The sequence below is a fragment of the Galeopterus variegatus genome, unplaced genomic scaffold (assembly GCF_000696425.1).
Source record: "Galeopterus variegatus unplaced genomic scaffold, G_variegatus-3.0.2 Scaffold835, whole genome shotgun sequence".
Lineage (NCBI taxonomy): Eukaryota > Metazoa > Chordata > Mammalia > Dermoptera > Cynocephalidae > Galeopterus > Galeopterus variegatus.
In genome coordinates this window covers 424,512-475,893 of record NW_007726946.1, presented here as the reverse complement: position 1 = coordinate 475,893, position 51,382 = coordinate 424,512, and the positions used below count along the sequence as shown (strand labels likewise).

At 41.9% G+C, this 51,382-nt stretch overlaps 1 protein-coding gene across 1 annotated transcript; it reads left to right on the top strand.

The window, feature by feature from the left end:
• The first annotated feature begins 8,268 nt into the window (after positions 1-8,268).
• RFWD3 (ring finger and WD repeat domain 3) lies at positions 8,269-37,631 on the top strand. Its single transcript, XM_008572775.1, has 13 exons — positions 8,269-8,300; positions 16,444-16,474; positions 16,576-16,643; positions 18,546-18,616; positions 20,199-20,390; positions 20,475-20,566; positions 25,721-25,835; positions 26,586-26,814; positions 29,231-29,381; positions 31,073-31,249; positions 33,328-33,542; positions 36,024-36,235; positions 37,488-37,631. Exons 2-13 carry the CDS (start codon positions 16,461-16,463, stop codon positions 37,629-37,631), a joined length of 1,680 nt encoding a protein of 559 aa, XP_008570997.1. The 5' UTR covers positions 8,269-8,300; positions 16,444-16,460.
• The last annotated feature ends 13,751 nt before the right edge of the window (positions 37,632-51,382 follow it).

Here is a 51,382-nt window from a genome sequence, read left to right as displayed (position 1 = left end):
CGCCTCGCTCAGCCAGTGAGCGGGAACCGGTCTGTATGTGGGATCCGAACCCTCGGCGTGAGCGCCGCCGCGCTAACCAAGCGGCGCACTATCCAGTGCGCCACCGGGCCAGCCCATGAGCTCCGTTTATAACAGAAAATTCCTTTCTCCTCCTCTTTGCCACTCTATAGCTCAGATGGCAGGAAAAGGAAAAAGTATGTTAATACTGGGTCTGGCGACAGGTTTGGAGGAGAAAAATATTGAAAGGCCTTTATTGGGTTAGCTGTGACTTTCAATTATTTATGCTGTCCTCTACTACCAATTCCACTGAAAATTGACAGCTGAATTAACAAACTTTGGCAATGTGCCTGAGATCTTTATAGTCTGCCTGAGATGATTTTTAAGTCTTCTTCCGAAAAGGGAGATTTCTTCTTTCTGCGAGATGCTTGAAAAGTGTTTGCTGTCTAGCGATGTTTATTAGCAGGCAATTTATTGCAGTGGTTTGAGATTGAAGAAATCGTGTAGGCAAATTCTTCCTCATGAGCTCTTTAACCCCTGAGAGGACACATATGAACGCGATTGTCCCACACCTCTTTACAGGCTCCGGAATTCTGAGGGCGATATTTTGAAATTATTCGACTAGCTACTATCCTTTGGATAAAGATAGCTCCTACACTAAAGCGTTAGCGAGAAACAGCAGAAGCCACAGTTTTAATATCTTCGTCTTCATTCCAAAATGGACAGAAAAATCTTTTTCCTACAACTTTCTCCCGCCAGAAAGTTCAAATAAAGAGCGGACAAAAGTCTCAACCGGCTCTATTCTTCCGGGGCTAGGCTCGAAGTGACGGACGTAGACTTCTACCAATTGTACGAGGCTTTCTTGCACATGGTCCCGCCTAGTTGTGCGAAAGACTAGCCAATGAGAGCACCGTTCTTCCTGCTAGCGCGACCAAGGGAAGAAGAAGGGAGAGTATTGGCCACCGGCTGCGGCAGTCGTCCAATAGGAGCAGGCCGGCGCCGCGGCACGGCGGAGAGCGTGAGCTGCCGGGGAAGCGGCGGTTGGCTTCTTTGCGTTCGGAATTCTACTAAGGTAACTACGGCGTCTGCGGTGGGCTCGCGAGCTCCACCGCGTCCTTCGACCTTCAGGTGAGCAGGGCGCTTTTCTCTCCTCAGGCCTTGGGCCTCTGGCTCCGGGCTAACTTCTCAGGGCTTGGTCCCTGGGTACGGGGCCTAGGGGCGCCCGAGGAGGTGGGCTGCGGGAGGGTTTGGAACCCCGCCGCCTGAGGAGGTTCGGGACTTCCGGGCGGCCCCAACGGTCGGGCTGAGGCGCCCGCAGCCGCGCTCTTTCGGAGTTGCTGGGGGTGGTGGGGCGGGGAAGGCGGGAACTCCAGGCGATCACTGAGGAGCCGAGGTGACCGCCGCCGAACCTGCTCGGGCCGCGGGCGGGAGTCGGGGACCTCTTGGCCCCTCCTCCGAGCGCCGCGCCTCCGGCTCTTCTTCAATTGGGCTCCCTTTACTTGGCATCTCTTTCAAGTTAACAGAAGAACTTAATTTTTTTTTTCCTTTTTGTCTTTTTTCGTGTCCAGCAACGGATCGCAACCCTCAGTGTCGCGCCCGTACCGGACCGGGACCGGCAACGGGATCGCAACCCTCGGTGTTGCTCCCACACCTCGCTCAGCCAGTGAGCGGGAACCGGTCTGTATGTGGGATCCGAACCCTCGGTGGGAGCGCCACCGCGCTCCCAAGCGGCGCACTGTAGCAGTGCGCCACCGGGCCGGCCCGAGGAAAATGTTCTGTATCTCTGCTTCCAGGATGGTGACCACCTGCCATGTATGGCTTTTGAGCACTTTATGTGTGACCAGTGTGACTGAGGAGGTTAAATTTAAATAGCCGCATGTGAGTGAGTCGTGGCTATCAGAGTGCACAGTGAGACCCTCTAGATTCTGCTTATTTTGGTCCATTCCTGCCGTTTGTTTTCAGGAAGGCTAATTTGCTTAATGTCTCTGGGGTACGTCTGAAAGCAGCTTGTACCTTATGTTCTGAGGTATAATTATTGGGAGACTATTCGTTGTACCCTTGGAACACAGTAAAAGCTTTAGTTTAGCATTGCTTTAGAGGAGTGGTGAAGAATTTAGTAGGTTTTTTTTGTTTGTTTGTTTGTTTGTTTCCCTTTTTGTCTTTTTTCGTGACCGGCAACGGATCGCAACCCTCAGTGTCGCGCCCGTACCGGGCCCGGGACCGGCAACCGGATCGCAACCCTTGGTGTTGTGCCCGCACCTCGCTCAGCCAGTGAGCGGGAACAGGTCTGTATGTGGGATCTGAACCCTCGGCGGGAGGGCCGCTGCGCTCTCAAGCTGCGCACTGTAGCAGTGCGCCACCCAGCCGGCCCCAAGAATTTAGTAGGTTTTATTAGCGTAACTCCTTTCTTGGATAGTACAATAAAATTGGTAGATTCTTTAGAGCTGTGATCCTACAGAAGTTTTAGTGATATATGTAGTATATCACTAATGTACATTGCACCTAGTATCTTCTTAGTTGTTGTTTGGTTTGAGGCTTTTGGTTTTTTGGTGGGTTTGGGTTTTTTTGTTTGTTTTTTGAGATGTGTAGAGAATACATTCAATAGGTATTTAGCATCTGCTGTGAACTTGATGCTATGGGGAATACAGTGATGAATCAGACTTGGATTCTGCTCTTACCTTCCTGTCCTAATCAGAACTGGTTGCTCTCTAGGCATATGGTGGAAGGAAATTTCATTTTTTACTATTTAAGCATGCTGAAAACTACAAAGAATAAAAGAAGACCTGTGCACTCACCCCTCAGATCGAATGTATCTTGACATTTGATATAATTGCTTTCAATCTTTTTTTAAGAAATAAAAATATTACATATATAGTTAAAGCCCCTTATGTACCCCTGCAGTCCTCTTCTGAATTTGGTGTTTATCATGCCCAGGTCTGTTTTATACTTACTAGCATATGTTAATAAGTCCAGATAGTGGCATGGTTTTGCATAGTTTTTAATGTCCTAAAAATGTAATCATAGTAAATTCATCTGCAACCTCCTTTTTTCTATTCCATATGATATTTTTTCTATTCAATATATATATACATTTTTTTTTTTAAAGATGACTGGTAAGGGGATCTTAACCCTTGACTTGGTGCTGTCAGCACCACGCTCAGCCAGTGAGCGAACCGGCCATCCCTATATGGGATCCAAACCCGGGGCCTTGGTGTTATCAGCACCACACTCTCCCGAGTGAGCCACGGGCCGGCCCTATTCAATATGATTTTTGAAGATAATTTTCTGTTAGTGTTGTTAATTGGAAGAGAACTTATGGTTCCGTCTCAACCAGGGATTTTGCTTTACTTTCTTCCACTCCGTTTTCTGAGTTTTCTCTTTCAGTATTTCAGTTAATCAGATACACTGGCATGGGCTTCTAATTTTATTATTCAATTATTTGGCTCTCTTTTAAATTCTGCTTTCTGGAAGAGTTCCTTGGCTTTGTCTTCCATCCTTCTGTTAAATCTTTTATTTTGGCTGTCATATTTTTTTATTTCCAAGAGCTTGTGTTTTCTGACTTGTCCTTTTTTCCTGTAGCATTCTGTTTGTGTTTTATAGGTGTAGTATTTGTACTCATAAAATCTGAGGATTTTAACTAGTTTGGTTTGTAAGTTTGGAAATTTTTTTACTGTTTCTTTCATTGTCTTCCTTTCTTCCAACTTTTTTCTGTTTTTCTGCTTTGGTCCCTTTCTGTCATGTTGGGGGCTTTCCTCAAATATGAGGATACTTCAGAAAGTTCATGGAAAAATAGAATTAAAAGATAATACAAATCCTTCCATGAACTTTTTGAAGTACCCTCATATCCTTTTGTTCTTTGGCCATTTGTTCATTTTTAAGGAGTGAACCCTGGAAAGCTGATTGGAAGCTCTCTTTTTGGGCTTTTACTGCTAGGTATATGTACAGAGACCCATCCATTTCTTGGGGGATTCACAGCTGTCTGTCCATAAAGATCTTTTTTTCTTGGGCTAGTCTTTAGAGAGCAGTTCTCAAGTCTCCTGCATTAGGGCATAGGGCATGTATATAAACCAAAATGTTGTGTCCTGTATTTGTGCAGGCGAAAAGCTGGGAAGAAGGGTTGTGAGTATCTCACATTGTTCAGTTTGTAGACTTTCACTTAAACTCTTATTTTCACTACTGTGCCACCCTCCATCCTGTGTCCTAATCTTGTTTGGTTCTAGCCTTCAGTTTTCTACAGCATAGGGGGAAGAGGGTTATGTTTGTTTTTTGTTTTGTCTGGAGTAGGAGACAGGCTAACTACTCTATAGGCTTTTAAGCAGCCCTTTTCTTCTTTTTTTTTCTTTTTTGCCTTTTTTTTTCCGTGTCCGGCAACGGATCGCAACCCTCAGTGTTGCCCCCGTACCGGACCGGGGACCGGCAACGGGATCGCAAGCCTCGGTGTTGCTCCCGCGCCTCGCTCAGCCAGTGAGCGGGAACCGGTCTGTATATGGGATCCGAACCCTCGGACGGGAGCGCTGCCGCGCTTCCCAAGCGGCGCACTATCCAGTGCGCTACCGGGCCGGCCCAAGCAGCCCTTTTCTTCTCAGCTTCATCTTTCAATGCTGCCTTGTGTGATTTATAATCTCCTTATTGGGAATCAGCTTCCTTCTCAATAGCATACTTCCCCACCTTTTGGCAGGCACTTGAGTTTCATCTTTTCAGCTCTACTAATTAGTTACCAGTCATCGGTTCCTTTTTTGGCCTCAAAAAACTGGTTTGTGTATCTCATATCCTATTTGCATTTGCTTTGTCCTTGTGTGTTTATCCTTTTTTTCTGGGAGGCTGGCCTGTATGGGGATGCAAATCTGCTCTCCCAAGTGAGCTAACTCACTGGCCTTATAAATATGGAGAAATTTTTGTTTTGTTTTTATTTTTGTTTGTTTGTTTTTTGGCATCTGGCCTGTAGGGGGATTTAAATCCATGACCTTGGTGTTACAAGGCTGTGCTCTCACCAACCGAGCTAACTCACCAGCCGTTTCTCCTTTTCTTAAATGTCCTTTTGTGGGGGGGTGTTCATGAGTTTTTTCAGGCATGATTGGAGAGAGAAAGATACGTGTGCTTCATCCATCATATTTATTGGACTTACCTCCCTTTACTCACCTTACTGTCTGGCCCCTGAACCACCACTTCAAGGAAACTACTCTCTTTTAGGTCATCTATCATCCCCACATTGCTTAATCTAGCGGCCATTCTTCCCCTCAGTAGCACTTGATGCTCTTGACTATTCCTTCCTTGAAACATTTTTCTTTAAAGACACCATGCTCTCCCATGTTTCCTCCTATCTGTAGTCCTTGTTACTGGCTCTTCCTGTAATTGTTTTCTTTTTAATGTTAATGTCTCTCTGGTTTTAGTCTTTGGCCGGCTTCTGTCATTCTTTTTTCTTTTCCTCCTTAGGTGGTTTAATCTACTCCCGTTGTTTTAAAAAGCATGACTTCTGAGGATTTTTTTTTTTTTTCCTTTTTGTCTTTTTTCGTGACCAGCAACGGATCGCAACCCTCAGTGTCGCGCCCGTACCGGACCGGGACCGGCAACGGGATCGCAACCCTCGGTGTTGCGCCTGCACCTCGCTCAGCCAGTGAGCAACCGGTCTGTACGTGGGATCCGAACCCTCTGAGGATTATTAAAGCTGTCTACTCCTTTCCATCTCCACTGCTAGCTCTCTTATCCAAGCCTCTGTGACCACTAGTCTGGACTCCCATAGTAGCCTGTAAACTGGTCACCTAGCTTACATTCTTATTCCCCTACAGTCCATTCCTAACATAGAAGAAATTACTTACCAAGGGCCATGAGGCCTTTAATGATAGTGTCCTGCCCATCAACCTCATTCCATACTGTCTGCTCTTCCTTGCTGTGCTCCTTACACTGGTCTGCTAGTTTCTCAGATACACCAAACCCATGCTTACCAGGGACCTAGGCACTGATTTCCTCCTGAAAGTCTTCCTTGGCTCTTCATATGGTCAGCTTCTTTTAATCTTTCACGCTTCAGCTCAATTTTCACTGTTTAAGAGAGGCTTTCCCTCACAATTGTGTCTTAAATGGTGCTCCTCCCCCCAAAAAAACCAAATGTCACAATCTGTAATTCTCTCATTTATTTGTTTATTGTGACTTACCCCACTCACTGTGATGTAAATTCTGTTACACAGGGTCTTATCTGTCTTCACCTCTGAAGTGTCTGACTGCATAACAGATGCTTTATAAATATTGGTTGAGGGCTGGCCCATGGCTCATTTGGGAAGAGTGTGGTGCTGATAGCACCAAGGCTGCGAGTTCGGATCCCTATATAGGGATGTCCGGTTAGCTCACTTGGGAGAGCGTGGTGCTGACAACACCAAGTCAAGGGTTAAGATCCCCTTACCAGTCATCTTTTTAAAAAATGAATAAATTATGGGGCCGGCCCGGTGGCGCACTGCTACAGTGCTCCGCTTGGGAGCGCGGTGGCGCTCCCGCCAAGGGTTCGGATCCCACATACAGACCTGTTCCCGCTCACTGGCTGAGCGAGGTGCGGGCGTGATGCCGAGGGTTGCGATCCCGTTGCGGGTCCCGGTCTGGTACGGGCACAACACTGAGGGTTGCGATCCATTGCCGGACATGAAAAAAGACAAAAAGGAAAAAAAAAAAGAATAAATTAGGGGCCAGCCCGGTGGCGCACTGCTACAGTGCTCCGCTTGGGAGCGCAGTGGCGCTCCCGCCAAGGGTTCGGATCCCACATACAGACCGGTTCCCGCTCACTGGCTGAGCGAGGTGCGGGCGCAGCACTGAGGGTTGCGATCCATTGCCGGACACGAAAAAAGACCAAAAAAGGGGGGGGGGGATGAATAAATTAAATACATAAATAAATAAATAAATAAATAAATATTGGTTGAATGTACTAACATAATGGATTTAGAGATGGGAAACAAAAATAGTGAAAGGTATGGGGTAAATAAAGGTTTCTCAACCTTTTGGAGAAATTAAGTAAGTTTATGTTTTGACTAAGTAACTGAGTTAATTTTGCAAGTGTAAAAATGTCCTTTCTCTTTTTGTTTATCTTTTGTTAAGTTTTGATGCTGTGAAAGATGAATATTGCCTACCAAAATTAGATACAGCATTATATCTATTTGTTTTGGGTAAATGTCCATATCCAAGTCAAGACAAAGAACTGCAAGGTGTCTGGGAGATTACTTTCAGATCCAGTAGTTCAATCTCCTTATTTTATAGATCTTTCTATTTTGTAAGATATTAACTGATAACAAGACTTCATTTTTTGAAAGGATAAACTGGAAAACTGATGATTATAAAAACGATTACCGAACACTTTCTTATTTTATTTTGTCAATATACAATGTGGTTGATTATTGTGGCCAATTACCGAAACCTCCCTCCCTCCTCCCTCTCCCATCTCCCTCCCAACAATGTCCTTTCTCTTTGCTTGTCCTATCAATTTCAAGGAATTGTAATTGTTGTGTCTTCTTCCCCCCCCCCCTTGTTTACCAAACACTTCTGACTTAAAACAAGTAACTAAAATCTCTTTAAGCTTCTCAGTTTTGCTAAGAATGATCTTAAACAAAAATTCAGAAAGACTAGATAGGATTATATCAACTATATAACATTTTATCTACTTTACCAATACTTTTTACAAATATTGTTTCCTCAGTGATGGCTCATGAAGCAATGGAATGTGATCTTCAGGTACAGCTAGATCATCATACTGCTGAACAGCCTGCTCCTGTTGAAGTGGTCAGCAGCCAAGGGGTAGCACCTCTGTTTCAGCCTGTTCCTGCTGAAGTGGTTAACAGCCAAGGGGGACCACCCCTGCTCCAGCCTGTTTCTGCTGAAGTAGTCAACAGCCAAGGGGGACTGCCCCTGCTCCTGCCTCCTCCTGCTGAAGTAGTCAACAGCCAGGGGCTACCGCTGCTACTCCAGCCTCCTCCTGCTGAAATAGTCAACAGCCAGGGGATACCACCCCTACTCCAGCCTGCTCCACAGGTGTCCATTGACCTGACAGAGGAAGGGGAGCTCACGGGAGTAGAGAGTGTGGAAAACAACAATTCCGGAGTTTCAGAGGAGCATAGGCAGGGAACTGGTGCTAACCGCACTGTCCAAGCATCTTCATTGGATTCGATGAGCAGCTTCGTCAGCGGGCTGCAGAGACTTCACGGCATGCTGGAATTCCTGAGACCTCCACCTTCAGACCGCAATGTGGGGCCAGTGAGAGTGAGGAGAAGGAGGGGATCCTCTTCACGCAGGACAAGAGATGGAGGGTCTCAGAGGACAGACAGTGCCAGGTAAAAATATATGTATGTCAGGTAATTAGTGCCATGTTAGAAATTATGAAACTCAGGCTCTGCTCATACACCCAGTGCAGCAAAGGACGGCAGTGTGACTTTTGGCAAGTCTAATTACTTTTCTGAACCCCTTTTCTTCCCTTGGTTTATTGGAGGTTTTTTTTGTTTTTTTTTTCTGTCATCGTTGCTATTGTTTTTTGGCAGCTGGCTGAACCTTGCTATTATCAGCACCGCACTCTAACCTACTGAACTTACCGGCCAACCCCTGAGCCCTATTTCCTCACAGGTTAGATGGAAATAAAAGTGCTTGCCTTACTTCACAAAGTAATTAAAGGGATAAGTTACATTGATGTGCTTTGAAAACTAGGTGGTAGTTTGTTGGCAATGGTTTCTATAGAGGTTGGCTCTCCATTAGATCATTTGTGTCTTGTTCACCAAAAAGTATTTCCTAATTTGCAAGTCCAGTCCACTGACCCAAGATTCATTGTTCACTTACTCCATTTAGAGGTGCAATTGGTTGGACAGACGGGATTTATAGAGGCCTTGTGAAAAGTGGAATGTAGGGCCGGCCCGGTGGCGCACTGGAGAGTGCGCCGCTTAGGAGCGCGGCGGCGCTCCCGCCGAAGGTTCAGATCCCATGTGGAGACCGGTTCCCGCTCACTGGCTGAGCGCGGTGCGGGCGCAACACCGAGGGTTGCGATCCCGTTGCCAGTCCCCGGTATGGGCGTGACACCGAGGGTTGCAATCCCATTACCGGTCAGTAAAAAAAGACAAAAAGGAAAAAAAAAGTGGAATGTAAATTAATTTACAGCTTATCTAACTGAGAAACATTCCAGCCCTCCTCACCTGAGAATGTGTTGCAGAGTTGAAAATAATTTTCTTTCATAGCCTTTGGTTTTTAACTTGTTTGTCAAGTCTTGACGGGGTTGTTATAACAATTAAAACAATTGTCTATGCCCTGTCTGTTTTTTAACTTCCTCCTGCTTTATTTAAAATACTTATTTCACGTTTGGCCTTCTAAATGTTTTCATGTTTAGAGATTGAATTCACCCTCTTCATTTTATATGTGAAGGAAACATGGACCCTGTGAGAATACTTTGAGGTCTCATAGCTACAACATGGAGTACTTAGAGCTGGTCTTGGACTTGTTTTCTACAAAGGCAGATAGAGGAATCTTCACCAGATCCAGTTGTTTTCTAACACTATGAGAACACTGAGATGATACCAAAAAGCAATGGCTAGGTCTTCTATTACTTATATTTTTCTAAAGAGGAAGCCAGTGGGATAATTTGTGATTTGACTGGGGTAACTCTGGAATTGGAATCGTGCCCTCTGGTTCTGGATTTAGCATCCTTTTCTATGGATCCTGCTGATTATTGTGTCAGGGCCTGCTATTACTGTGTCTCCAGTCTATGGGGCCTGGTCATTTCTGGATGTGACCCATCAAGGGTGACAGGTGCCTAGTTCTGTGTTGACAAAAGTTGCATACGTACCTTACTGTGTTATTTTAAGGTGCCATTCCTCAGATTATAAAGGCAAAGTAAGACTTTTATACATCTGTGTCATAGGTGAAGGCACCTTGTAGTACAATTTCAGGACACTGTCGAAGTGATTAGTGGGCTACCTTTCCATGGCTGAGAGTTGCAAGTGGTGTCCCCAGGAGCTGGCTGACTGCCAAGAGGCCTCTTACAGTGGTCCTTAGCCTTGTTTGTTCTTACACTCATTCTTATTGGGGAGACTCCAGAGTTGATTGCTCTTGGTCAGGCACACTGATGTGTGTTAACCAACTCACAGGAGGGTGACTTTTATAAACCAGATGCCCATTTACAGAGAAAAATAGAACTACTACAGAGAACAAATTCTCTTGTTGGCATGGTTAGGGTAATATACACAGAAGCCAAACTCTAATCAGGAAATCTCTTGATGTACGTAGAATCTGCTCAGGGAGTGCATTATAGAATTTAGATGTTGAAAGATATCAGTCAAGTTATTTGACTGATAGCATATGTCTATCTCCACAAAGGGAATAAACCTAAAAGACCAGGGATTATTCACTTCAGTGGAAAGAACTTGGATTCTGAAGCCAGATAAATGTGATATTAAAACTTTTTTTTCCTAATATTGTGTTGTAAGCAAATTCTACAGTAAATTCACACAAAACTGTGAGCTTTCCCAGGACTGATTGCTTATAACTTCTGAATTTCTTGAGATGAATTTCTCAGTATGGTGTTTGGCATTTACTCACCTGACAAACTATCCCCAGGCCAGGTGTTGAGATCCTGAACCGAGGCGGGCAGCTTTTGCCTTGGACTCGGCCAAGAAGCCAAAGCTGGAGAAGGCTAAGTAGTGAGCTTTTTGCCCCAATAGGCTTCTCAGCCAAAGTCACAAACTCCTTTCCTGTTTCTTTGTTTGAGACTGCTTAATTCTGGCTGCCAGAGTCATCACTCATTCATCAAGTATTTATAGTACTTCATTATATGAGAAACTGAACTTTGCCCTAGAGGTAGATTGTTGAACGGGACAGATCAGGGTACCTGTTTTTGTGGAGCTTATGGAGTCTAGGACTACAGAGGGGAAGGAAGGGGCAAGCGTATTATTTAAATCAGAGATGATAAGTGCAGGGAAGGAGGAGAATTTCTTGGGTTCTAAAGCTACACTCCCAAAGAGAAGCCCTAGTACTGCCTCCTGTGTTTCCAGCTGACCTTGGAAATACTTACTTTGCTGTGTAAAAGCAATATTAAAGAGTGATTTTTAAAAAATAATCAAGCATTTTTTTTTACTGATTTCTATGCAGAATGCTATTGATACACATGTCAACAGCCTAACTTTAGCCTATTAGCCTAACTTTAGTGTGTATTTCATGATTAAAATGTTCTTATGTACTTATTCTCATGGTAGCTAAAGCTGGTATTTACTCACAGTCCCCCAAAATAAGTTGGTGACTTTCCTAGCATCTTTTTAAAAAGAACACCTAATAGCCTGGCCAGTTAGCTCAGTTGGTTAGAATGCAGCCTTATAACACCAAGGTCATGGGTTCAGATCCTTGTATAGGCCACCTCGCAAAAAAAAAAAAAAAAAAAAAAAAAAAAAAAAAAAAAAAAACACCTGGGTTAATGTCAGTGGTGAAAATAGCAGAGTAAGAACCACAGAAAATTCTCTCCATAAAAGTAGTGAAAGGACTAGCAGAATTTTTCAGAATCAACTTTTTCAGAACTCTGGAAATTAACCAAATGCTTATAGCAATCCAGGGAGTGATTATTAAAGAAAAACAGCTGAATCTCAGTGAGCTTTGCGCCATTCCCTATTCCCATTCCCTTCTCCAGCTCCATGATAGCCTTGAAAACCAGATGCCACAATCACAATGAAAACCAGCAGCCTGGCAGCCACCAGACAGAACATAATGGGATTGAATCTCCTTCAAAGTCTCATTCCCAGAGAATTCTCTTGTGACCTGTTTATTGGTTTTCTGGAAGACCCTCACTTACAAGGCTATCCCTGACTCAGAGCTTGCCTGGTGTGAAAAGCCTAAATTCTTTTCCCCAGGGCCTGCCAGAGAGCAGTGGATAATCAATGGGGCAAACCATAGACTAACCAAAAATTGTTAAAAGGAAAAGCTGGGGAATGAGAGATTTATACTGGTTTTGAAAAGCCTCTGACATGTTTCTGGGAATTTAGAAGGCCACACACATGCCCAGGGCTGTAACCAGCTGTGCCCATGGTCAGCAAAAACCTAAGAAGACACTAAGCTTTTAGCTCTGGGTGACCTTCAGGCTCTGCATAAGTAGGAAGTGAAGGCTAAGGCAGAGTTGTGACTTCTCTGGCTGATTATTGAAGGCAGATCCACACACACAGAGTCACTCAGCACAGACTAGGGAACTTACTGGTTCTAGGTGTTCAAGGAAATCTCTGTCTAGTCATAAACTGACCACTAAGCTAACTGAACAAAGACTTCAGTGAACATGCACAACAAAGAATACAAACTTTACAGAGTTACTTCATAAAATCACTAAACAGTAACAGTGATGAGAAATAGCAACAAATCTTGGGGAGGGGTAGAATCTGATTTCCAGAGTTACCATATTTTATTATTTGAAATGTCCAGTTTCAAGAAAACATTTCAAGACATGCAAAGAAACAAGAAAGTATGATACATATACAAGATAAAAAATAGAAACTGTCCCAGAAGATGCCAAGACATTGAAATTACTAGATAGACTTTAAATCTGCTATTTAAATATATTCAAAGAACTAAAGCAAAGTATGAAAATGTGATCAAATACACAATTTCAATAAAGAGGTATAAATTATTAAAAAGTATAAAAATGGAAATGCTGGAGTTGACAGATATAACAACTGAAATGAAAAAAATTGATAGAGGGCTAAACAGCAGGTTTAAGCAGGCAAAAGAGAATTGACTTAAAGAATTAAGAAGCAAATTTGAAGATCAGTTCAAGGTCAGTTGAAGATGATTGGACCTAGGTACAGAAAGAAGAAAGAATGAAGAATAATGAACAGAACCACAGGGACTCATGAATATCACTAAGCATACTGTATCAGTCTGTTTCTGTTGCTTATAACAAAATATCTGGAACTGGGTAGTTTATAAGAAAATGAAATTTATTGCTTACAGTTCAAAGGCTGGGAAGCCCAACTCTTACGGTGAGGGCCTTCTTTGGTGGTTACTTCAGTGACACAGCGTATTACATTGCAAGAAAGGTAGAAGCAAGAGAGAGCTGACTCCTCACTCCTTCTTTTAAAGTGCTCAGAACCCACCTATGACCACCATTAAACCATCAGTAGATTAATCCATTTACTTGGGCATGGTCCTCACAATCTAATCACCTCTTCTAGGCCCCACCTCTCAATTACCATAATAGGATTTCCTACCCTCTTAATACTGTCACAGTGAGGACCAAGCTTCAGTGAGTTTGGGGAGACATCCAGTCTATAGCACATACCAACATATGCATAAACATAAGTCCCAAAAGGAGAGGAAAAAGAGGAAGGGGCAGAAAAAAATGAAATAATGACCGAAAATTTCCCACATTTCATGAAAAACATTAATCTACATACCCAAGAAGTTCAATGAACTCTAGGTTAAACTCAAAGAGATCTACACCTGGACACATCATAATCAAACTGTCAAAGCCACAGAAAACAAGAGGATCTTGAAACTGGCAAGAGAAATGACATCATATGCAATGGATCCTCAATAAAATTAACACCCGATTTTTTCATTAGTCACCATGGAAGTCAGAAGGAGTTGGATGACAGCTGTATTAAAAGTAAAATTGACCCTTAAACAACATGGGTTTGAACTATAAATATATTTTCTTTTTTTTTTTTTTTTTTTTTTTTTTTTTTGGTGGCTGGCCAGTATGGCTATCCAAACTCCTGACCTTGGTGTTACACCATGCCCTAACCAACTGAGCTAATTGGCCAGCCGTATTTTCTCTTTCTTATGATTTTCTTAACATTTTCTTTTCTCTGCCTTACTTTGTTACAAGAATACAGCATATAATACATATAACATACAAATTAGTGCTAATCAACTGTTTTTGTTATCGGTAAGGCTTCTGGTTTACAGGGTATTAATAGTTAAGCTTTGGAGAGTCAAAATATATGTGGATTTTTCAACTGCATGAAGAGCCACACTCCAACCCCTACATTATTCAAGGATCAACTGTACTGAAAGAAAATTGTCAACCAAGAATCTGTATTAAGCAAAACTATCCTTAAAAAATGAGGGAGAAATTAAGGTATTCCAGGATTTTAAAAAGGAAAAAACAGGATTTCTTCAGAGGAGACCTGCCTTATGTAAGATAATAGAGTTGATCATGCTGAAATTAAAGAACACCAGACATAAATTAGATCCACATGAAGAAATAAAGATAACTACTTAGGTAAATATAAAATACAATATAAACTTATTTTTTGCTTATAACTTTTTCTTTGATTTAGGAGGCAATGGCATAAAAAAAACTATAAATATGTGTTGATTAGCACATAATTGTCAGGTGTAATTTGTATGGCAACAGAGAGAGTGGGGAGGGAATGACGCTATTTAGGAGCAAAGTTTTGGTATAATATTGAAATAAATCGGTATTAATCTGAAGTAGTTTGTAAATTAAGGTGTTCGCTGTAATCCCAAGGGCAACCACTACTAACTTAAAAATATGTAGTAAAAAGAAAATGACAAGAGAATTAAAATAGTACAGTAGAAGGCAGTAATGGAAGAATAGAGGAACAAAAAAAAAGACAGGACATGTAGGAAACAAAAATGGCAGACATAAGATCTACCTCATCAGGACTTCATAAAAAAAAAAAACTTGATTGCTATTTCTCAGTTTATTCACATTTCTTTTGCGGGGGTGGGCAAATCTATTGAATTGCATACCAAGTAATGTTTATTTGTTCCATTTTTTAAAAATAAAAAGCACTACTTTGTCATAAATTGCAGCCAAGCTATTAGGAGTCAAAATTTTTCTGTGTGAGTGGTCTACAACAGTGTTTCTGGGTAATAATCAATATATCTTAATGTCAGAAAGACAGTTAAAACTTTTGTGAGTTGTTTGTTTGGAGTTTTTTTTGGCAGCTCACCATTAGAGGAGTTGAACCCTGGACCTCGACATTAGCACCACGCTCTAACCAACTGAGCTAACTGGCCAGCCCAAGTTATTAAAACTTAAAGTAGGACACCTTTCAACAATACTTAGTAATTATTAGCTAGGTAGTGTGTTATAAAGTTCAGAATATCCTTTTGTTTTTCAATATAGAATTTCATTAATTCTGTGACATAAGTGGGGCATGGTTTGTTATCCCAGAAGTGAGGGAAACTGGGCTGGCCCGGTGGCGCACTGCTACAGTGCGCCGCTTGGGAGCGCGGAGGCGCTCCCGCCGAGGGTTCGGATCCCACATACAGACCGGTTCCCGCTCACTGGCTGAGCGAGGTGTGGACGCAGCGCCGAGGGTTGCAATCCCGTTGCCGGTCCCGGTCCGGTACGGGCACGACACTGAGGGTTGCGATGCGTTGCCGGACACGAAAAAAAAAAAAAAAGAAGTGAGGGAAACTGAGGTGTATTACTGGTTATGGTTAAAACTCAGCCAGCCAGAATGGATTTGGAGTGTTAAGCCTGGTCCCAAGCTCTTCTCATCCTAAGGTGTTTTGGTTTCTTTTTATATATATATATATATATATATATATATTATACTGTGTATTTTATCTTAAATCAACATTATTTAAATTTTAAAAGAATACTGTCCTATAACAAGAGGTGAAACAGTGATGACTGGAGCCAGACTTCATACTGGACTACAAAAGGCCTTGGTCTGGGTAGCTGCAGTTGCAGAATCCCATGAGGCCATATTTGGGCAACAATGCCCATTTTCTTCTTGCCCACCCTCCCTTTTCGACTCCCTAATACCAGCAGACAAATTGCCAAGTATTGTCTTTTAAAAATGTCAAAACATGACCAAAGGCCAGTAGAGTAGAATTAGCTTTTAGCAGAAGAATCAAGCTCCAGTGTGGGCTAATATAGCATTTATTTATTTATTTATTTGTATTTATTGAATCATTGATTATTCATATTTTGGGGTTTCAATGTTGACATATGTTGATCAAATCAATATTATTAGCATATATATTATTACAAATCATTTATTCTTGGGGCCGGCCCGGTGGCGCACTGGATAGTGCGCCGCTTGGGAAGCGCAGCGGCGCTCCCGTCCGAGGGTTCGGATCCCACATACAGACCGGCTCCTGCTCACTGGCTGAGCGAGGCACGGGAGCAACACTGAGGGTTGCGATCCCGTTGCCGGTCCCCGGTCCGGTACGGGGGCAACACTGAGGGTTGCGATCCATTGCCGGACACAGAAAAAAGACAAAAAAAAAAAAACAAATCATTTATTCTTTATGCTCCTTATCCAATCTCTCCCCTACTGTAGCAGTGATTGAGTGAAAAAGACAATATGCAGGCTGACCAGCCTCTGCTTAAATCTGCTATTCCTGCTTCAACTTTCAGAGGCAGCATTTAATGGCCTGAAAATGGGTTAAAATGACTAGGATTTACGTTCATATCACTTGGATTATTCTTGTGATGATGGTCCATTATACTGTAATTCTGTTGTCCTTCTGCCTACATAGGTTGAGAACACCACTGGATGCTTACTTTCAGGTGAGCAGGACCCAGCCTCACTTGCCAGCCACCAATGATTCAGAGACTGGGAATCCTATCTCTGAAGACTTGCAGGTATTAAGTAGTTATGATTCTGACAGTGACAGCTCTGCAGAGTATGAAGAGGTTGTTGCCCAAGCAGAGGAACCTGGACCTGTTATTTTAGGGGGTGAGTATTTTTATCCAGTTTGGATTCACAAGACTAACATCTGCAAAGCTTAGACTTCAGAAAGCTAGAAACTAGATTTGTGTTTTGATACTTTCCCTTTTCCCCTGAAATGTCATGGATTCCTGTTTTATAGTACAGAACTTTCTCTTGCCAACTGGAATATAATAAAATTGGACTTATTCTTCATAGCATAAACTAGGATGTATTACAAGTAGATCAGAGATCTAGTGTAAAAAGTAAAACCATTCTAGTATTAGAAGAATACATGAGTGATTAAAACTCAGAAGTTAGGGATTCTTAGAAACCTAGAAGCAATAAAAGAACATTACATAAAAAAAATTTTTTTAGGGCCAGCCCGGTGGCGCACTGGATAAGTGCGCCACTTGGGAAGCATGGCGGCGCTCCCGCCCGAGGGTTCGGATCCCACATATAGACCGGTTCCCGCTCACTGGCTGAGCGAGGTGCAGGAGCAACACCGAGGGTTGCAATCCCGTTGCCGGTCCCCGGTCCAGTACGGGGGCAACACTGAGGGTTGCGATCCGTTGCCGGACACGGAAAAAAGATAAAAGACAAAAAAAAAAAAATTTTTTTTTAATGTTTTGTATAATAGTAAACCAGCATAAATAGGTTTTTTTTGTTTTTGTTTTTGTTTTCAAACATGACCGGTAAGGGGATCTTAACCCTTGACTTGGTGTTGTCAGCACCACGCTCTCTGAAGTGAGCTAACCGGCCATCCCTGTATAGGAATCCAAACCCGTGGCCTTGGTGTTATCAGCACCACACTCTCCCAAGTGAGCTATGAGCCGGCCTTCAACATAAATAGTTTTTGATTCCACTTATGTAAAATGTCCAGAAAAAATGAGTCTGCGGAAACAAGACTAGTGGTTGCATAGGGCTGCAGGTGACTCTGGTCATGAGAGATCTTTTTGGGGTGACAAAAATGTTTTTTTTTTTTTTAAAGATGACCGGTAAGGGGATCTTAACCCTTGACTTGGTGTTGTCAGCACCACGCTCAGCCAGTGAGCGAACCGGCCATCCCTATGTGGGATCTGAACCCGGGGCCTTGGTGTTATCAGCACCACACTCTACCGAGTGAGCCACGGGCCGGCCCGACAAAAATGTTTTAAATTGGATTGTGCTGATGGTTACAAAGCTGTAGATTACTGTATATAAAAGTTAAATAATCTCATGAGGAAGCAATTAGCCAAATACAGGGTGGTAGGACATTTCATAAGGCAAAGGACCAGATTTCTCCAACAAATCAGTGACAAGGCAGGGCGGGGGAAACGGGTAAGGGAAAATTGTAATAGAATGAAAAAGATTTAGGAGGTGTAATAGTCAAGCTCATTGGGGAGACCTTTTTAGCATTCTGGTTGGAATAAATGCACTGTAAAGAGCAGCTTTAAAACTAAGGAAATTTTTAATATGAACTGGATGTCTAGGTGTTAGATGGTATTAAAGGATTATTGTTAATTTTGTTAGGCATAATAATGATACCATGTTTATATAAAAAGAATTCTTATCAGTTAGTGTTGCAAAAATTTTTACAAGTGTAAGGACATTTTAGGGTTTGTTAAGTATTCCAATCAAAATGGTGGAATGGGGGCTTAGATGGAACAAGATTGGCAAAATGTTGATTATTTTCTAAATTGGGTGATGGGTCCTTGTGGGTTAACTGTACTGTTCTGCCTAGTTTTATGTGTGTTTGAGAATATCCAAAATAAATCAAAGAAAAAAATTCACTGTGTCTTGGGCATATTGTCATCCCTTTTGCAGGAACACTACCAATTAGAAATGGAAAGCTGTAATAAGTCAGACTTTCTTTGCTAGCTTCTCATACCTGACTTATGTCTTCTTTTGTGTATTACCTGTCCTGTATCATTCCTGGAAATGACTTGGCAGAGCAACAAGAAGGTATCTCAGCAGAGCAAGAAGTTACATGTACTGGTGGAGGTGAAACCCTCCCCAAAGAGGTAATATGAACATCCTTTTAAATAAAAGGTTTGGGTTTTCATTTGAAAGGGGGACTTGCAGGCTTTGTAGGCAAGAGGTCCAGGTATAGAGCCTATCCCAGTTACATATTATTTCTGTGACTGCTTCCTCTTAGGTTGGAGGGTCAGGTTTGAGGATAACCTGCCCTGCCTCCCTAACAAGGTCAAGTATCAATTGAAAAAGTAAATATGAATGTGTTTTATAAGCTATCAAGCAGAATATTATTACTGTGTGATAAGCAATTTTTATTTTTAAAATAACACCTATACATCATTGTCCTTGATATGAGACATTTATATCTGCTGTGAATTCTGCCAATCTGAAAACATCATTTATCTACTTTTTGCATGTTTCTATAGGTCTCCATGTTTTTATTTCTTTCATCTGGAAGAATTTTATGTACATGTAAATCTATTTATATGTATAAATGTTCTTTTTAAAATTTACATAAAAGGGGTTATACTCTACCTTGTTCTGAGTCTGGCTCTTTTTTTACACAGCCAATTACATCTTGGAGAACTTTCTATTATGAGTACATAAAGTTTCTTATTAGCTGCATAGTGTTCCATCAGACGAATAAATTTTTAGTCAACTCTTCCCTTGTTATGTACACCATGGTTGTTTCCTCTTTTTTTAACCCTGATGTAAATCATGCTGCACTGAACGTCCTTGTATAATTGTCTTTGTAAATATTTGTGACTATATCCATGGAGTATATTTCTAGCAGAGAAATTGCTATCTCAAAGAAAAATATATGTGTTTTAATTTTGACAGGTATTACCAAATTGCCCTCCAGAAATTTGTGCCACTTTATACCTACAGCAATAGTCTGTAAGCAAGTCTGTTTCTCCCTCAACAGTGCTTGGTGTCATCAACAACAATTTATACCAATCTAATTAGATGGAAAAAATGGTCTCTTAATTTGCATTTCTTTACTTCTAAGCAAACACTTATTGACCAGTGTTTTTCGGTTTTTGTTTTGTTTTGTTTTGTGTTTTGGCAGCTGGCTGGTACAGGGAACTGAATGAACCTTGACCTGGGTTTTATAAGTTCGTGCTCTAACCAGCCAAGCTAACTGGCCAGCCGCCATTGAGTATTTTTTGCAAGCTAACTGGTTATATCCTTTCTTTGTTTTCCTGTTTGTTTTTTTCTCTGATTCATGTGAGCTAAATATTTTTTAACTACTTGAGTTGATAATGAACCTAATTTTGAATGTGTAACAAACCTACTATTCCCTGTTGGGGTTGTCTTGGTATTTGCTAGGATTTTGTTTTGTATCTTTGTATAAATAGCTGCTTTTCTTTATTTGAATAAAGAAAAATATATCCACTAATTTCATAAGATCAAAGAGTAGTATTATTTTCATGGCTTGTATTACAATTTGCCACATTGCATTCTAGAAAGAATGACAAGTGATTCGTAGGTGTTGCAGTTTTTCTTGCAGCCTTTTAATTAGGTTTGTATCATTTTTGTGCACTTTTGTTCATTTGTTTCCACTGCACATCCTCTTAACTGATTTTGTGTGTTCTCTAATTTGATTGTATTTTGGTTTCCACCTTGCAGTCTCCACAGAAGTCCAGCCCTCTTCTAACTTCTGCTTCTGTGGATGAAGAAGAAGGGAACACTTGCAGTATATGTTTAGAGCAGTGGACCAATGCTGGGGACCACCGACTCTCAGCATTACGCTGTGGGCACCTCTTTGGGTATAGGTGCATTTCTAAGTGGCTTAAAGGACAAGCACGAAAATGTCCCCAGGTAAGGACCATAAGTAGGGACCCAACATATTAAGTCAGAAGAATTTCTAGAACCACATTAATTGTGTCCCTTTGGGCTTTTTAGTGCAACAAGAAAGCCAAGCATAGTGACATTGTTGTCCTTTATGCCCGAGCCCTGAGAGCTTTGGACACTAGTGAACAGGAGCGCATGAAAAGGTAGGTGGTGAGAGTGTGCCTAGCTGGAATGTTCCTCTTGGTTGCTTGTTGGCACATCTGAAAAAGGAGGTATGAGTCACTCTTATGGTTCTAAGGCTTTATTTGACTTGTGACTTAGGATATCTGGGAATCAGTGGCAATGTCTCATATTGTGATTTATAATACATATCTAGTCATCTTCTGAAGGAAGTCTGCATGGCTTGCTCTCCATACAGCACTAAAAATGAAGATCTGGCATATTACTTAACATTTTACTTCTTGTGTCCCTAAGCTCCCCTTCAGCAGTTCTCTATACAGAAGACTCATAAGTGAAGCTTTGCACATGCAGTGCAGTGCAAAAAAATTATCAAGATTTTGGAAGCCCATGAATGATTGCTAATAACACTATTTAAAATTGACTTAAGAACATTAAAGAATACAAATACCCGCCTTTGAGAGACTTGCAGAAACATGAATTCTCTCATGCTTTACTGGTTGGCAATATATTTCAAAAGCTTTTAAAAGCCTTTGATGTAATAATTCTACTTCCGGCATTTATTCTAAAACGATTAAGGATGTGTGCAAAGATTTACTTAAACTTCATTTAGCATTATTAATAATCCAAGCCAAGAGGATTAATTGGTTGAGTGAACAGTGGCATATCCATGTGATGGTATACTCTGCATTCATTAAAACTGATGTTGAGGGCCAGCCCATGGCTCACTCGGGAGAGGGTGGTGCTGATAACACCAAGGCCACAGGTTCAGATCCCGTATAGGGATGGCCGGTTGCTCACTGGGTGACCGTGGTGCTGACAACACCCAAGTCAAGGGTTAAGATCCCCTTACCGGTCATCTTTTTTAAAAAAAAAAAACTGATGTTGAAGTGCACATAATATATTGCCATGGGAAAGCACATTATTAGTATGATTGCATTTTTGGCTACAGGTAGTCACTGTACAGATGATTTTAATTTTTCTCATTTATATTTACTCATTTGCTCCAACAAATAATTATTTGTAGCATTTCTAAATGACAGATTTGTAGAAGGGGAATTTTGCTGAAAAAGCAAAATCTAAAGGTATGGCTATTAATGGGTGATTAACAATTCACTGATTACAATATTATAATCAATCGGTATGTTCTTTATCCTCCTTAGAAAAAGTGAAAGTTTTCAAAATACCAGTAAATAAAGGCTAATAAAATGAACACCTTTGTACCTAACTTTATCAGATTATAACATTTTTCCGTATTTATTTTAGGCCTTTTTATAAAGAAATAAATCATTATAGGTACAGCAGAAGCTTCATTGTGAACTAAGTTCTTCTTAGTTCTTTCTCTTTCTCCAGGGTTAACCACTTTCATAAACTAGGTGTTCATTATTACCAAGAATGATTATATATTTGGCTACAAATGTATCCATAAGTCACATGTTATGTATAGGAAGTTTTTATCCTTTATGCAAATGTTATATTGGATTATAATTTTCCTTCTTGTAGCTTGCTTTTTTTTGTTTTATACTATGTTTTGGGAACATCCTCGTTGATACATATAGCTCCAGTTTATTCATTTCAATTTCTGTATAGTATTCTAGCTCTCTAATCAGAATTTATCTGTATGTTTTTTGTGTTGATGGATAGTTTGGTGGTTTCCAGTTTTTGTTTTGTAAAGTAACAGGTGAGAGTTTCTTTAGGTCTAGCAACAGTGTTGCTTTATTGTAGGGTACATGTAATTGCAACTTCACTAGATTTATATCAGATTGCTGTTTCACTTTATACTTCTGCCAGCAGCAGTATAAGAGGTTTCTCATTTTTTTCATACCCTTACCCACTTTATATTGTCAGACTTAATTTTTGCCAGTCTCATGGGGTAAAGTAGTATTTGACTTTAGTTTGCATTACCTTAATTACTATTGAGGTTGAACATACTCTTCTATGAATTGTATTCATATCTTTTGCTCATTTATATTGGTTTGTTTGTTTCTGACTGATTTATAAGAATTCTTTGTTTATACTAATTTTTTGTTGGTTGTATACTTTGCAGATTTCATCTCCCAGTTTGTAGCTTGTCTCTTTTACTTGTTTAAGCTATCTTTTGTTAAGTACGAGTTTTTTGTTTTTTTTTTTTTTTTATTTTAATGCAGTCGAATTTATCAATCTCTTGTTTTGTACTTTTTTGTCTCTACTACTTCGAGGTCATAAAGGCATAATGTCTTCTAAAGGTCTGTAAAAGTTTTGATTTTCACACGTGTTCTTAATTCTTGAAATCTGGTTTTATAGTAACCAATCGTTATAGCATAATTTACTAAATGACATGTTCTTTCTGTACAAATTTTCATTGCTGTCTCTATCCTAAATTAAGTTTTCATATATGAGCAAATTACTCTTGTTCCATGGTCTGTTAATTCTCAGTCCAGTATTCCAACTTATAATTTTTTTGTAGCTTTAAAATATGTCCTTTCACTTGTTCTTCAAAACTGTCTTTTGCTTTTCTTGGCAATTACTCTTCCATATTAATATGTTTCATGAAAAATCCTCTGGGATCTTGATTGAAATTGCATTAAATTTATAGAGTATTTGAAAAGTGTCATCTTTGTGATAGTGAGTCTTTCCAGCCATGAACATTATATAATAAATATCCTTCTATCTATTCACTATTTTCTTGTGTCTTTCACCAATGTACTTTGCTTCGTAAAGGTCTCTCATATCCTTTAACTTTATTCCTAGGTGGCTATTGTTAAAATTACTGTTGTGAGTGAATTTTTTTCTATTATATTTACTAATCAATTTTCTGGTATATGGGGAATGCTAGTGATCTAATTTACTTGGTCTTGATTCTGTCAACTTTCCTATACTGTGAGTTTTCTTGAATTTTTCATAAAAATAAAAATAGGCCAGCTTTATCTCTTTTCAATTTTCGTACCTTTTTCTTCCCTGTCTCATTGGAGTGGAATTCTGCCTTTGCATTTCATATTTTGAAACTGTTTTTAGGTGCATACTAATTTATGATTGTTATTCTTGGTGAGCGTGTGCTTTTTTATACATTGTTCTTTATGCCTACTTATGCTTTTTGCCTTAGTTCTAATTGGTTTTTCTTTTGTTAGCATTTGCTTGGTATATACTTTTTGCCTTTTTAACTTCAGCCTTCTTCTTTTGTGGTATTACTTGAATATCTGATGAACAATTGACAGTTTATTATTTTAATCCAGTAGATAACATTCGTCTTTTTTTTTTTTTTTTCCTTTTTTTGTCTTTTTCCGTGTCCGGCAACGGATCGCAACCCTCAGTGTTGCCCCCGTACCGGACCGGGACCGGCAACGGGATCGCAACCCTCGGTGTTGCTCCCACGCCTTGTTCAGCCAGTCAGTGGGAACCGGTCTGTATGTGGGATCTGAACCCTCGGCGGGAGCGCCACCACGCTCCCAAGCGGTGCACTATAACAGTGCGCCACTGGGCCAGCCCTAACATTCGTCTTTTAACATGTCAGTTTAATCTTTTATAATTTACCTTAGCTCAAGCAGTGAGTTGGGGGCTGTCTGGGTAGCTCAGTTGGTTAGACCATGGTGCTGATAAAACCAAGGTCCAGGGTTCAATTTCTGTTCCAGCCAGCTGCCACAAAAAAAGAAAGCAGCGAGTTGGCTCTGTTCCCTCCTTTTGCCTATGGCATTTTTAGTCCCCATTTCCTAGTAGGAGTCAGACTGCCTGCTTTAACACCAAAGCCCAGTAGGTTCATGAGTTCAACCCTGTGTGCTACTCTTCTGTAATGTTTCTGGACTTGAGAGCATTTTCTCTTTGTATAGTTTATTCACTGTCATGACATATTTATAGCAAAGTGTGTGTATAATGGTGTGAACTTACAATTGTTGTGAGGCTGTCGCACGGAAAAGGAACCAGAACACCCAATTGAGAATTTAAGAAGGGGATATTAATTAGCCGGCCGGTGACTGTCTCTCCAGATATTCTGGTAAGAGAGCAGCCCCAAGTCTAAGTTTGAGGGGCCTTTTGAAGGCAAAAAGTCACATAGTCACACAGGCAAAAAAAATCATATAGTCACATAATCAAAGTTATCATTTAGTCACACACTTAAAATTTTTTTTTTTTTTTTGTCTTTTTCCGTGTCCGGCAACGGATCGCAACCCTCAGTGTCGCCCCCGTACCAGACCGGGATCGGCAACGGGATCGCAACCCTCGGTGTTGCTCCCGCACCTCACTCAGCCAGTGAGCGGGAACTGGTCTGTATGTGGGATCCGAACCCTCGGGCGGGAGCGCCGCCGCACTTCCCAAGCGGCGCACTATCCAGTGCGTCACCGGGCCGGCCCCACACACTTAAAATTATCATATAGTCTGGGCCAGCCTGTGGCTCACTCGGGAGAGTGCGGTGCTGATGGCACCAGGGCCACGGGTTCGGATCCCATATAGGGATGGCCAGTTCGCTCACTGGGTGAGCGTGGTGCTGACAACACCAAGTCAAGGGTTAAGATCCCCTTACCGGTCATCTTTTAAAAAAAAAAAAAATTATCCTATAGTCACACATATTTCTTCCTGGTGTGAGGAGGGAGGGGGTTTGGCGAGGCCTAGCACAAGCTGGTTACAGAAGCCAAGATAAGTCAGTTAATCACTCAGGGACCGCAAGAACTTCCCCAGGGCAGTTTCCTCCATAGGTTGTCTGGATACATCTGCATACAGCTCTTGGTTTTATCAGCCAGGAACAGCATAGGCAGGAAACAGCAAAGGCAGGCGGGATTTAAAATTTTTCCAAGTAGGGCCGGCCAGGTGGCGCACTGGAGAGTGCGCCGCTTGGGAGCGTGGTGGCGCTCCCACCGAGGAGGGTTTGGATCCCATGTGGAGACCGGTTCCCGCTCACTGGCTGAGCGTGGTGCGGTTGCGATCCCGTTGCCGGTCCCCGGTACGGGCGCAACACCGAGGGTTGCGATCCTGTTACCGGTCAAGTAAAAAAGACAAAAAAGGAAAAAAAAAAATTTTCCAAGTACAGGATAATTTTTAACTTCTAATTTCTACTAGGGATGCTCGTTGGGGGGGCGGTTCAAACAAAAAACACTTTTCAAACAGTAAAAATGGCATAAGCTAAATCAACCTGTCTTGTCACACAATGCCATCTTGATGGGAAGTCTTCTGTGCCTTCCTAATCCCCCCCTATCGCTGGCTTTCCCCTCTAGTTCCTTACTGAAGGAGCAGATGCTAAGGAAACAAGCGGAGTTGGAATCGGCACAGTGCCGGCTCCGACTTCAGGTCCTCACTCATGAATGCACTAAACTCCATAATCGTGTCCTGGTAAGTTTGCCCTTTCTAACCTGAAGAACTTTTGGAATAGGAATTGAAGAGAAATCTAAATGTTACTTAGGTTCATCTCAGATACAAGTAGGATTTGCCAAGTTGTTTAAGAAGTAAACGTGATTATTTTATTTCTGATTAGGGCATATGTCCAAAATTTACACAGTATGGTGATTTCTACTGCAATCTGAATTTTAGAAAAAATTAAGCAGCTAGCTGAGAATTCTAAACTTGCTTAAGTCATTTTACCTCCCTGAATCTACCAATAAAATGAGGACTTTAGAATAAATGACCATTGGGCCGGCCCGGTGGCGCACTGCTACAGTGCGCCGCTTGGGAGCGTGGCGGCGCTCCCGCCGAGGGTTCGGATCCCACATACAGACCGGCCGCTCACTGGCTGAGCGAGGTGTGGGCGCAACACTGAGGGTTGCGATCCCGTTGCCGGTCCCGGTCCAGTACGGGCGCGACACTGAGGGTTGCGATCCGTTGCCGGTCACGAAAAAAGACAAAAAGGAAAAAAAAAAGAATAAATGACCATTAAGGACTTTCAACCCTAATATTTTATGATTCTGTGCTCTTTTTTTCAGTTGCTTTGTTGAAATACTGTAATAATTCAGCAGTTCTCTAGGATTTATGTTAACATTTTCATATAATGGATAAGAAATCTTCTTGTATCAGATCAATGAATTGTGCTTGAGGGGGGATATCAAATGAAAAAGCTTTGCATTTACAAAATCTTTTTCATTTTAGGACTTGAAAAAACTTATTCTGCAGCATCAGGATCAGATTTTACAGCAACCTATGGGCTCTCAAGCACGTTTCCTGAGCTGTCTGCTACCCAGCCAAAGCCAGCACAAATACCAGTTTCAGAAGACCATCACAGTATCTCAGACAGGAAACTGCCGAATCATGGCATACTGTGATGCTCTCACCTGCCTGGTGGTATCACAGCCTTCTCCTCAGGCCTCCTTCCTTCCAGGTAAATAATCCAGAATCTCAACTTTCATGTTCATTATTGGACTCTGTTATTATTTATTATTACTGGACTCCTCCCCCTTTTTGAAGAATTGAGGACTCAGTAGTGGGTGAACACTGATCATAGCCCACCAAGTCACCTTTTCCTGTCATTTCCGTATTATGCAGGAAATTTGGGGTGCTGCAAAATGTCTTTAGTGTCTGTTGACTTCATTCTGTAAATTTGTCCTATCTAAAGGGTAGAAATACTTATAACCAAGGTAAAGTGGGAGAACGTGAGGTACTTGGAAGTGTAGGTTACTGGTGTAGTTCAACGACATCACTCCCTGTTTGTCCCATTCAACTTACAGATTCATTTTAGATTGGAAACGTTTGCCAAAACGTTACCCCAAGAGCTAATTTAAGTTGAAGCAAAATTTAATACTTGTTTTCAATAGTGTTCAAATTGACAAATTCCAAATAAGTGAATTTGGGACCACATTGATTATTTTGTTAATACTGTACTAATTTTCTCTCAACTATTTTGTGCTTTTTAAGCTTAATTTTATTTTATTTTAGCGTTGAAAACCAAATCTCTTCACAAGCCCAATTATATCATTCCTAAATGGTACAGATGTTTGTTTCTACTGTTTTCAGCATATGATTTCTATCAGCTGTGAGGTGCCTTTGCTTCAGCCTGATTTTCTCTGTTTCTCCACTTAGAAGTTCCATTCAAATGCTTCAAACCTATGTCCCCTATCTTAGGTATGTATAAGATTGGGAGTGGAATCCCTAGGTTATCATGTTTCTGTTAACTGATATTAGCTATGAGTTGACAGGCTAGGAGCCTTCAATTGAAGGAAGTAAAAGCATTGTTTATAATGTTCCTTTATCCCATCTAAGTTTTTTTTTAATCTGTGTTTTTTGTTATTGTTGTTGGGGGTTTTTTTGGCTGGTACAGGGATCAAACACTGGATACCACACATTAACCAACTGAACTGACTGGCCAGCCCTCATCTAAGTTTTTGTGGTTTTTTTGTTTTTGGGGGTTTTTTGTTTTATTTTTGGGTGGCTGCCAGTACAGGGATCTAAATCCTTGACTTTGGTGATATAACATTCTAACCGACTGAGCTAACCAGCCAGCTCCTTCTAAGTTTTTAATAAAAAGTTTATCATCAAATAAAACCTTCCCCACAAATTAGAAAAAGACTCTATTTCTTCTAATATTGCCCAAATTGGGTATGTGTTCTGTTCCTTTTTAATTAATGTATCTATTTCAGTTTGTACAACCAGCTCTATTTGATAGCCTGTTGGTGCTAACTTGTCTTTATTCTCCTTAAGGATTAACTAGGCATGTATTCACATTCCCTTGTTGATTTAAAGCCTGTAGTCTCCGTGTTTGTCTCTCTGGCTTTTCTAATTTTGTTTCAGGAGAAAACACAATAAACTTACTCCCATTTGGTTCCCCAGAGAAGCTAAAGTGTGATTTAAGGCTATCTTGAATCTAGGACTTAACAAATTCCGTTTTTTGTATAACTCAGATGATAATAGATACTTAGTAAAAATAAATCTTTTATCATATCCTAGTAAAAGGACAGAGATGCAAATAAATTAAAAAGGACAAGTTTTTGGTTTTTTTCCTCTCCGGGAATGTTAGGCATTGGTTGGATACTTGAGATGTCATCTCTTTATTCTTTTTTAGACAGCTGTAGCATATCTTGACCACTGACGTAGAAATTACTTTCCTTTATTGCTCTCTGTCCCTTCTGTATCTTGAGTTTCTGTGGTTTAGGTAGAAGGTTCTGAATATCTCTCATCTCTCTCTCTCTCTCTCTCTCTCTCTCTCAACAGCTTTATTGAAGTGTAATTGACATACAATAAACTATACATATTTAAAGTTAGAATTTGATGAGTTTTGACATCCTCTGAAACCATCACTACAATCAAGATAATGAACATATTTATCGTCCCATAAATTTTCTTATGGCCTTTTATAATCTCTTCCACCTGTCATTTCCTCCTCTTCCTATCCCCAGGCAACCACTCATCTTTGTCACTGTAGATTAATTTGCAATTTCTGGAATTTTATATAAATGGAATTATACAGTATTACTTTTTTGTGTGACTTCTTTCTCTCATCGTAATTTGAGATTCATCTATACTATTGTATATATCAATAGTTCATTCCTTTTTATTGCCGGGTAACATTCCATTGTATGTATATACAGTGTGTTTATCTATTCATCGGTTGATGGACATTTGGAATGGATTATACTTTTTTAAAATAAATTATAACACGGGAATTTTTCTTTGTTTGACCAGCTGTTTCCCAGGGACTAACATGCCAAGAAAGGTGAAGAAAGGAGCTATTTGAAAAGAAAGTTTGCTTTGCCCTAAATTGACTTTCAGTGATCTGTTTCATGCTCTCTTACCTTTGGCAGGCTTTGGTGTTAAGATGTTGAGTACTGCCAACATGAAAAGCAGTCAGTACATTCCAATGCATGGCAAACAGATCCGTGGACTGGCTTTCAGCAGTCGGTCCAAAAGCTTGCTGCTCTCTGCTTCCCTGGACAACACTGTTAAACTGACCAGGTTAGTACTTTGGAGGGCAATATGGGCCTGGGCTGCTTGGTATTGAACAACATTGAGTAACAGTGTTATGATGACCTTCTCTCTCTTTTTTGGTCTGAGGCATTATCTTCTGAGGTCCATTTAAAATTTTTTATGGGGGGTGGGAGCTGGCCAGTACAGGGATTGAACCCTGGACCTTGGACCGTGGTGGTATCAGCACCACATTCTAACAAACTGAGCTAACTGGCCTGCCCTTAAAATCCATTTCTTTAGGGGCCAGCCCGTGGCTTACTTGGGAGAGTGTGGTGTTGATAACACCAAGGCCATGGGTTCAGATCCCTATATAGGGATGGCCGGTTCGCTCACTTGGGAGAGCATGGTGCTGAGAACACCAAGTCAAGGGTTAAGATCCCCTTGTCGGTCATCTTTAAAAAAAAAAATACGTTTTCTTTAGGGCTGGCCTGTTAGCTCTGTTGGTTAGAGTGCTGTATTTGATAACACAAAGGTCAAGGGTTTGGATCCCTATATCAGCCAGTAGCCCCCCAAAAAACACAACAATGGGTTGCTTTTAAAAGTGGATACAGCTGGTTATAAAACTGTATGTGTAATATTCCATTTCTTTAAAATTATGTATGTTACAAAGTATATTTTAAACCGTGCAGAGGAGAGTAATACTCTAGAAATGGTGGAATGACAATATGGAGGGAGCTCTGGTACCTGACACTATGGAGTTGCCACACCAGCTTGGTACTGCTTATTCCTTGATCTATTACCTGGATAATTCTGCCCAGCAAAAATGCTTACCAGGCACTAGCTGTCCTTGGTTGGATGCCATGATGACTTCTTGCATACCCTCAGTTAGTTACAGCATTTTATCCTTCACATGCTCTGTAAATTCTCTGAACTCAATCTGAGTATGCTGTATGCCTGTATCTTTTAAAAAGTAGTTCTGATTAGATGTCTAATAATTGGCTTCCTATTTAATTTCTGCAGCCAACTAGGGCATACTGCTAGGACTATTAGGTCTGATAACCCCGTTGACTTTTCAAACATGCTTCAGGTTAATTTTGGCCATAAACTCAGTGTAACATTATATTTTATACGTGTGTATATGCTGTGTCTTGGATTTTTTTTATTTTTATTTTTTTATTTTTATTTTTTTTTAGTATTGCTCCGCTGGCTGGTTAGCTCAGTTGGTTGGAGCACAGTGTAATAACACCAAGGTCAAGGGTTTGGATCCCCATACTGGCCAGCAGCCAAAAAAAACAAAGTATTACTTAAAAATAGGGGGGGAAATGTTAAATACCAAAGTGTTAGTAATGACTACCTCTGGATGTTTGGATTTTAATTTATATTTTCTTATATGTATTTTCTCATTTTTTGACATTGCATATTGATTACCTGTATAACAGATAACTATGGAGAAAGGTAATAAGGAGTAGAGTGGGGAATATACTGTTTATATGTCCCTTTAACTGATCCTTTTACTTCCTTATAGCTCAAGAGGAAAACCTGTCACCCCCATTACACAAATGTTTTGGAATTTAAAGGGGTTTTCTGGGCAGCCCCTAGAGGAAATTGAATTCAGATAGTTTGGGTGTGTGGGTGTGTTCTCAGTAAGAATTATTGATCATGTAAATGATAATCTTTACATGTTTGTCATGTATTTGGTCTTCTTAATGCACAATTGTAAAAGTCTTATGACTCCACAGCCTGGAGACCAATACGGTGGTTCAGACTTACAATGCTGGACGTCCTGTCTGGAGTTGTTGCTGGTGTCTTGATGAAAACAATTACATCTATGCTGGACTGGCCAATGGTTCAATTCTGGTGTATGACCTGAGAAACACAAGCTGTCATATCCAGGAGTTAGTACCTCAGAAAGCCAGGTAGGGAGCCACTTACTTTTTTTCCTGTAGGTAGCAGCATTCTTTTGGATTGTTATTATATTAATCCTCTCTTCAGAAAGTGTTTCAGTATTGATCAGAACTTCTCATAGAGGGCAGTTCTCTTAAGATCCGCTGGTCTATTCTTACTCGAGAATCAGTAAAATCCTTAGAGTTTGTGTCATATTTCACATGGCAGAAATTTCTATACCAAGTATAGCCAGGTTCTGTTTTTCCACCATGGCAAAATAGAGGTAGATCTGTGTTCAGAACTCAGTTCCTCTACTTACAAGCTGTGTGACCTTGACTGTGTTTCTTGACTTGTGAGCTTCATCTATAAAATATGGTTAACATGGGCTTGCTTTAATAGCCACATGTTTAGCACACAGGAAGAGATCAGTAAAGGGTAGCCTAATAAAAAGTGATTTAAAACTCCTAAGCAGAGCTATACCAACTTGGTTTGACAGCATCGTATTGCCATTATTTATCATTACAATCCAGTTAGGGATTGGGAAGTTTGTAAAGTCAGCTTAAGTTCTGAGGTAGGTGACCACCAACACCACTGTGCTCTTCAGAATGTTGAGCACCATTTGGACTGCCCTGGCAGTATAAAGTTCTGAAAAGGAGAGTGAGTCTGTGACCTGAACAAAATGTAAAGTATCTTAAAGGAGAATTTCCATTTTCAGTTTAAATATATGTTAAAAGGAATAGGGAAATCAAATTACAGTAGTAATTATTTATGGAAACCTAGTCTCAACACTTCAGGGTTTTTTTTGTTTGGGTGGGGTGGAATCATGCTTCAGCGACATGGTCCACGGGCATGAAAATGATTGATGTGAACTCCAGGCAAACAAGGTAACTGCTGATGTAGGGGGATCCACTCAGAGTAAACAATAAAATACAAGTTTAAAAATAGCAAGGAAAGAATGTTTGTAGGTATTGTTCTTTTTTTATCTTAGTTTACTTTTGTTAGCTTCATTGTGACAGGGAAAATGAAATAAAATGGGCAAAGTAGTTGCTTTGGCAACTTCAGCAAAAACAAGTTCATAAGAACATAGTCTACACACTGGTATTTCTGAGAGGATTCTTGGCATACAGCACTGATCATATGTTTTCAGAAAGAAATTTAGAAAATCTAAAGAAACAATCCTATTACTGATTTAAAATGTAGTTGCTTTAGGGTATGTTTCCCCCCCCCCCCTTTTTTTTTTGGTCTTTTTCCGTGTCCGGCAACGGATCGCAACCCTCAGTGTCGCCCCCATACCGGACCGGGACCGGCAACAGGATCGCAACCCTCGGTGTTGCACCCGCACCTCGCTCAGCCAGTGAGCGGCCAATCTGTATGTGGGATCTGAACCCTCGGTGGGAGCGCCGCCACGCTCCCAAGCGGTGCACTGTAGCAGTGCGCCACCGGGCCGGCCCCTCTTTAGGGTATGTTTTAATTGCAGGGTCTGTTAACAACAGCTTGGAATCTTTATTTTATTAGATATATGAGCTACATTTTCTTCCTGACTTTTCTTGTGTGTGTGGCTAATCCCATTTCCAGAAGCTTCACACCAGTCAGGCTTCCTGATAATTGTGATCTTGTATTCATTAAATTTCCTAAGGAGACCACTCTTTTTTTTTTAAAGCATCTGGTGTCCCCCCTGTAATTAAGTGCAGAATATTATACGTATGCTCTTTTGTCTCTACAGAAAGGGATGGGCGGCCCAGTGGCGCACTGCTACAGTGCACCTCTTGGGAGCGCAGTGGCACTCCCGCCGAGGGTTCGGATCCCATATACAGACCGGTTCCCGCTCACTGGCTGAGCGAGGTGCGGGCGCAGCACCGAGGGTTGCGATCCCGTTGCCGTCCCAGTCCGGTACGGGCTCGACACTGAGGGTTGCGATCCGTTGCCGGACACGAAAAAAGACAAAAAAAGAAAGGGTTGATAGTTTTTGTCAGATGTCAGAGGATAGTGACCCCACAAGTCTTTAACCTCTTTTGTAGAGGTAGGAATGTACTTGAGATCTCCTGGTGGTAGAATCTGAAGAAGTCCAAGTATTGGAGTGTGAGGCAGAGTTTTCTTTCTTTCCCTTCAGGTGCCCACTGGTATCCCTGTCATACATACCCAGAGCTGCCTCAGCTGCATTTCCATATGGTGGGGTGCTGGCTGGAACCTTGGAGAATGCTTCCTTCTGGGAGCTGAAAGTGGGCTTTTCTCATTGGCCCCACGTGCTGCCTTTGGAGCCAGGGGGCTGCATAGACTTTCAGACGGAGAGCACCACTCGGCACTGTCTTGTGACCTACAGGCCTGGTGAGCATCGGGGTGTCCTCATGGGGCCACCTATGGTTTGTGTGGGAGCAGATTAGTAGAAGGGAGAGGAGAATTTGGCCCTTCCCTGGGAGTGGCCATGGTAAACCCCTCACAGGCTAACAAGTTATGTTGCCACTCTTCCTACTATAGTGAGGATGGTGGCTCCATTTCTTCCATAGAGCCTGCCTGCTCCTTACATGTGAGAACTTGAGCACATTCTGCCAGGTCCTCCCTGGAAGTGAATTAGCCCCTTTTGGAGTGCCCACAACTTAAACAGTAGTGGAATGAGGAGGCCTGCTCTTGAGGCCATTGAGCCACCTTCAGATCAGTTTCATGTCTTCTGCCTGCCCCTCGCTCTACCTAAGAGAAAGGCCTAAATGAAGGCAGCCATGTAATGTTCAGACTAGGGTATTAGTTATTCCTTCTTACTTGGGGCCAACAAAGGTAAATAGAAATGGACAACCATGGTTGTAAGGGTGTAGCCTGCTGAAATTCACTGCCTGGTAGATCCCTGGGTAGAACCCCTGACAGCTGACTATGCTTAAATTCACAGGTTCTTTCTGGCCTGAAAGGCATGAATCTAAATTCCTGATGAACCATATTGATGGTCAGCGTTGTAGATTTTTTTCTTCTTATTTGGTCTTGAGGTCTCTCAGGAGAGTGGCTATAAACTGTAGCCTTGTCCTGATTGTGCTCCAAGGATTCAGTCGTGGATGTTTATAGTGTGTCTTTCATAGGATACTTCTTTATCCTGGTAGGTGGCCTAATTCCTAAGTGTCTAACCTGTGACCAGGTGTCCCTCTCACAGGAAACCTGTTTATACTATCAGGCACTAGTGGCTCTAGTCTGACTTGTGTCCAATTTATTCCTACCAAGATAACCACTCTCTAGGAGACCTGACCAGGAGTCAGGTGAGACACGGAGGAGGCAACTCAGCAAAGCACATGATATAATAGAAACAGTTTTTATCATTTACAGATTCCAGAGAGAAGAGAGCAGCACACCCTGCGGGGCCAATAGAAAGAAGGGGTGCTGTCTGGGACGTGCATGCTCAGTCTGCAGGTGGGAAGACAGAGAGACAGGGGATCTGTGGGCCTGTGCCTTTATGAAGGTCCATGGGCTTTATCCCTTAGGCTTTACCTTGGGGGTATGGATTGGCTAGTTCAAAGAAAACATGCCCAAAGCAGGGAACTTATTTAGATGACTTTGGTGTTGGCCATTGGATTTTAGCATTGTCAGCAATATTAGGGTATGTTGGGTTTTGGTTCAGTGGGATTAGGAACAAAATCTATATTGTAAACAATCACATGGGGAGGGTAAGTTTTAACTAGGCTAAAGGTGGCAGGATACATCTGGGTTTCAAAAAACTTATGTCAGGCCTAAATTTGGCTGCTGAGGCAGCAGCTATATTAAACAAGTTTATGATAGTCCAGCAGATGTTTGGTCAGAAATAGTCGTTAAAAATGCCCACACTTGTGGTCATTGTAGGTAGATCTATAGGTAGATCTGTAAGTTTTGTTTGTGTTTGGAAATTCTCAGCTGGCTCTTCTGAACCTTTTGGCACTTAGTCCGAGACCCACAGGTCTGCTGTTTCCAAGACTGTGATTTGCTGGGACTTGTGTAGAAAGCTTAGGGGTCCCATTTTGTAGCTTTGGTTTACCTTCCAGCAGAACCTCAGGTACATGTTTCCCCTTCTGTAATAGCATGCTTTCACTTTGTAAAAATGTACAAACCCAGGGGCTAAGGGGTCCTCACTGGGGGAAGGAAAAAAAAGGTCAGAACTCTTGAGAAAAAAATCCCCAAGCAGAGGTCTGGCAGAATATAGTGTTTTTTGCTAAAGAGGATAGCTCATTCTTAGAATTGTTTCTCTGGTAGATGAAAATTTATGGAAAAAAACTTGCTTTATTCTAGCCTAGGGTTCTGAATTTCATAGTACTTGTTTTATTTTTGCTATCGTATTTGCTTTGTAGCTATTCTTGATGGTTTAATACTCTTGGCTTTTCTACCTGTCTTAGTCTGTTTTGTGTTGCTATAACAGAATGCCTGACACCAGGTAATTTATAAAGAACAGTGGTTTATTTGGCTTACAATTCTGGGACAGCTGTGTCTGGTGCAGGCCTCAGGCTGCTTCTACTCATGGCGGAAAGTGGCAGGCAACCAGCGGGTACAAGCAGATCACATGGTGAGAGGAAGCAAGAGAGATAGAGGAGAGGTGCCAGGGTCTTTTAAACAACCAGTTCTTGCAGGAACTAATAGAGCAAGGTCTCACTCAGGCCCCCTTCTCTCATCCATTCATGAGGGATCCGCCCCTATGGCTCAAACAGTTCCTAGCTGGGATCAGATTTCCATATGAGTTGGCGGGGACAACACATCCAAACTCTATCACCACCCAACTACATTGTAAATGTATGAGGTTCAGGTACTTGGTTAATTTCTTTTGTACCATCCCCATGCAGCAGCACTGATTTCTCTGTCCCGTAGATAAAAACCATAACACCACGCGAAGTATGCTGATGGAGATGTCCTACAGGCTGGATGATGCTGGAGAGCCAGTCTGCTCTTGCCATCCTGTACAGACATTCCTTGGGGGACCCACTTGCAAACTACTGACCAAAAGTGCCATTTTCCAAAGCCCAGAGAATGATGGCAGTGTCCTGGTGTGCACTGGGGATGAAGCATCAAATTCTGCTCTGGTGAGCATATTATTTTTGTTTTGTATAAAGGTACTTTTGTGTAAAATGTTGGTAGGTAAGGGCAAGCCCATGGCTCACTTGGGAGAGTGTGGTGCTGATAACACCAAGGCCATGGGTTCGGATCCCTATATAGGGATGGCCAGTTAGCTCACTTGGGAGAGTGTGGATTATTGTCAATTAAATTAGAAAATGAATGAGAGGGCCGGCCTGTGGCTCACTCAGGAGAGTGCGGTGCTGATAACACCAAGGTCACGGGTTCGGATCCTATATAGGGATGGCCGGTTTGCTCACTGGCTGAGCGTGGTGCTGACAACACCAAGTCAAGGGTTAAGATCCCCTTACCGGTCATCTTTTGAAAAAAAAGAAAATGAATGAGAAAGCACCTCAAAGTGCCAGGTCTATATAGCCACCCTCTAGATCACACATACCACCACCACATGTATATAGTTTTATTTACATCTCTTTTTTTTTTTTTCACGTAAACTATTAGCATGGGCTTTAGAATCATTAATATCTCGCTTGAATTTGATTGCTGTTATATCATTTCTGTCATACTGACAGAATCTTGAGAAAGCTAAATAAATTTCCAATAATATTACCTCGTTATTAGACAATAACACCAATGTCTTCTTAAGGTTATTATGAAAATAAATATGTAAAGTAACTAATATTACCTGATAATTTGTGATTATTCAATAAACATTGACATTCCTTCCCCATGTGTTTCTAACGTTATTTGTTAGAATTTGTTTTTTAAAAATAGGTCTTTCCTTTATAAAAGTCAGTTTTTAAACTTTATTTTGATTTTTTTCTTTCTGTTCTCATCCAGTCTGGTTTTGGCCTTATTTTGAAGTTTCGCTTCTCAGTTTTGATGTAAACATACATGGGCTATGGAAGTTACTTTCAGACTCTCCTATTCTGTCATGTTGACCCTGTCAATAGGATTCCTTGAATATAAAAGGAATGTTGCTAGAGGATGATGAATCATAGGAAGAATAGACAGTTCAGGGCCAGCCTGTGGCTCACTTGGGAGAGTGCGGTGCTAATAACACCAAGGCCACGGGTTCAGATCCCTATATAGGGATGGCCCGTTAGCTCACTTGGGAGAGTGTGGTGCTGACAACACCAAGTCAAAGGTTAAGATCCCCTTACCGGTCATCTTTAAAAAAAAAAAAAAAATTATCTGATGATAAAGCAGATCCACCAGCTGAACTGACTGACTTCTGACCTTTTCTCTGCTTGTCTTCTTTAGCTGTGGGATGCTGGCAGTGGCTTGTTGCTGCAGGACCTGCAAGCCGATCAGCCGGTCTTGGACATCTGCCCATTTGAGGTGAATCATAACAACTACTTGGCTACCTTAACAGAGAAGATGGTCCACATCTATAAATGGGAGTGACACGGTCTTAACCTTTCAGGCATGCTGCTGGTTAACATTAAATGTTTGCTAGCACCTAGCAGTGCTGAGCAAGATTCCTACTTATTGCTTGTGGACTAGAATTTTGGGGATCATGGTTCATTTGGATTAGTATGATTCTAGGACTCCAGGTCACTAAACCACTACAGATTATGTATCTGCTGTGTACATCAAAAGAGTAAGTCCATCTACATTATCCATTTCTTGGGTTAAAAGCTTTCATAAGTCTTTGTTGGGAATCTTTATTTTCTATCTAACTTCCTGATGGACTTAAATGGTGTCCTCTCAGCAATCATTTAGGATATGAGTGTGCAGCAAGCATTTTTTGGGGATATGACACCTCACCTGAGTGCTCTTATCACTTGGGCTAATTGCCTTGGGAGTGCTACATTCTTGAAGGGACTAACCATCTTCTTGATGCTGCTTGGATGCAGAATTTTTTCTTCAGTTGAACACAAGAGGGCACTGTAGAACCTCATGTGGGGTTTGATCTATTTCTGACCTTGAAGGTTAACACCTTTTTAGTAACTTGGTCTCATCCCTACAGAAATGTGTGGCAGAGCACATCTGGTGTGGTTTGTGGCAACAACAGTTAGGTTCCAGATATACAGTGCTGGGATATTGAGAAGCCTAGCGATGGAGACAGCTGATGAGCTATAGACCTTTTGCTAGTGCTGAGTGCATTAGGTTCATCACATTGTGAGAGCTAAGGAAAGAGACCAGTTATTTGAGTGGTGGAGAAGACTCATTTTTTCTAACTAGCTTAACATCTCAGGATTGGTGTTACCTAAACCAGTGCTTTATCTGTCCTTTTTTTTTTTTTTCAGTCCATCTAAGCCAGTGCTTTAAAGACCATTCCTTTTCTGTTTTGTTAGGAAAAGGTGAATGATAAGTCAAAGCTTTCCACTTGAATCTTCCCTAATATCAGAGATCAGGAGCAAGAGACTAACAGAGCTTACAAAAGAGAAGCTGCTCAGACTGCTGTTGAGGACAGGAGAAGGGCTTGTCTCCCATTTTGAGAGAGTTCCTATCTGAATAAAGCCAGTCCCTCAGAATGACGGGCTGTTCTTGAGTGTTTATAATTCCCAGGTAAAGGCTTATGAAACTGATGTTTGATTCCAAGTTCCTCTGATTTGCGTCCCTAACCTTTTCTAAAAGTTTTTAGTGAAATGTTTATTCTCAGGAAGGTAATAGTGGTTGGAGACCTAAATGGGTGTCAGGGAGGTACCCACCAACTTTCATTCCAATCCTGGATTGTCCAACATTGGGAGCTGAAATTTCCCCAATAGAGGGCTTGGCTTATATTTATTTGCTTTGCCTTAGGCTGCTCTGTCCACAGCAGGACATGACAAGGTTTGGGCAGTGTGGTTTTCTTAAATAATTGTTAGAGAGATGTTATCATTTTTATTACAGAACACTTATGACCTGTCACCTTATGAGCTCTTTCCAGGATCTTTCTCTCCATTAAGAGGTTGTTGCAGTAGATTTTCCCAGTGTTCCAAGTTCTAGTTGTGCCTTTTAATGACCTCCTTCTATTTGAGGACATTTTTCAAAAAGCCCCTATTTCTCAGAGGAAATACTGCTTTTGATATGTCTGTGGTTAAGAGTGGCTGCTCATGCCTGGAGCTTCAGTGGCAGAATGGGATTTAAATTAAATGGCAGAATTCATCTGGCTTCAGCAGATTGCCACAGAGCGGATGCAGGTGGTCAGGCCTCTGGCTGCCTTTGTCTTTGGGGCGTAGCAGGGTTAGGATTTGACTTGCTTTGACGTACACTCAGTTGATGCTGATTGATTACCCTAAAAGTAGGAACCAGGGGATTTATTACCAGGCAAATTGAGTGAATCTCAAGTCCTGCCAATCCTTGCATTCCCACAGTAAATGTGGATGATTTTGGAAGCAAATACACATGACTATGACTGATTTCTCCAAAAAAAGAGCCCCTGTTCCCCCTGCAGAAGACTGCATCTATAGACCCAGGCTCTCTGCCCCACCACATTTCCTCACCCCTACCTCTAACGTTTTTTTCCATTTGAGGGCTTGGAGTTCAGTGAATTCAAAATATCTTGTCATTTTATATATCCTTGCATCTGCTTTGAAAATAGGCCATGGAATCTCTTGTGTTCTATGTTTATGCTTTATGTTTTAATGTTAATATGAAAATAAAGAATCTGCCATGTGTAACAGCTCCTGGTGTCTTTTGTCTCTTTGACTACTAGAGGCAGGAACATGTGTGCTTCTTCAGAGAGTGGTATAATCCCAGCCTGGTAGATTTCCCCATTTCATGCAATTCTGGTTCTGAGTTACACAAGATGATCCCCCGATCTCAAGTAAACATCTTATTTATTTATTTTTATTTTAATTTTTATTTTTTTTAAAGATGACCAGTAAGGGGATCATAACCCTTGACTTGGTGTGGTCAGCACCACGCTCAGCCTGTGAGCCAACTGGCCATCCCTACATAGGATCCAAACCCATGGCCTTGGTGTTATCAGCACTGTACTCTCCCAAGTGAGCCATGGGCTGGCCCCGTAAACATCTTATTTAAACTAATGAGGTGGTTGGGGCTTTAGCTAACAATTCCATTTTATTGTTGCTAATGGAAGCTATGTGTTTGCCTCTTAAAAACCCCCCATTCTGGTTATGTGTCTATTTACTCTCCAATCCAGGGATCTAGATCTGTAAAGCTCATTTCCCAGACTCCCTTTCTTGCTGGCTTCTTTTAGTTTTTCTGAATCCAGGAGACTGTAAATGGGGGAGGAAAAGTGAGGAGGAGAGGAGTTTTTTCCTTTTTATTTCTTTTAGTTGTTGGCAGCCCTTCTGACAGTGGCAACAACAGTGGGCAAGTGTGGGCTCCTGAGTTGCTGCTCAGCACAGTGCTGACCACTTGCCTCAGTTTATTTTATTTGAGTTCAGGAATCTCAGTTGCCATAAATCATGGTGTTCTGGGATTAGGCTGGAAGGGCTGAAAATGTTTTCCAGCTGAACAGCAAATGGAGTATACTGGATTCCAGGAAGACTGGATTCATAAATATAAGCTTATTGTCATGGAGCCTCATGCATAGAGGGAACATGACAGAGGTCCTGGGGGTAGAAATAAACCCGAAATTACTAAGAAATCTAACACCATTGTTTTTCACAGTACTCTTCTTTTTGTTTCCCCCTCAGTGATTGGCTGTAAGTAAATTCTGAAAATAGATGTGTGTGTGTCCTTGTCCTATAATCAGTTAACTTCTGTTTGTTGGTAACAATTACTGCTGTTTATTTATCCCTTTATAGTTTACAAAGCCTCTTCCTAGTATATTAAATAAATCTTAATGTTGTAGAATATGTATTGTTATTCTATTTTACAGGCGAGGAAACAGATTAAAAGTCCTAATAGAGGAAAATGAGATTTAGGTGGTATTCAGTTTTACATGTCCTGGTCTTTCCATTCTATACTTCCTGTTACTGAAGGTTAAGCATGAGTTGGAGAACCTGGGTGAAAGCTGACTTTAACTCCTTTAATGTCTCTGTCTCCAGAACAGCCTAGGCTGATTCCCCACTGATTGTTTCTCCTGTATTTAAAATTAAAACAGTCTTGGTGGGAATGTGAATTAGTATAGCTGCTTTGGAAAACAGTATGGAGATTTCTCAACAACTACCAATAGAGCTATCATAATCTAGCAATCCCACTATTGGGGTATATATCCAAAGGAATGGAAATCATCAAGTTGATGGAACGTCTGAATGCCCATGTTTATCACGGCTCTATTCATTAGCCAAGAGTTGGAGCCAACCTGAATGTCCTTTCATAGATGATTGGATAAAGAAAATGTGGTATATATACACAATGGAATACTACTCAGGCATAAAAAGAGTGAAATTCTGCCATTTGCTGCAGCATGGATGACCTTAGAGAAAATTATGTTAAGTGAAATAAACCAGGCACAGAGAGAAACACCATGTTCTTACTCATATTTGGAAGATGAAAAAGTTGATCTCATAGAAGTAGAAAGAATAGTGGTTACTAGAGACTGGTGGGAGGTATTGGGAGAGGGTGATGAGTGTTACACAAAATATTAGAAAGACAGGAAGAATGGGATCTAGGGTTCTATAGTAATACAGGGAGACTACAGTTAACAACAAAGTACTGTGTATCTGAATAGCTAGTCAAGATGATGTTGAAAGTCCCTAACACTAAGAAGTGACAAATGTTTGAGGTGATGGAAATACTGAGCACCCTGATGATCATTGCACACAGTATGAATGTACCCAGTTATCATATTGTACTCCATAAATATATATAATTATCCTGGGTTAATTAAGAAAAATAAAAAGAGAAATAGAATAGTGATTATCAGAGGCAGGGAAAGGAAGGGAAGCAGGGGCCAGAGAAGGGTTGGTAGACTGGTACAAAGTTACAGTTAGGACTTCCAGTCAAGATGGCAGAATAGATGGTCCTGAGCCTCACTGTCTCCCACAAATCAACCAATTTACAACTATAAAAAAGCAACTGACAGCCAAGCTGGGGCTGCTAAAGCTTGGGAAGAGGAAGAGAGACCTACAGAGTAGGTAAAGCCATGATGAGAGAAAAAAAAAACTTCTCTGACCACTTCAAGCCCCAGCCGCTTCCAGGCTGGAGCTGCTGAGAGCATGGAGCACAGAACAGGAGCCGGCAAAAGCCCCAGCTGTGCCTTTCGGGTGAAGTAGCTTGGAGGCGATGGGACAAGAGGGCCAGGGTGGCACCCAGGCCAGCAAGACCACTAATAGGGTTACCGTGGACCCACATAGGAGAAAGAAGCCACAACAACTGAATAAAAGGCCTGTGAGTCATTGCAAGAGACCAAAGCACGGCCCATCCCAAGGGAAGTGTTTGCAGCATGGGCAGTGGGGGAGATGGGCCCACTGGGGCACAGCAAGAACAGCTGATCTGCCCCCCAATCAGCTCAGGACCACTCAGGAGACTGGTCAGGAATATAGAATTGCATGGGGTGCAGTTGGATGAAGAGACTCAGGTCCAGACCAGAATTTCCACACAACCCGGGTGTACCGGGTCGCATAAGAGCCAGAAGTACCTATAAAGCCAACCATTAAACACTGAGCCTCACAAAAAGCCTTCCCTAGGCTTTAGGGAAACAGCAGCAAAGCAGCAATTAAGCTCAACCACACAGCTCAATTACTGGTCCCCACAGGAAGTTCCCCCATTTTAGAAGTGAACAGAGGACAACAAATTAGTTCCAGCACAGAGTTTAAGTGGTAGGAACAGCAAACAATCCAACACAGAACTGAAAGATAAAACAAAGTACCTGCAACCAGAGACAAAGTTTGATATTAACTAGCAAAGGTCTCATTTCACCAAAGAACACCTAGAACACCTAGAAGGACTAGAAGTCCCCTGGGCTACCAAGTCAGAAGGAGGTGAGGTCTGGGGGCCTCAGCAATGCCCCCGACACCCACTCACATGCAGCCAGCCCAGTGGCAATGACTGAGCTGCCACAGGAAGCGCCCCAGGCTCTCCTGAGCCGGGATGATGGGGGGCCAAGGGCCTGGGCCACGCCCCCCTGACATCTGCACCCAGCCCTGCAATGACCAAGCCACCACTGGAAGCCCCCCTGTGCCACAGGCTTCAATCCCACCCCTCCTCCCTCCTCCTTCCATCACATTTCCTTCTCCTTTCCCCTCTCCCCCTCCCTCCCAACTGCCCAACTGCTCCACAACAACATCCTAGAATGTAAAAAAATATTAATAAATTTACATTTTCGGGGCCAGCCCATAGCTCACTCGGGAGAGTGTGGCGCTGATAACACCAAGGCCCCAGGTTCGGATCCTATATAGGGATGGCCGGTTAGCTCACTGGGTGAGTGTGGTGCTGACAACACCAAGTCAAGGGTTAAGATCCCCTTACCGGTCATCTTTTAAAAAAATAATAAAATTACATTTTCTTTAAAAAACTTAAAATTAAAAAAAAAGTTACAGTTATATAGGAAGAATGAGTTCTGGTGCCCTAGGGGGACAGTAGCTGATAATACTGTATTGTGTATTTCAAGATAACCAGAAAAGAGGATCTAATACCAACATCAAGGGTTCAGATCCCCGTACCAGCCAGCTGCCAAAAAAAGAAAAGAGGATCTTGAATGATATAACCAATAAAGAAATGATAAATGTTTAGGTGGTAGATATGCTAACTATTCTGATTAGGTCATTATACAATATATGCATGTATTGAAACAACAAATTGTATCCCATAAATATGTACGATGGGAAAAACTTTTTTTAATTTTTTTTCTCAGTAACCTTTTTTTTTAAAAGATGACCAGTAAGGGGATCTTAACCCTTGACTTGGTGTTGTCAGCACCACGCTCTCCCAAGTAAGCCACGGGCCAGCCCTCAGTAACCTTTTTATTTCCACTCTGGAATGTTATAAAGCAGAAACTACGTTTAAAAGATTTTGGAATTTTTTTTTAACATGCACAAAATTAAAAGAATTCAATTAGAGATATTTTCTGAATTTAGAAACAAATCATGAGAAAGAATTAAGTTTAATTTTACTTTGAAAGCAATGTCTTTTTCTCTTTTGGTAATTAAAATGTCTCCAAATCAGCATACTGTTTATCGATCCCCAATTTTACAATATTAAATTACTAAAAGGGCTGATTCTCTGCCATTAATATAGCTAACATTGACTGAGTCTTATCCATGTACCAGACATAACTATGAGTAAGTACTATTATTATCCCCATTTCACAGGGCAGAGAAAGGTTACGTAGCCTAAGGTCACACAGCTTCTAAATGGCAGAGCCAGCACTTGAACCTTGATTGGTCTGATTCCAAAGTCACTATGTATGCTATAGATAGTACTCTGTACTTTTTTTTTTTTTTTTTTGGCACTATAATGCAGCATTCTACTCAAATATTTATTTAGGGGATCAAAAGAGTTATCTTCATCTGTTCACTCTTTGTAAAAATAACACATCTACTAATAGTCACTATTTGGGTATAACAAAAAGATGAATGACTACAATCTTTTCTTTTTTTTTTTTTTTTCTTTTTTTTAAAAGATGACCAGTAAGGGGATCTTAACCCTTGACTTGGTGTTGTCAGCACCACGCTCTCCCAGCGAGCAAGCCGGCCATCCCTATATGGGATCCGAACCCATGGCCTTGGTGTTATCAGCACTGCACTCTCCCGAGTGAGCCACAGGCCGGCCCTACAATCTTTTCAATTAACAATTAAAAAGTTATCTTTGAAAAGACACCACTAGGGGCCGGCCCGGTGACGCACTGCTACAGTGCGCCGCTTGGGAGTGCGGTGGCGCTCCCGCCGAGGGTTCGGATCCCACATACAGACCAGTTCCCGCTCACTGGCTGGGCGGGGTGCGGACGCAACACCGAGAGTTGCGATCCCATTGCCGGTCCCGGTCCGGTATGGGCGCGACACTGAGGGTTGTGATCCGTTGCCGGACATGAAAAAAGACAAAAAGGAAAAAAAAAAAAAAGAAAGAAAACACACCACTAATGGAATAGTGTGCAGGTCTTTCTTGAGACCACTGCTATTAGAAGAGTTAACTCTGGGGGCTGGCCTGTGGCTCACTCGGGAGAGTGTGGTGCTGATAACACCAAGGCCCCAGGTTCGGATCCCACATAGGGATGGCCGGTTCGCTCACTGGCTGAGCGTGGTGCTGACAACACCAAGTCAAGGGTTAAGATCCCCTTACCGGTCATCTTTAAAAAAAAAAAAAAGAGAAGAGTTAACTCAGTTCTAAATTTAAATATTTAAAAATCACTGTGTTGGGGCCGGCCTGTGGCTCACTCGGGAGAGTGTGGTGCTGATAACACCAAGGCCACAGGTTCGGATCCCATATAGGGATGGCCGGTTGCTCACTGGGTGAGCGTGGTGCTGACAACACCAAGTCAAGGGTTAAGATCCCCTTACTGGTCATCTTTAAAAAAAAAAAATTTTTTTTTTAAAAATCACTGTGTTGTAAGGATCCCTTCCATCTAGGATGGAGAGAACAGTCAACAAGAAGTGATAACAGGCTGGGTAGGGCTCTTCAAAAGGACAAGATCTGGCTAAGAATTTTCATTGCTTGAGTGCCGTAGCTTCTTTTCAGGGTTTATAATAAATGGTCTCTGGTTTGTTGTAAATCATGGTATTAGTATACACTAGTTTGAAGTTATCCCTTATGGACTGGTAGTTATTGCTTTTGATCTTTTCTTTCATGGTACTGAAATCCATTGGGTGTTTAATGATCATGGAGTAGCCATGTAAAATCAGTAAAATCAGTCACAGGAAATGAAAATAAAGCACATGGGTCTTTTCTCTGCAACTGTCTCACCAGCTGATCCAAAGCTTCTTGAAGAGGTGTCTGTTCTACTTGTTTGGCTAAAGAGCTTCTGAGAGCCTTCTCAGGAGGCAAGTCTAATCCTACCAGGGCATGACACTGGGGGTCTTTTTCTGCCTCCTCCACAGGGTCTTGATCTTGCTTCTTTTCATCCTCCTTTACTCTTCTCTGTTTTCTCCCCTTTTCTTCTCCTGGAGCCTGCTTTTCTCCTTTCTTTCGCTTTTTCCACTTTCTGGCCTTGTGCTTGTCATGATCGTCTTTGTCTTTGAAGAGACTGGAGTCATGCCCCAAACTGCCCGTAGAGAACTCGGTGACTTCCTTCCCTCTCACTTTGAGCCCCAGCTTCAAGGGCTTCTCTACATATTCCTCGTAGAGGTGTTTGTCCGACTTGTGATTTCCTGTGCTGCTTGCCCATGTCCGACCAGGCCCCGGTGCCCGCTCCCCATGCCAGGTCAGGCCGTGGGGTGCTGCTTCTGGTCTGGGCCAGGAAAGCCAAGGGCAGAAGCAGGGCACACAAGACCCCAAGCCACGAGGCAGTGGGGTGGCACGTGCCAGGCAGCGTGAGGACCCTCAGAAGAAGACATAAAATAAAAACGTTTTAAATAAATGAATGAACATATTTCCCCCTGAAAAAATAAAACAGTCATGCATGTTATTGTGATACTTTTGCACTTTTCCAAATATCTTCATTTGTCTTAGGTTCCTGGTGCTGAGACTGGAAATACCACTGTCCAATGGAAGAAAAAATCATTGATAGAAGAGTCCATGACACGTGGGCTAGAACCACCCAGATTAGTGCTCATCACGGGGGTAAACTGAAAAGAGGAAGAAGGTGGTGGAGCTGCTCTGGCTTGCTCTAGTAAGCAGGGTGCAGGGCTGGCTGAATAAGGAGCCTGCTGTTGAGATGTGATGTGAGAAGGGGTGCCATGAACCCCCACTTGCCTGCCCCTGAGGTGTTACAATAGGTTTATCTAGTTATGGACAGTAAGCAGAAGGACTCCCCTAGAGGCTGAACATGGGTCCCCAACTATCTGGATTTCAACAAAGGAAGTGTTGAACATTGAGGGGAAAATAGGAAGTTCAAGATATTTAACAGATATCTTTCCTAGGCTAGAGATTTTGTTACCTAAGCTAAGCTCTGTGTAAACTGCCAGGTTGGATGAGCTGCTGGTTAATGAAAGTTGTAAGTGGGGACTTGGCAGACCACTTATTCCTGGAATAAAAGAGAGGATATCTGCCCTGAATAAATGCCTTTGAACTCTTTCCAGTGTCCGCAGACACTACCATTTAATTTAAAAGCCACCAATGTTAAAGAGCTTCCAGAAAGATTCTGGTAAATTGGTAAATTCCCAGGCTTAAACTATGTGGTAGTGTTGAGTGATTGTGTGGCTTAGTCCTTTCTCTTAAACATGGAATGGAAAATTGGTTGTTAGATTACCCAGGAACAGATGGGAAAGAATGAGGACCTAACATGAGAAAGTGATGTTGGGTGGGAGGCGGAGGGGAGGAGAAATTGCTGCAGAATGTAATGCCAGTGAAGTTCTGACACGTGATTTGTACTCCAGTGGAAGCTCTAGAGTTGGCCGTCACCCCAGTTTGTCTCATGAAGACTGCTGAGGTAGAGAGTGATGGTACTTCACATAGCTAGGCAAACAGTATGCACCTTCTCTCAACCCAGGGGTCACTTTCTGCCTGAGTCAAGGAAAAAAAAAACATAGGTTATCAGATGCTAACATTTGTTTCTTGGATTAAGACAACCCCCCTCCCCCGACAAAGACATGAAATTTCTGCAACTTGGCAACTTCAGTCCTGGCTCTGCTACCTGCAGATTAGGATGCTGGATGAGTTATTCTTCTCTCTGGGTCTTAAATTCTCAGCCTAGATGGTCATTGAGGTTTCTGTGGCAGACAAGTTCAGGTCCCCTAGCTGGATAATTTGGGGATGCCTAGAAATATTCCATTTTTTATCCCTTATGTCTTGTCAATATTAAGTCACTGATGTCTTAGTTCAGAACAGAATTTTGGTTTTTTTCTAAGAATTAAAAAATAATCAGAAGAGCTAATTTTAGATTTACAATAATAGCTTACATTTACTGAATATGTGCCTAATGCCGTGCTATGCCTTTTATATGAGAGGAACTGTCACAGGTTCTGGAACTTGCCCAGGTGTGGTGGCCATGAAAATGAGCCTCTCAGATCTCTGACTGTGGGGAGCATAACTGACTGCTGTTCCAGCTGCTGAGCACAGAAATCCATTACTGCATTCGTGCCAAGGCCACACTTCCTGAGGGTTGCTGCCAGCCAATGACTGAGGATGGCAGGGACACTAAGTCAGGTCCATTTCTGAGAGACTCAGAACTCTTACAGGCAACTTTCATTTGAGTACTCCCATGGCCTTGGCCAAATTTTCTTAGAATTGAATTTCAGTTTAAGGTCAGTGTCAGATGTTTCCACCCAATCTTCCTTCCTTCTCTCTCTCCACTTTACACAGTATTGGGCGTACATCATGGTCAGATGGCTCTCTTAGCCGCCCATTTTTCCTACAGGTGTTGCCCACAATAAATGTCTTGCATGACTAATCCTATATTATTGTGTGCTTTCTGGCAGATCTGGACTAACACAAGTAGTGCCAGGAGTGTTACAAGAAAAAAACAAGTGGTAGGATGAGGATGATTGGGGCCCCAAAGTAATAAAGACCAGGTGGCAATGTTTAACTGTCAGAAGCCAGGAGATCACAAATACCATGATTACCAGCAAAAGGCCACCAAGGGATATTGACCAGCAGGGAGTAGTGGAGATGGTTAATAAAGTATAGCATCCCGAGGGTCAGAGTAGACATGGCCAACAAAGATGCTGGGAGGTTTTTTTTTGTTTGTTTTGTTTTTAAAGAAAAGGCTTTACTTTGCAAGGTTGGCCAGCATGGAGACTGGAGGCAAGGCTCTCATATCTGTCTCCAAAGATGCTGTTTAATGTCTATAACCCAAAAAGTCCACAAAAATGGAGAAGCAGGAGGCTAAGGGTGGTCACCCCAATAACTCATGCTCCCTTGCTCAGTTTCTAGACCTGATCCAATTTTCAGTTCCAGAATCCATTGGTGAAGCAGTGACCAGGAGCCTAGGAGGAAGGTCCCTGCAATACCGTGGCAAATATATACTACCACAATGATTCCCTCACTCCCTCCCTGTAGTGGATTGAATTATGTCCCCCCAAAACTATTGAAATTTGAGTTGTCTCCCACGTTTTATGTATTAGAAACTTAGCCCCCACTGTGACTGTTAAGAAGGTGGGAAATCCTATTATGGTAATTGAAAGGTGGAGCCTTAAAGAGGTGATTAGATTGTAGGACTGTGCAGTAGTGAGTGGATTAAAAATGGTGGTCAGGGGCATGGTTCCGAGAGCTTTAAAAGAAGAAGAGAGACTGTCTTTCTCTCTCTGCTCTCTCTCTGCTTCTACCATCTTGCAATATGAGACCCCTGGGTCACTGTCACCACCACCCGATGGACTTTGGACCTCCCAGCCTCAGAAACTGTAAGCAATTAATTTGGTTTTCTTTATAAGTCACCCAGTTCCGTGTATTCTGTTATAAGCCACCCAAATGGACTAATACACTCCCAAAGGGACTCTTGGCCATTTACTAGGGTAACTGTATACCAACAAGAGGGAAATAACCAAACATTATGAGAACTATTAGACACAGGATCTGAGCCGACATTGGTAACCAGAGACCCAATGCATCATCATAGCCCCTGATGTATGGGGGCTAGTTAATAAATGGAGTCTTTCCCAGCACAAAGAAATGATAAATGCTTGAGGTGATGGATATGTTGATTGACCTAATCTGATCATTACACATTGTATGCAGTATGGATATATAACATAGGACCCCATAAATATGTACAATTATATGTCTCACTTAAAAATATTTTAAATTTTTTTTAAATAAATAAATAGTCCTGGCTGACGTATGACTCACAGTGAGTCCACTGGATATGTGGACCCACTCAGTGATTTCCATAGCCTCCAAATATATAATTGGAAATGATCTGGAATCCCCACATTGTATTTCAGGCCTGTGGGGTAGGAACTATCATGGCAGGAAAGGCCAAATGTAAACCTTTGAAACTGCTCCCCACCCCTAGCTGAGAGAGTAAGTTAAAAATGTCTTATGGGAGAATGAGGGATGGTGGAGATTATAGCCACCATTAAAGATCTAAAGGATGCAGGTGTGGGCCTGAAACCTGATGGAGAGAAAAACATTCCCAATGGTAATGCTGCTTTCTGTGCCCTTGGTCTTTTCAGTTTGTATGGAAGAAGTGGTCTAAAGTAAGAATACATACAGTGTAGTGGATTGAATTATGTCCCGCTAAACCTCACTGAAGCTTGAATTCTGTCCCCCAAGTTTTATGTATCAAAAAGTTGGCCCCCACTGCGACTGTTAAGGGGGCAGGAATCCAATTAGGTGATTGAAAAGTGGAGCCTTGGGCCGGCCCGTGGCTCACTCGGTAGAGTGCGGTGCTAATAACACCAAGGCCCCGGGTTCGGATCCCACATAGAGATGGCCGGTTCGCTCGCTGGCTGAGCATGGTGCTGACAACAGCAAGTCAAGGGTTAAGATCCCCTTACCGGTCATCTTTTAAAAAAAAAAAAAGTGGAGCCTTGAAGAGGTGATTGTAGGACCATGCCAGAGCGAATGGATTAAAAATGGTGGTCAGGGGTGTGGTTCTGAGGACTTTAAAAGAAGAGGAGAGTCTGTCTCTGCTCTATCTGCTTCTGCCATCTTGCAATGTGAGACCATTGGGTCACTGTCGCCACCACCAGATGGAATTTGAACTTCCTAGCCTCAGAAACTGTAAGCAATAAATTTTGTTTTCTTTCTAAATTACCCAGTTCTAGGTATTTTGTTGTAAGCAACAGAAACAGCCTATTACATACAGATTCCTGGACCAGGCCCAGGGTCCTGGTCTGGGTAGGAGCATGTGGACGAACATGTAGGAGTGGCCACAATATGTAAAGGTTTTTTATTTCATGATAATGTCTACCAGAAAGCCTCCACCATGGAAGAGGCACTGAGCAACCAAGTAGGAGAAATGATTCAGTCAATTGACATTAGCCAGACTTCAGCCACTCAAGACCTGACATGCAGGGCACACAAACAGAGCTGACATAGTGGCAGAAATGGGGGCTACATATGAGCTCAATAGCATGGACACCCACTTTCCAAGGCAGATCAAGGTACTGCTGCTTCTGCCTCTGAATGTCGAACTTGTCAACAGCGAAGTCCAACACTGAGTCTCCGATATGTACTATTTCTAGAGAAGCCCAAGCAGCCACTTGGCAAATCAATTACATTGGGCTCCTTCCATCTGCAAAGACCAATAGTTCAGCCTTTTTTTTTTTTTTTTTTTTTTTTTT

Bases quoted from the DNA above. Each gene is read 5' to 3' on its own strand.
- RFWD3 (XM_008572775.1), top strand. The intron at 25,836-26,585 runs GTAAGTTTGCCC...TTTTCATTTTAG, and splicing joins AACTCCATAATCGTGTCCTG to GACTTGAAAAAACTTATTCT. The intron at 26,815-29,230 runs GTAAATAATCCA...TACCTTTGGCAG, and splicing joins TCAGGCCTCCTTCCTTCCAG to GCTTTGGTGTTAAGATGTTG.